We start from the raw sequence: 72089 nt of genomic DNA, 5'->3' as shown, positions 1-72089 counted from the left end.
TTAACGCTGTCAATTTTAACTTGAAGTCCTTTTTAAACCCCAGGGACCAATGTTTCATATGGACAAAACTTAAAAGGACGAAAAACCATGCTTTTAAATTTCAGGTACAAAAATCAACATGAAAGTAAACTATAAAGAGTAATAATGATATTAATCCAAAATGAGATCATAAAAGAGCAATGAGATTTAAAACACTGACAAGACATACTATGGGGAGTTGTGTTAATTCTCCATTAACTAAGTTGGCCAAAAGTAAGGGTGACCATTGAGCCACCAATGATCTATTAACCTTATAATGAAAAAATATATATAAGTTCACTTTTATTTTAGTTTTGGTTCGTCAAGTTTCAAACCACAGGTTTTGATTCCTTAAATTTCTTTTCGTCTAAAAGATTTATCCCTGTAATTTAGTAAAAACCTTGACCATTTTGACTTGAGAGACTAAAATCTATAATTTAAAATTTGAAAAACTAAAACCAAAATAATGATAAACTTGAGGGACAAAAAAATTATATTAACCCTACTATTAAAATTAATGGTTTTTGCCATGTCAAAATTTTATTTTTTTTTAAAAGATGGAGTTATTATTATGTGATGGAGAAATTTTTATATTTTTTTACTATATACCACGTCATTTAAAAAGTAATAATTGCAGTTTAACATGTAATTTTAAATATAACTTTTAAAATACTTAAATACTTTTAAAATATATAAAATTTATTTGATCATGTTTCTTTAAATGAAAAATTATAAATTACTTAAAATTTCATGTAAATGTCAAGTGTTATTTTTTAAATAACATGATATATAATAAAAAAATATATAAAAATTTGGTATGGCAAAAACTATTAACAAGCTCTAATTTTCTCATATTTAAAATAAAATAAAATATGCTCATGCAAAATGGTTAAAGTATAACTTTGTTTTTTAAATGGGAAAATGACATTAGGGTCTCATGGAATATAAAATACTGCAAAAAAGTCCCAGAAAATCTAGTAATAAATCTGAAGTCCCAAAAGGACCTAAATGCAATTTAATGAAAGGCTGAAAAGTCATCTCTGTCCTTGTAAGAAGTACCCAAAGCTACTGGAAATTTGCTTTGTTTCAACCTGAAAATTGACACCTTGTTTGCAGAAGGTAAGAGGAAAAAATACCCAAACTTCATCACGTTTCTTCCTTACTCTCATCTGAAGATTTTACCCACTCCACTAACATCAACCATTGGCAAAAACTGGTTGTGTTTTTTTGTTCAATGAGTGTTGGTCATCTAAGTTGGGATTTTATTATAAGTAGGTAGCGTGATGATGGGTGCTCTATTTTTGGATTTATTGTGGGTGCGTTGAGGATGATCTTGCTCTGTTTCTGCATGATTCAACAAGAATTGATGAAAAAGATGAAGTTTGATATAGGTAGAAATCCTTACTGTGAAATAGGAGAATACGTTGTCAATATGAGCCACGATAATTGTCAATATAACTCTTTGACTTGTCAATGATCACTGTGTTGTGCAGGTGTATATTAATTGTTTTTGTCATGTGTTTGACACAATGATGATGAGCTTCTATGCCCTTAACTCATTGGCAGAGGTTACAAAAGGAGGAAGAAAAGACAATGAAGAAGGGTAAGCAGTCACATGAGGCAAAAGAAGAACATGGGCAAAAAGAAAGGCCTTTTTGAACCTAAACAAATGATGACAAAAGAATTTTTTTGTAGATAGAAGTGATGACATGAATTTTTTTTGTAAATGTCATGATATACACAAATAATTCATTTGATACTGGATACATGCAATTTCATGTTTTATTTTCAATGAGTTGTGAAACTGGTGTAATTACATTTATATGAAGTTATGAATGAAAGCTGGTTATATATTACATTCTGATGCATAATCAGTTGTCATTATCTGCACCTTTCATTGTTAATACATCTTTCATCACTTGTTACTCGTTTAATACATCTTTCATCACTTGTTACTCGTTACACTATTAGTTGTCAATTTATGTGCTGATATAAGTTTAAAAAAAATGTGATTTTAAGTTACATAAAGCTAAATAACGTCATATAATATCACAAATTCTCTTAAACCAATATATTTTTGTTATAATGTGATATAAAATCGTTATTAAAAACTAATTATCACTGATAAAAATTATAAAATCACATGTCACTAATGACACATTTACCTGTTAATGGTTTTAGTAGGACTTGTCAATTATTGCACTATCACTTATCAATTTATCTACTGATATAAGTTTAAAAAATGTGAGTTCAAGTTACATATCTAGACTAATATGTGAGTTTTTTTTTATTAGCTTAAGTACTTTGTTTACTGTGATTTACAATAAAAACCACCTGATCCTTACATATTGTCTTTGTTTTAAAGTGATTATTATGGTGTTTATATCTTGTTGTGGTCATATTGTTTATTTTTTTAAAAATAAAAACTAGACCAATTTTCAAAATCACATATATTAGCAGGAAAATTGCCAAGTTATGGTATTGTTATGAACAAGTCACAATACAGAAATTAACAATTGACACAAGAAACATTGATTCAAATTTGCAATTAAATAAGCTGTTTAAAAACTTAAGTAGATTCATATGAACAAATAAATTGACAAGTCACAATTATATTATTGGTGAGTCACTATGTCACCATTAACAAGTGAAGGTGCCATTAATGACAAGAGATTTCATAATTTTTATTAGTAATAATTAACTTTTAATAACGATTCTATATCACATTATAACAAAAATGTATTAGTTTAGAAGAGTTTGTGATATTATATGATGTTGTTTAGCATTATGTAACTCAAAATCACTTTTTTTTTTTTAACTTGTATCAGCACATAAATTGACAACCGATGGTGCAACGAGTGACAAGTGATGAAATATGTATTGACAATGAAAGATGCAGATAATGACAACTAATTATGCATCAGAATGTAATATAAAACCAGCTTTCATTCACAACTTCATGTAAATGTAATTACACCAGTTTCACAAACTCATTGAAAATAAAACATAAAATTGCATATATCCAGTATCAAATGAGCTATTTGTGTATATCATAATATTTACAAAAAAAATTCATGTCATCACTTCTATCTACAAAAAAATTCTTTTGCCATCATTTGTTTAGGTTCAAAGAGGCTTTTCCTTTTGCCCATATTCTTTTTTTTACCTCATGTGACTACTCACCCTTGCCAATGAGTTAAGAGCATAGAAACTTCTCGTGATTGTATTAAAAACGTGACAAAACCAATTAATATACACATGCACGACACAGTGATCATTGACAAGTCAAGGAGTTATATTGACAACTGTCGTGGCCTATATTGATAATGTATTCTCCTATTTTGCAATAAAGGTTTCTACCAACACTAAACTTCATTTTTTTCATCAATTCCTATTAAATCATGCCGAAATAAAACGACATCATCCTCAATCCACCCATAATACACCCAAAAATAAAGCATCCATCATTATCCCACCCACCCACCGATAATAAACTCTAACTTAGATGACCAACACTCATCAAATAAAAAACACAACCAGTTTTTGCCAATGGTTAATGTTAGTAGAGTGGGCAAGATTTTCAAATGAGAGCAAGGAAGAAACATGATGAAGTTGGGTATTTTTCCTCTTGCCTTCTGCAAACAGGGTGTCGATTTTCAGGTTGAAACAGAGCAAATTTCCAGCAACTTTGGATGATTCTTACAAGGGCAGAGATGTCTTTTCAGCCTTTTATTAAATTGCACTCAAGTCCCTTTAGGACTTCATATTTATTACTAGATTTTTTGGAACCTTTTTATAGTATTTTACTCCTCTGGTCCTATTTATAAGGCACTTACAGCATGTTTCACACGGACCAAGAAAAATCTTAAATTTCATTAACTCTCATTTAAAATTGAATGACTTTCTAACTTTATCCCTATTTAATATGCATTATATCTCATAACCAAAGTCACACAATAATAAATGATGGTAAAATTGTACATCCATACAAAAAAATTTCTCTCAATACCCTATAAATAGGACTAAAAAATACCTTCTCTCTCTGTGCTATAAATAGGATTAAGGAGTATGTTCTATGGGATACCAGTGTCAGTTTGCCTTTTTAAATTTGTGTGATAATCAAATTTAAAAAAGATAAAGTCACGAATGGCATGGTGGTAATTCGATATAACACAACCCTGAAGGACCTTGCTCGTCCTCGCTGGGCTCTAGTCTCCGCCGTTCTTCTTCCGTAAAGTCACCGTCGGACCTCCACGTTCCCCTGCGTCCACCGTCCCCCTCTGTGTGTACTCTTCTTTCAAATATACTGCGTCACAACACCGCTGCCGCCACACACTGTCTTCTCTCGTGTCTCGCATCGCGGCGTCGACCTTCATGCACCCAGCTTCAACTTTGCTGGCTTAAAATTTTTTCTGATATAATTGTTTATAGGGTTAACTGAAATGGAGCAGAGGCTGGCTAATGCTTTGCATTTGACAGTAAATGAAAAGAAATTCATTGAAACAGCTTTGCTTTCGGAGCTTCGAGTCGATGGTCGCCGTCCATTCGACTACCGTAAGCTCACTGTAAAGTTTGGAAGGCAATTAAATTTCTTGACTCTTGCACACTTTACTCTGTTTAAGGCTGGCCTTATTTTTCCGTTGTTTCATGCTTCTGAATGTTTTTGTGGGTTTTGCAGAGAGGATGGGTCGTCTGAGGTGCAACTAGGGCAGACCCATGTGATGGCTTATGTAACAGCTCAGCTAGTTCAGCCTTACAGAGACAGGTCTAATGAAGGCTCACTTTCAATCTACACGGGGTTCTCTCCCATGGCTGATCCTTCATAAGAGCCTGGTCGTCCTGGAGAATTTGCTGTTGAGTTAGGGCGAATTATAGACCGTGGTTTAAGGTGATTTTTGTTAACTTAGTTTTTTCAGCCTTCTGATTAAAAAAAAAAAAAGGGATTCCTGATTATTCAGGCTTAATCGAACCCTACGTATGGATTATTTTAATTTCATGTATCCTGCTATTCTCCACGAGAATTCGGATTTATGGTTGTTTAATATATATATATATATATATATATATATATAGAGTGTAATCTCATTTAGAAATTGTATAAGGAGGAATTGATTAGGTTCATATGCTAGTCTTGTAAAGGAATAAGATGTTTCGTTCTATTTTTTCTGATGTGAAAGGTTTTGTGGAAAGGTAAACTCATCTTCTGTTTAAAGTACAGATCATTGTCTGTTCTTAATGTTTACCCAAATTTACCTGAATGTTCAAAGTGAATCTGCAGGGAAAGCAGAGCTGTAGACACTGAATCACTGTGTGTTCTTTCCGGAAAGCTGGTGTGGGCCGTTCGAATTGATATCCATATATTGGACAATGGAGGGTGAGCTGTAGTTTAATTTTCTCTGTGTATTGTCCGCTTTGCTTCTCCTCTGTTTTTTTCCTTTACATTTTGGTAGTTTAACTAAATCAGCTTAAATGAGTTTATTTCCAGCTGTTTGGAGATCCTGATGCTAAATGTGTACAATTCTTTTTGTTGGGAATAGAAACCTTGTTGATGCTGCCAACATTGCTGCTTTGGCTGCTCTCTTGACATTTCGGAGGCCTGAATGCACGTTAGGAGAGAATGATCAGGATGTTGTTGTGCATCCACCTGAGGTTAACTTTAGTTTAAGAATAAACATTTACTACTTGGAAAATTTCACAACTTTCCTCTTTTTGTTATTTGATGTGAAATTATGCTAAAAAAATCCCAACTCGTGAGGAAGTTTGCCATGGAACTGCAATATGATCTTGCAGCAATCCATGACTTCAATATTGTTTAGTTATGTTCCATTGTTATTTATACAAGTAAGCTGGGAACTCATTTGATTTTGCGTTTTGAAGTATATTTTGTTTTCAATCTTGACAATGTCTTTTTGGCTATTCTTTCTTACATAATCCTGGTTCACAGTAGAAACAAAAAGCTTAATGATCTAGGACTAGTGGCATACATAATGGAAATGAGGGAGAAATCAGGCGAAGAGAAGATATAGAAGAAAGGAGGAGAACTAGTAAAACTCTAGTAATGATATATACTTATACCTAGCTAGTAAGCACCTTATGTAAAGTCCAAACTCCGGAGGATAAATTTTGAAAATGTAAAATAGTACAAAAATTTTGACGAAATATTCCAATCCTTTATGTCCACTTGAAATTAAAAACTCCTAGAAAATTAATAAAATAAAACTATTTAGTTTTAATCCTACTTCATTATTAATCAAAATATCATGATCTTATTTAAATAACGTATCTTCTATGCTTATCTGCAATTCGTAAATTGCCAACTGTAATATCCTAAATTTTATTTTAGGATTAAAAAAAAAAAGTTAAAAAAAAATAATAATATTTTATTAATATAATAAAATAATAATATTTTAATATAAAAAAAAAACAAGAAAGGGGTAATCTTTCCACCGAATTCAGTGGAAAGATTGAATATTGACTTAGGAAGAAGGACTTTTGGGAGGGGGAATAAATGAAGCATGAAGAAAATAAGGGAAAGGTAGTTGAAAAATAGAAAAATAAAAGGAGGAGTTGGATGCAGAAGATGAGAACACAAGAGAGAAAGAGGGAAAGCGAGAAAGAGTGTGGGAAAGAGAGAGACGAGCATATCAACGGTCCTTGTGAAGGAGAAGGCAACCTTTGGAGATAACTTAGGTATATAAAATTATTTCTTTTCATCAAGCTTTCTTCATAAATATTTTCTATATATTTTAAGCTTTTTAATGACAGTATTATTATAGTAATTAGAGAAAATTTTGAGACTTATATATGGTATAAGTTTTGAGTTTTGATGAGTGTTAACCATAATATTGTAGCTTTATTATAGTATATCATTTCTATCGGTTTAGATTTATCCATTTGTCGGTTTTTAATATTTAAATTAATTTATTTAGTTGAAAAATCTGTTATTTATGAGATATATCATATTTGTACCGATTAAAATTATGTTAAATAATTTATTTGAGTTGTTTGACGTATTATTAAGATTTTCATCGGTTTAATTTTTATTTATTGGATGACTGGAGGTTTTAAAATAATTATTTTAGCTAAAAGAGTTTATTATTTGTGAAGAAAAAGACATATAGTAGTTACACTATTAGAATTTTGAATAGATTATTTATTTATAAATATTTGAGTTACTATTGAATCTTTGATGGTTTTATTTTGAGGTTTAAACTTTAAATAGATTTTTTTTAGAATTTAAAATAATTTCATATTTAAGAATTTTGGAGAATTCTTTTTATTAGAGTAAATAATCCAGAGGATGGAAATGAATATTTTAGCTTGTTAGAAAAATTTATAAGTTAGCTCTGAAATATTTAATTTTGGGTTATGAGAGTTGTGGGAATTTAGAATAAAAATTATTAAAGTAGAACTTTAACTATATATATAAGCTTCATTAATTAGCTTATATTAATATGTGATTATATTAATTTGTTGTTATATTAATGGTGTAGATTAATTATTGGATTGTTGGTTTGAGCACGGGGTTGACTTTATAGTAATTCTTTTTATAGCCTTGGTGAAAGGTAACTACTTTCCGCTTGTTATGTATGCTTGGATGATGTTTGTGAGTGATTTCGAATTATATGAGATTCTTGAAATGCCATTTGATTATGATTTGAGCAGTGAAAGGCATTATTATTGAAATTGCCTTGAGATACCTTATGTTATTGAAAAATAGTTATGAAATTATGAATTTATAAATTTGTCATGTGGAATAAGAATTTATTGAGAAATGGTTTTTAGGGTTGATGTTGGTTATTGAAATTTTGAAATCTCGATTTTGGTAAATGTGAAAGTTATTATGTTATTGGTAAATGATTATTTTATAAATCTCATGAGTATAAATACGAGAGGGGATGGTGAACGTTGATTGGTGGGAGACATTATAGGGAGGATAAGGGGGTGAATTTTGTACATAATATAGAGGTAATAAGGTGGGAGGACGCCAGATGTACACTGGTTGATCCTTTGGCCCTTCATGTGTTGTAGGGCGTATGACACCCTGCTAGTGGACTAGAGGGGGAACCCATGGTCCGATCTTGTGCTCTGTGGATTTTGGCCTGTTCACATCACTTGATCGGTGAGCTTATTATGTTGAACTACCAGTCACATGGGACAGTACTAGCCCATGGGTTCAGTCAGAGGAAATAAGGTGCGAGGAAATAAGGTGGAATTGAGAGTGAGATATTGTATTTTGATATGTGTGTGTGTGTGTGTGTATAACCATGTGACAATTGTGAATGTATGATTTTAGTAACTATTCCACTTGACACCTCTCAAACACTTACTTGTATGCCTAATGAGTAGGATTGTTGGTTACTGAGGCTTTTGTCTCACCCCGTGGTTTAACATTTTCAGATAATAGCTCTAGGGCTGGTCCGTCAGGAAAGGCAGCGAAAGCTTAGCTATCGCGTTTATCTTGTATAGCCTCCTTTTTGTCATGTGATGAGTATTGTATACTGCCACATATAACTCTTTTTGCATACTCTGATTTATTTGAGACTTATAGTCTTAGTTACTTTTGTTGTTGAGTTGCTTGGGTCTGTAAGTTGTGAACCTATAATGACTTTTGAAAGTAGTTGATTACTGTTGGTTTAGACAAATTTTATTCAGAAAATATCATGTTATGGGCTTAGAGATGAATTGTGACGTGCTGGACTTTGCAAAGCTCAAGGCCCAATTATTGTGAAATATTATTAATTACGGTTTTCATACAATTTGTTTAGTAAAAAACTTATAATCATGATAGACATTTTGAATAATTAGTTCAAGTCTTTTCTATCATAATTAACATTTTTGGTGAATCAAATTTCTTTTTATAATTATGGTAGCCTTTTCAAATATTATACTAAGATTCTTTTCTACCATGGTTAGTGTTATTAAATATTTGGAGTTTAAAAAGGTTAGTAACAGGTTGGAAATAACTAATGTTACACCAACCATTAATATCATAATTTTTTTAATATATTTTTATTCTCCAATACTTAATGGAGTTGGATTCCAGTAAATTATCGTCTGTTTGCTTAAGAAGGCCAATGTTTCATGACTAATTACCAGTTATATCTATTTTTATGATCATTTTCCTGTATTAACGGGCATTAATTGACAGGTTCGAGAGCCACTTCCTTCGATTGTACATCATCTTCTCATTGCTGTGACTTTTGGATTTTTCAGTAATGAGAGTATTGTGGTATAATATATATTTTTTTTTTCCAGTTATGAATGCATCTCTCGAGGCTAATTTAATATGCAATATCTATCTAATTTCGAATGATGCTTTCTAGGTGATGGACCCAACCCACCATGAAGAGGCAGTGATGACTGGGCGAATGACAGCTACACCAAATGCTAATGGTGATGTTTGTGCTGTTCAAAAGGCTGGAGGGGAAGGAGTCTTTCAGCGGGTGATCATGCATTGCTTGCAACTTGCTCATGTGAAAGCTGGTGATATTACGACCAAGATAAAAAATGCTGTAACGTTTCCATGTATTGTGCATGAGTTTTTTGGACTTGATTTGGTATTGAAGTCATGACCATTGTTTTGTGAAATGCCAAACCTCAATAGGGTCAAAGGTATATGAAAGTCTCATGAAATTTTAGCAATTTTAATCCAACATACATGTTCTTCAATACAGCTCATGATGTTGAGGTTTATTAGCTTATTTGGAATAATAAATTTTATGTTTTGGAATGTTCATGCTAAATTTTGCAGGATTGATTGTTGGATACTGGGTAGTGTTAGGTAAAATTACTTTTGAAGTGTCTAACTATAAGAAAAGGAATAAAAGATTTTGCTATTTGTTTGAGTACATATTGCTAAAATTAATGTGCAGATTCATATTATCTTAAAAAAAAAAAAAAAGTGCAGATTGAGTTCTGCATGAACATTGACTTACTTTTGCCAATGAACTCTCTCCACTAACGTCCTATATGCCGAGTCTTCATACCTAATGAAAATGCTTCCTAAGCAGCGCTTTTATTGTTATTGTCATATGACTCTTTAGTGTAGATTTCCACTTATTCCTTTTTCTTATGAATGAAACTGGTGTAGGTTGAATCATACAGCACAGAAAGGACCCTTCGGAAGATTAAGCGTCACTCTACTGAGGCCGTAAATGTAAGTGGCTCTTCTGTTAAACTAGAGGAAAAACAAAGGCAGTCGGATGGTCAGAAGGATGGTGGTTGTTTAGACCAATCAATGCCAAAGGATGAGGGCAGTTTCATGGAATGTGATGCCACATCATCAAAAGTACAAAGTAGCATCAGGGATAAAGGCTCGCAAAATTTCATTGGGGGTCCCTCAAGGTGGTATGATATCATCCTCTTGAAAAACTAATGGATTCCATTCAAATGCTGTCCATTTTAATGCTAAACTTGTCCTTTCATACGTGTAGAGAGAAATTAGCAAAAAAAATTTAGGTGTTCAATACTTCTAAAAGTTTTTCCGGCCAAAGAAAAGAAAGTTATAAAAGTGTAAGAAGAAAAACATTTTATAACATCGTCTTCAGAAATATCATATCCTATTTATACCAAAAAGTATGATTGTAATAGTGAAAAAAAACAAAGTAGTGGAACAGTTTCGTGGAGGTAACTATAATATATACTTAGAAGCCTCTGCATCACGATACTTGGAGGTCATGTCATCCTGAGTTGTGTCTATATCAAGAACAGTTATGTTTGATTTAATAAAAATTGTTCTTTGTATAACAAAATTTCCTTCTTTGTCCAGGGATCCATACTCTGAGGGAGTCAATTTTGATGATCTTAGAGCTTCTCTGGCATCATGTGGTAATAATTTTTTTTTTCTCTATACTTGTAACCTAAGATTGTACTTCACCTATTCTGTCAACCATTGTGATTTTAGCCGTGATATACCTTCTAATTGGCTCTTTAAAGGTATACTGCTCCGCTGGCACTTGCTTGCACTTGGGGTTGTTCGACTGCAAGTGTAGAAAGCAACAATGAATGGTCATTATTTTTAAGAAAATTTATTTGATTGAGTGCTACATATTTATGTTTCATAAAATATTATTACTTGATCTTCTAATTATTGGGTGACATTGTCTGTTTAGTGGGGGGGGGGGGGAAGGAGAGAAAATGGTCTGTTTAGCCTTTTTGGCGTTCGTAGTGTCTTTCCTCAAGAATGGGCTATGAAGGAATGCTCTGTGGTAAACATCTAGGGGTCAAATCTGATTCATTTAACCCAAAAATAAAAAAAAAGTCATGATACTCATTGAGGCCCTAATCTTGGCTATGCACAAGTGCTGATTAGGGGCTCAATGAGTATCCCAAAAGTTCATCTTTTTGTTTTCTCATTTCTCAAGGTCATCCCCTTTTAGTTGACACTGAAGTGCTTCTTGCTTTGTGCTCAAAAATAGAAGGGTCATTTTGGTGGAATTAGTAACTAGGCATCTCAAAACATTTCTTTTTCCATAGGAACATCTAGTTCTTGAGCAATCAATTTTAGATTTCGCTTAGTTAATGCATTGCCTGGTGCCTTATATGTATTTTAGATAATTGACAATGCATGTTAAAATCTTTGGTTGAAATGGGAGCACGAGGCATGGTTTTCTTTGGCTCTGCGTGATATGTTAACGTTTACCTTGAGCAATTATTTCTTATGATTTTTCTCCTTATTAGGACAAATTTTGCAGAACATTTTTCAAAATAAAACATAAAACGTGTGGTGTATTTTCTATCTCGGCATCCATTTTATCAACAAAATTCTGTTTATGGATCTGTTCAGACATCACAAGACTCAAGGAGAGATATTTATTTTGGCTGGAAGTGATTTGATGACTAGAAGCCAGCGAACGTTTGCCAGATTTTGGGCCGTTCCTTAAAGCTAACTAGTTCCCTATTACTGGGTGGATCAAATGTTGCTCCATCGTCTTTGGTGGCTGTAAGGATTCTTCCCAGTTTCATGTTAATCAGTTTACATATTTGGCATTTTATTTTGACTTAGGTACACAGATTGGTTGTGTTTCTACCCCACTAAGTTGCAACAATGTGCTTTTTTGATGCTAGAGTGAAAAAAAGGAAAGAAATTTCTTTTGTTTATTGGTGTTAAATGAAGAAAAAATTGTGTTAAATATGTTATTTTGAAGCCGATGCTGCCGTATCTTTGCTGTTTTATTTCCTTGGAATGACTCACAAAAGATGAACTGCTTATGAAGTAAAGATTATGATCTGTAAAATGCTTAAGTAAAACTTCACAGGAACTCTTCCGTGCTTTTAATCACTAAGCACTTCTGAGATCAATAATCACATTCCTTGACGGTAAAATGTAGGGTTGGTAATGTGCTCCTGAAAGGTCACATAATTGCGTGAGGCATTCTTGGCTGTTGGGAGAAAGTGAGGTTATATACTACCTCCGGTCCTTAATATAAGACCCCGTTTGACTTTTTGTTTGGTCCTAATTATAAGACCCCAATCCATTTTGTCTTTCATATTTATGTATTTTTTTCCAAGATAGTCCTTCTAATAATGATAATTCTAACCAATACACTTAATTAGCAAGGATATTTTAGGAATGACAATACTTATTTATTACAAATAACTAACTTAACTTACTTCCTTAATCTCCTCAAATAAGTCAACTGGGTCTTATAATTAGGACCGGAGGTAGTAATATATATATATGTATATTTATATGAAAAATATATTTAAATTTACGTGTATTTTATTCGGTGTGCGTTGTAAAGTTTGAATTTAGTCTTTTATTGTTCTGTGTTTTTTGCCTGGGCCATTCTCCTACCAGTAAACATAAGATTTTTGGAGCATCTCAGACTGAGTGAAGGAAGACGTTATGCCTTCTTTTCGGCCGTTTTTAATAATGCTCCCAATCCAGTTGGCTAAAGAATAAAAAAGTCCTTTTTTAGGCTTGATATTGATTTTGTTCTATTTTTTTTAATCCCCCACTAGCCCTGGCTGGAAGAGGTTGATCGATTTGGACAAGAGTACTTGATTTGCTTTGTTCCTTTATGGTGTTACCATAGCCTTTCATTAAATAAATAAAGCAGGCTTGCAATCCTGTTCACCGGAGGTTTTGTTTTTATCTTTTCCCAAGCTTTTACGTTGTTCACCTGCCTTGGCACTGTTGCGCTTGATGATTCAAGCTAGTAAAAAAAAAAAAAACAAAATGGATGATTCAAAGATGAGCTTTGATCTTAGGGCTTTGGTAATCTTAACAAAAAAAAAAAAAGGGAGGAAAAGTGTTGCTGATTTCTTGTGGAAAAATAGGAAAGCAAAGTGCAAAAGACAATCATAGCGCGCCCAAAGCAACAAAATTGACTTGTTTTTGGCTAATTTTCCATGCGGTTGACGACTAAAAAGAAGATACTACTAGTATTAGTTTGTGTGTGTGTGTGTGGGGCTTAGGTTTATTGGTAGGGAGAATAGATTTGAGATAAAATTGATTTATTTTAATTATGATTTAATAGTTAATTGTGAGAAGCTCCTTTCAGATAGTTCAAGATCAAATAGGTTTTAGCTTAGACATAGATTTTAGCATGAAAAAGATTATTCGGATCATTTTTAACAAAACTAAGGTTTTATTATATATAATTATATATTTAATTCAAATCCAGATAAAGAAGGATGGTTGTGTAAGGCCTTTAACCTTTATGAAATTTTTATGAATATGGATCAACAAAGTTATATACAAAGAACAAAAAACCGGACTGGGTACTGAACCAGTCTGAATACTGGTTCAAAGGTTAGTGAGTTAGATTGGGGTTAAATTGCAGTAAGAATGGTAGTAATTAAAATAATATAATGTAGTTAACATAGGTAAAAATATTCATATTTTAATTATAAAAAATAATATTTAAATTTTGAATGGGTAGTCATGTTATTAAATAATTTATATATATATATGAATTTTTCTCCCATGACCGAATAAAAATCCTTTTTTTTTGTTTTTATTTTTCTTACCCTTTTTTCTTTGTTCCTCTTTCTTCTCTTGCCCATATGACAGAACTAAAAGCTTTTCTTCGTAGTACACAAAGCATATTTTTCTTTTCTCTTTTTTCCTTGGACAATGAACAAGCAGAGGCAGTAACAAACTTATCTCCTTGAAGGCTTGAACATGCATCACTCTCTTCGTTTTCCATCAAATCGGTTTTTGCGTTCCTCACTTCTCATTCATTCATCCTTCTCTATCTGTTATCTTTCTCCTTCTCTTCCAATCCTCTGTGAGAAAAACAAGCTTAATGCTTCAAAGTGGCATACAACAGACTTCCAAACTAGGTTTTGTCTTCCTCTCTACGATCTCCTCTACTTCTACCATTACAGTGTTCATGGTCTTCGGCCTGTTAGTCATCCATCACTTAAGAACAAGAAGGAAGTAAAAATAAACAACTGGGCAACCCACTAAAACCAGTGGTTTGGATGGTTTTTACCAATTTATTTTGATACGTCCCGGCTTATTTTGGTTTGATTGGAAGCTGGTTTTTAAGCTAACCCAAATCGGACCATTAACCGGGTTACTGGGATCCAGTTTTTTTCCCTTGGTTATATATTGGTACATACACACATATTATGTGCAGAATTCATTATCTTTTGTTTTATTGGCCAAGCAAAATCTATGTACATCTCAAAACAAGAAATTACAAATTGCTAGAATTTCAAGGCCCGATTACCCCTAAAAACCATTCAAGATTAGCTTCACCTGAAATATTATCCAAACCTCATTTGACTCATTAGGTGGAGATATGCAACCAAAAAGTGTTTGAACATATGTATTCTCACAAGCAAGAAATGACTTAATTGTCTAACATGAAAGAGGAATTTTTTTTGGTTAAAATAAAAATAAAAATGGCATTTGATTTCTACCTAAAACCCAAATTCTGGCTTCTACACTGCATTCACAATTTACATGGCTATTACATATCTTAATTTGCTACCATGTTGTGGCCCTTACTGAATATAAAATTTTATCGACGGTTTATCCATCTTGTTTTAAACACTTGGATAAATATCATTTATCTATCCCGTATATATTTCACCCCAAAAATATTCTGAGACTTCATCAAACTTAGTAATACAAGACTTTTTTTTTTTTTGCACGCTTATATGTCAAGATTCCAATAATCCCCCACATTTTTTATGTGCTATTTTAGGGAGCTTTAATCAATGCAGCTTCAAACTAAAATTGGACTGACAAATTAACTAAGCCAAGCAACGATTTCTATCAACTAATAATTTGCCAACTAAGGAGACAAGTTCATATTGTTTTCTTGGATAGACAATCTATGAATGGACAACTCTTGAAATGATTGTGGTCACTACCCTTACTTGTTAATTAATTAGGAACAACATTTTCTCATTAGGGATGAAGGAATTCAATTCATCAATCAAACTAACATTATGATAAGACCCCTAGTACATTCAAGTTGACTTGTTCTAGGCAGAAGAAGCAGGGCAAAGAAGATTAAGGGTTAATATGTTGCAATGGTTGCTAGTTTATTGCTGTTTCATTTGTTTTATTTTATAATCCCTATTTTTCCGATTAGTTGCGTCAGTTAAGCTGAGGAATAAGTGGGATACCCGCTACAACCTAGGGATAGTTTTAATTTATTCATTTGAATTTCATTGATTTTCTGTTGAACTGCTTTGCATGTACTTCTCTCTTATAAAATCTATAAATAGGCACCTCGCCTCAGTAATAAAGCATCAAATATTTTCAAAGAGTATTATCTTGTGTGTAGATTCTCCTTGGTCTATTTCTAAGAGTTGACGAGATCCTTACCTTACTTATTAATAGAAGAAATTATCCTTCTTGTTCTTATTTTCATTTGTTCATTCTTTAGCTAATTCGATCTCTACCAATTTAGCATTAAAGCCAGGTTGAAAGTAGATCATCACGCAACCCTCCTCAACTTGAGAATCCATTTGCCGAGGAAAATGATATGTTGAACACCATAGTTGATCGACTCTAAACTCTGGAAGTTCTAGCAGACAAAGTGGCAAGTCTGGAAGCTGTGACTGAGCGAAATAGAAGAAAGGGGTTACACTGTTCGCATTGGGAGGCAAAGAGTGAGGATGACCCAGAATCCTCTTTCCGGCATCGCATGCCCTACACCAAACTAGAATTCCCAAAATTCAGTGGTGGAGATCCTAGAGGGTGGATTTTGAAATTGAAGAAATATTTCAGATATTATGAGACTTCTGAGAAGATGAAGGTAGATTTGGCCTCTATGTACCTTGAAGGGGACACACTCGACCTTGTCTCATGGATTAATAGCCAATGGATGGTAGTATATTAGGAACAAGGTACTGAAAACTGGACCGGTAATTGAACCGGTCACAGCAATGGATCAAGGGTCAGTGAGTCAGACCGGAATCAAACTGGGGGTTAAACCAGTGAGAAATAAAAAAAATAAAAAATAATTTAAATGTTCACTAAGAACTAGATATCAATTTAATATCTTGAATTACTAGTAAAATAATTACATCCTTACAATTTCTTATAATATCATACTGCTAAAATCACTAAATATTCATCCCAACAAAATATCAAAATGGATATATGATAATAAAATATTTCTCCCTATAATTACTCAATCACTAAGTCCTAATTATCAATAGCTTTTTAAAAAAATCATCAAAATATTTTTTTTAAAAAAAGGGGGGACTAGGTTGATCCACCAAACCGGGAAGGTCACCTTGGTTCAAGCCGGGTCACACCGGGTCACACAGTAACTCGGTTCACAGCTTAACTGGACTGGTTTCTTGGCTGGTTTATCGATTTCCGGTCTGAACCAGCCAGTTCAGTCTGATTTTTAATACAATGATTAGGAATGTGAGAATACATAAGCCGCGTACAATGTATAAGGCCATAAGCCTTGAACTAGAATATGAGGAAAAACTCAAGTGTTGTTGGGCCTAAAACCACTGCTTCTTCGGCCCAAAATCAAGCTTAACCTAATGCCTCTTTAGCAGGATTCACACGTGATGCAAGTGCCAAAGCGATAGCATCGACTCGCAGACCGCCCCTACGTGCGACGTCGACCCCATGGCCTCTCGACTGGTAGTTAAAACTTAAAAACACTGAGCGAAGGAGAAGAGGTTGTGCCAAAGATAAGGGGTTGTGCTTCCGTTATGGAGAATTTTTCTGACCTCGGCACCGCTGTAGCTCAAGCTTCTCATTAATGGAAATTACTGAAGAAGGAGAAGAGATTCTTCCTCCCCTAGACGAAGAGGCCGAAACAGAGATAGGTGAGAACAATGCTGAAATCTCCTTTAATGCAATCTTAGGGAAGTCGTCAGCTTCCGCTATGAAGTCAAAGGGGAAGATTCAGATCGACAAGTTCTCATCTTAGTGGATAGTGGGTCAACCCCCAACTTTGTATCAGAAACTTTGATCGTGGAGGTTAAATTACCTGTGCACCAAGTTTTGGCTTTTAGGGTTTAGATAGGCAACGAAAGTACGGTGAGATGTAATCGCATGTGCCCTAACATTGAGGTACTAGTTTCTGACTTGGTTATTCAGCAAGACTTCTTCCCATTCTCTCTGAGTAGCATTGATCTCGTGTTAGGAATTAAATGGTTTGCATCTCTAAATACTATCCAAGCAAATTGGAATGAAATGTTTATGATTTTCTGTGTAAGTGGAAGAAAGTATAAGCTGCAAAGGGTGAATTCCCAACCAAAAGTTTTCAAAGCTTATTGTTGACACATGAACAGGTAGACACTAGCACATTAAATGTCGATCCTGTGAGCCGTGACTTTGCTGCGATTTTTGCAGAACCATCCACATTGCTGCTTGCATGAGGTCATTACCATTCAATCCCTCTAAAAGTAGGTGCAACTCTGCCAAACTTGAGGCCCTATCGCTATTCTCATTAGGAAAAAAAATGAAATTAAAGCACAAGTATCTGATCTATTAAAGCGAGGATTTATTAGACCCAGTTCTAGTCCCTTTGCAAGTCCCATTCTGTTGGTGAGCAAGAAAGATGGATCATGGTGCCTCTGCATCGACTATCACCGTATATACCAAATAAAAATACCAGATAAGTACAATGTTCCCAATATTAATGAGTTACTAGATGAGCTTCATGGAGCTGCATGTTTTTCAAAAATTGATTTACGCTCTGGTTATCATCAAATACTGGTGCTGCTGTCCGACATTCATAAGAATGCCTTTAGAACTCATTCAGGGCACTATGAATTTGTGGTTATGCCATTCGGACTTATCAATGCTCCTGCAATCTTTCAGTCAATTATGAATGATTTGTTTAGACCATATTTGAGAAAAATATGTGTTAGTCTTTTTTGATGATATTTTGGTTTATAGCCTAACAGCTCACCAACATTTGGAGCACCTTCAAAATGTCTTTCAAATTTTGTAGAAACATTCTTTTTATGCCAATGCAAAGAAATGTTCCTTGGGGCAAACCAAAATTGACTACTTGGGCCATATCATTACTAAAAGCGAAGCAGAAGTGGTGCCAAAAAAAAATTGCAGCAGTTGTAATTGGCCCGTACCTATAAATGTTAAGGAACTAAGGGGATTTCTGGGACTCATAGGTTACTACAGATGCTTCGTGAAAAATTATGGGGTGCTTGCACTTCCTTTGACTGAGTTGACTAAGAAAAATGCTTTCCAATGGTCAGAATGTGCCCAAGAAGCTTTTGAGACATCAAAGATGCATTAATAACTACACCAGCTTTAAGGCTGCCTAATTTCCAGCTGCCCTTTATTGTAGAGTGTGACGCATAAATGGAAGGGATATGAGCAGTCCTAATGCAAGATGGGCATCCTATCGCTTATTTCAGCAAGGGCTTCTCTTTGTCTAGCAGATTCGAATCAGCTTATGATCGAGAATTATTGGCATTAGTCCTTGCTCTTCAAAATGGTGACACTACTTCGTAGGCCATCATTTCACTATTCAAACATATCATTGCAGCTTGAAGCATTTATTAGATCAGAGGATTGTGACTAACTCCCAGCAATGACTCGTCATCAAATTGCTTCCATTCGACTTCATCTTATACAAATTAGGAAAGAACAATTCAACAGCTAATTCACTATCACGCCACCCTCAAACTGTTTTTTGCCAACTAATGGTTCCTATGGTAGATGATATTGCCCGACCGCCATGCGTATTACAAGAAGATCCAAAAACTTAGGCAATTATTATCAAATTACAGCAGAATCTAGATCCTAAGTTAGATTATAGCATTATGAACGGCCGTTTATATTACAAGTCAAAACTGGTCATACCCAAACAAGTTGAACTCTGGAATAAGCTAATGGAAGAAGCATGAGGCACGCCTATAGGGGGCCATGGTAGCTACTTGAAAACATCGAAAAGGTTAGGAGCACATCTGTTCTGGCAGGGAATGAAACACAATGTTAAGCATTATAACCAAAGATATATGGTTTGCCAACAAAACAAGTACCAAAACTCAGCTCTTGCAGGGCTTCTCCAACCTCTTCCTATTCTGGAGCAAATTTGGGAGGATACATCTCTTGATTTCATCACTAGACTTCCAAAATCTAGGGGTTGTGACATGATATTAGTCGTGGTTGTCAGGTTGAGCAAATATGCTCACTTCATGGCTATGTCTCTTCCTTATACTGCCAAGTCCATGACTCAATTGTTCTGCAAAGACATAGTCCTCCTTCACAGTATGCCTCGCTTTATAGTTTTTGATTGAGATTCTGTTTTCTTAAGTAGCTTCTGAAGAGAATTATTCCACTTAAGTCAAATTTGCCTGAATATGAGCACAGCACATCATTCTCAGTTAGATGGTCAAAGTGATGTTGTTAACCGCTATCTAGCAACTTATTTGCGTTGCTTTGCACAGTAACAACTCAAAAGGTGGAATAAATACTTGTGCTAGGCTGAATACTCGTTGAACACCAGTTATCATGTAGCAACTAAAAACACCCCATTCAAACTGGTGTATGGAATGGATCCACCTCATCTTATTCCTTATGTAAAAGGAGAGACGGTAGCTGCAGAATTAGAAGAGCAACTGGAATTAAGGGATGACATGTTCAAAGTTCTGCATGACAATTTACTAAAAGCGAAGAACCAAATGAAAGTTCAAGCTGATCGCCACTTACACGACGTTTAGTTTACCCCTAGTGATGCCGTATGGTTAAGGTTACAATGGCCAAAGTTCCTTCAACGCCCTAGTGATGTGGTATGACATCACATTGGGCCTATAGCTTATGATCTGGAAGTCCCTTCAACGGCTGAAGTTCACCCTATATTCCATGTATCCCTTCTAAGACCAGCTGTTGTGTGTCAAGACCGACACTTGCGCCTTACTCCGGCTCCTTTACCTTTATCTTTCGAAATAGAGTTGATATTGGCTCCATTAAAGGTGATGAAACACTGCTGGTTAACAAACAACAAACCAGAATTGCTGATTCAATGGGCTGAATGATCAATAGAAGATGCCACCTGGGAAGACTATGATTTATTGGCAACACAATTCCCCAATTTCTGACTTGAGGACAAGTCGTCTTTTCAGGCGGGGAGTAATGATAAGACCCCTGGTACATTCAAGTTGACTTATTCTAGGCGAAAGAAGCGGGGCAAAGAAGATTAAGGGCTAATCTATTGCAATGGTTGCTATTTTATTGCTGTTTCATTTGTTTTATTTTATTATCCCTATTTTTCCTATTAGCTGTGTTAGTTAAGCTAAGGAATAAGTGGTATACCCACTACAACCTAGGGATAGTTTAATTTATTCATTTGAATTTCATTGATTTTCTATTGAACTATTTTGCATGTATTTCTCTCTGTAAAAGCTATAAATAGGCACCTCGCCTAAGTAGTAAAGCATTGAATATTTTCATAGCGTATTATCTTGTGTGGAGATTTTGCTTGGTCTATTTCTAAGTGTTGGTAAGATCCTTACCTTACTTATTAATAGAAGAAATTATCCTTCCCGTTCTTATTTTCATTTGTTCATTCTTTAGCTAATTCAGTCTTTACCTTACTCCATCAACCTGATTAAGCAACTAAATCAAATGAATAAGGATTACCTAATTTGTGGTTTGTGTCCATTGTGGCAATTTTTTTAACTCGAGCTACAACTAAACAGCCACTGTCTACTTGTTTAATCATCTAAAAATGATATTGATGGCCTTTTCATCAAGATACTATAAACAGTAGAAAAGCATACTAAAATGCTATATAGTATTTATCAAAATGTTGCATTTAAAATTGTTCACAGCCTAAATAGGTTTAAATTTTTACAAAATTTATTCACCCTAAGAGTGAGTTACACTCTTGTCAACTATATCAGATGTGAAATTTATCTTTCTTCAATCAAAAGCAACATTGCTTGACTCTGAAATGATTTTGATCTTGTTAGATTCTCACAGCAAATGATACCAGAACCTTGAAAATCATTTGATGTTTTTCGTTTGCCATGGTATCATTTAATGTGAGAATATGACAAGATTAAAGGTGTGTTTGCTTAGCAGTGATAGAAGTAGCTTTTATTTCATTTGATTTTTGCAAAACGTAAGTTAGAGTAAAAGTCAGTTAATATAATATAATTTATGTTTAGATTGACTTTTATAAATAAAAAATCCATTTGACAAGTTAAAACTTGTTTGGATAAACAATGAAAAAGCATGTTTAGATGTAAAATAACTAAAAAGAACATGAGTTTTAGTTTAAATATATAATGCATAAAATTTGATACATTTAAAAAATATTAAAATTAAAATATACAAATAAAGAGTTAATGTATTATAAAAAGAATTATAAATACTAAAAAACAGTTAATTAGATATATTTAATTTAATTTTTACATATAGCTATTGAATATTATTTTAATTTTTTTTTTCAGATTTTTAATGCCCAATTCAAAATTAGTAAGATATATCAATTGGGTTCGTAGTATACTCTCATGATTAAATTTTATCAATTAAATATTAAGTTGTTGGGTTTTCCTAGTGATTTTATCTAGCTTTTCTTTCAAAAGTTGGTTTCCTAAAAAGTCCACCCAAACAGTTCACAAATTCCAAATAAGTTAACCTTCGTTCCACAAATTCTTAGGCATGTTTAGACCTTTAAACAAAGATCCAAACAGGTGCTAAAATTGTTTGAGATGTGAACAATTTTGCCTTTAATTTAAGAAAAGTAAATGTCACATTTGATGTAGTTGGCAAGAGTGTAACTTGTTTGGACTATTTTTAAATATAGCATTTTATTAAAAATCTTTTACATTGTGGGGTTTTAGTGTTTTATTTTTACTATTTATAGTATCTTAGTTGGAAAAAAAAAGGCCATAATGACAATTGAACAAACACCTTGCAGTCAATTACATTACAGTCCACAAGTGATCGAGAGTGAAATGCAAATTCAGCATAAATTCCAGCAATATATATATTTATATATCACAATTAATCAAGTCTACAACATTTGTAAACTCGAATGTACTTATCAAGGTCCGGGAAAAAAAAACTCGAATGTACTTACTAACACAACTCCCTATAAATCACAATTACATTACAAAATTCTAATCAGAAATCTCATAATCACAATATAAAAAGAGGAGAACGAGTAGAATCGCCCACTCCTCCATGAAGCTCAATGCTCGATCTCGCCACATCATCCCAAGAGCTGAAGAAATTTAATGGACTCCATAGCACCCTCGAACACCTCCTCCATGAAGGACCAAAGGAAAGGGTGAAATGAGAACATCCACGTGACAGCTCCAGAGGAGATGGAAATTGAGATACGATGGACGAATGGACGAGAGGAGGTAAAGGATCGGATTAGAATTGAGACTGGATGGAGGAATTGGTAAAGATGATGATCAACACGAGAGTGAGAGAGGTGAAGAAGATGACGTTGAGGCGTGCGTATGAATCTGATTAGGGAGTTTCAGCGATAGTCACAATGTTAATGCAAGTGTTTGGGACTGGCATAAGCAATTTTAAGGTGGGAATTAAAATAGGTGCTGCATGGAATGCAATGCAAATATAAAATTTTCACTACAAATCACAGGATCTGACACAGTTAGCACTTAACTAGATTTCTTAAGCATCTGGTTAATGGTTTGATTCTTGGCGGTCTGTATGGAGAGGACAGCTCAACCAAAAAAAAAAAAACAACAAATTCTAGCTACAAAAAATATGCCTCCTCTCAAATTCCAACTTTGTCCATTTTCTTTAATTCCTTGACCAATTGAGAAGTGTTGTGCCACATGACCTACAACAACAACTAAAATAAGTAGGATCGTATGTTCAAAAATAAGAAATATTTAGGAGTAAGAAATATTAATAAAAATACAGCAATTTAGCCACTAAAACTCCCTAAATTTACACTCAAATCTACATGTTAAGTGTTAACACTTGTTATAAACCTATTAAAGCCCACAAAAGCATAAGATTAACTCTTGAAAGGCTTTACCAGTGTCTACATCAATATTTTACGAATTAATCTTATATTAAATGATAATTTTGCCTACAAATCGTTTTGCTAGCTTTTCCCGGTCATTTAGTGTTGTTATTTCACTAGCTTTTCTTTGTATCCCATCCCATGGATGGCCTCTTACAATAATTGTTGATTTCTTTATAGCATTGGAATTCTTCCATCTTTACGAGTTCATAGCCATTCCTCTCCTTCATAAGCAAACTCCCATGTGTATCAACCATGAATAACCATGAATAATTGTTGATTTCACTAGCATTGGATTTTTTGGGGGGAAGGGAGGGGAAAGGCGTGCTTAGTTAGAAGGAGAGGAGATGCAAGGAAAAATTGTCTTTTTTCTCCTCCTCCTCTCCCCCTACAAAATTAGGATTTTTGGAGGAGAAAAAAATAATTTGAGATGTCCTGACTAAAATACCCATATTATTTTTCTAATATTATTACAATTATATCCATTTACAACTTTAGCCGCTTCTTTGTCCTTGCCCTTGTCTTGCCCCTGCTCTACTTGATCACCCTTCTTCCTCCATCATTGTTGTTGGCATGGGTGTTTAAGATGTCCCGTCCTAGAATTGTTCATATTGGAATGGGACTCAAGATGAGGGTGACTCATCCCAGTCCCATCCTAGTATATCATACGTATGCCAAGGGAATGACCATTTATAGTAGAAAGTGCAAACCAAACGGCCAAAAAAATCTGGATTACATGGAATGAGCTTCCCATGAATTGAACCAAACGAGCCAATTACCCACATTTTCACTTGGATGAATTTAACGTTTTCTGAAGATGACCGTATTATAGGCCGAAGGACACACCAAATGCAAGAACAGTATCACATTTGAAATCTTCATTAGTTTGGTGAGGGCAAGCAAACACAATTTCAACTGTCCATAACTGAATCACAGGTTGCCAAAAGAATAAATAAATACACAGACAAAACAAGTACTTCATGCAGCACCGAACCAAAATTTCATAATATAGCATAGTATAAGATCAGATGTTCATTCCAAAACTAAATAAACCCTAGTGTCTCTTTCTATCCCAGGTGAACAGGATGATTGAATTTTGGCAGTTTATTAAAAGAAGCAAGATGTTCCATACAAGATTCATGGTACATGAACAGAAGCTCCAAGCCTCCAAGTATTCAACGCTTGACCCATTGGAAACTTTTTCTTGCTTTGGCCTTTCCGGGCTTTTTCCTTTCTACCACACGAGGATCCCGAGTCAAGAAACCAGCTGCTAAAAAATAAACATTAGTACATCATCATCGGGGCAAAGTAGAGTTAGGATTGATTCATGGAGAAAAATACAATACCGAATCTCAGTTAATTGTATTGAGAAAGGGGGGAACAAACTAAGAACTCCTGAAGTCCATGTTCTCTTCCAAATCCCCTCAAAAAATTATAGAGAGAAAGACTACCTTTTAAGTAAATAGCTAATGAAATGTACTACATTTGATTTCAACAATAATATCCATCCTGAATATAGATCTAATGAACATAAAGAAGTTCGTTTAAAATTTAAAAATACAAAAAATAAATGATACTAAATAAAGTTTTGAGAAACACATTTTCAATGCTTTTAGTAAGATAATTAATAATTGTATTGAAAGTATTTTGGTAATCGATTTAATTGTTGGTCTATTCATTGGTTTTGAGTGAGAGCTCATAATAGAAGGGAGAATTAATTTTTTTATATATAATACTGGCAATGGTAAAGTAATTTAACCATCTCTAAGAGGAAGCGAGAGAAATATATCCTTTATCTTTTGCACAAGACGTGTTGACTCAAACATAGTATGATAAAGCAACTGATAGAAGGCTTAGTTATTATACCACTTCTAAGTGCGGGACGCAAGTCTGGTTCCCAGCTTTGCAAAGCCCTACTGATCCCCAACCGTATTGCTCCAACTTGACCTGTTATCACAACACATTTTTTACGTACAAACGAAAAGGATATAAACTACCAGATGATTAAATGCTTTGAAAACCCAATAGACATTCCAACTCCTGTTAGAATACGTCCATCCTCTAGTTTGTTATTGCTACTTTCAAGCATTTTATCTTAATGTCAAATTTAAAATTTCAGGCAGGTAGCTTGGTAAAGGACCAAAGTAGATTAAAGATGACAATATATCATGATCGATGCTCGTCAGATTTTTACAGTGGTGAGAATATAGCATGCACAATTTCAAGGTATGATCATAGAAGATTGTGTGAAGGCCAATGTCAGCACGTCTGAAAAAGTGTGCGCTAGCTTGTGCTATTGAAGAGACAAGGTGTTTTTTTTCTTTTTTTCCTTTCCAACTCGCACCCAATACCCAGGGCTCCTCTTCAATTGGAGGATTTATCAGGGCCCAAAATAACACTGATTAAATTGGGTAGGACCTTTTCGAGTGGCAAGCGCTACAACCAAATATTTAACATGGCAGTATTCCCAGGCTCAAGCTTGAAACCTTCAGTTAAGCTAGTTCAACCCTCTTGCCAGTTGCAGCAAGTGCTCGGTCACCTTTTTTTTTTAATACATAATGTCTCCTCCAAAAGACCAAAACTTCCAAACAGTTGGTTCCATAAATAAATAGCTGCAGGACATTGTTATAAAAGATGAGCAGCTATTTTAGCACTACCTAGAATGAGATGCGATATAACTATCAGGTCAAAGGGCTTTTATGGACCTATGAGCACACAACACCATTCGTATTAATCTTAGTATTAATGTCTAAACTAACCGTTGCTAACTTAGAAAAGGTAGTGATTTGTTATCAAGAAACAATAGAAAAGTCTGTTAATCATCTTCGTTTGAAGAATCATTTGTAATTTTTCAAAACCTCAAAAATGTAGTTATAATTCAATCAGAAGAAATATAGAGAACCAACAGGAAGAATGACATATGCATCAGGAACCTTTCATTTTTAATTACTCGGAATCTTCCAATAATAGAAAAAAGTCCCTCAGGTCAAAAAAAAGAAAAAAGAAAAAAGTCCATTGTTGATAAATCCTACCCCTTACCACTAAATGAGTTAGAAAATTTCAACCATTTAAATAAACAGAGACAGGAACAATGGATACTTCTGCCTCAATCCCATCTGTCAATAGAACAAGTTTGTAAATATCAAGCACCAAGCAGATATGCCTAAAAAAAAAAAAAAAAAATCTATGTTACCCAAAAAAAAAAAAAAAAAAAAGAAATAAAATCTCATACAGCTCACTCATGATTTTTTACAGTTATGATAGAACTCCAAGCAATCCCTCTACATCTGACTTAAGAATGCTAACAATTCTGGAAAACATCAACAGTGAGACTGTTATGTAATTATAATTATAAATAGGGAAATATTTAAAGATGATATAAATACGAAAAATAGGATTTAAATGATATTAGTAGGACTTAGATAGGATCTAATTATATTAGTAGGATTTGGATAGATTAGGATATTTAGATAATATTTAGATAATATTTGGATTTATATCTATTAGCGCTTTTGATTATAAATAAGTACTCAGTATCCTTTGTAACCCAGTTTTGGAATGTGATTAGAATTATTCAGTTTCTCTTGGTCTTCTTCTCTTCTGTAATTCTCCTCTGATTCTCTTACTCTTTTCCCTTCTCTTTTCTCTTTCTCTCTCCTATTCCTTTACCTTCCATAACAGTCTCTTTCTCTCTCCTTTACCTTCCAAACAGTTGGAACCCTCTTCAGTCTCAAATTTAGCAGAAAATAAAATGTGGCTTAGGCAACGTGGTAGTGTGAAGGAGTTCAATGACTTCTTTGATGGAGTCATGAGCAAAATGAAACTGCCAGAAAGGTATCATGTTATGATATATATGGCTGGCCTTAAGCAAGAATTAGCAGATATCATGAAGCCCTTTAGGCCTATTAGTTTAGATGACGCTAAGACTTTTGCCCATACTCAAGAAATCCTCTTATCTTGGAAGAACAAGTGCCAATCATCTCATAAAGAAAAAAAAAGGTTTCACTAATCAAGAAGGAGGCTTGGAAGTTCAAGAAGCAAATATCTCATATGAAAAAGAGTCCATCGAACTACAAGAGTCATTAGGATTCAACGAACAACCAACGACCATTGCCCAAGAAGTGTCTGTTGAAGTGCAAGAACCCTTGGAGCTTAATGATAACATCAAGAAAGATCTTTCGTATGAGTATGGAAGTGAAGAAGATTCTGATGATCAAACAGAAGACTTGGCAGTTCAAAATATGATAAAAACACTATCCATACTGATGACGGATTTGATGACCTTAATGAAGGAAAAGTCAAAGACACAACTCTCACCAAGATTGGGTTTTGCGTTTATGGGCCTTTTCTTTCATGAAATGAGTCACAACTTCTTGTTACCATTGATCAGTTTTAATTGGGTTTCTCTTCACATTTCTCCTATAAGATTCTTGGTTCAAATTTGGTTCAAAGGCAAATTAATCAAGATGCTCTTTAGTGTTGGTCTGGGACGAGTTTTTGTGTACTTGACCCTTGAGGGCAAGGGTCTTTTGGGGAAGGGGTTATTGTTATGTAATTATAATTATAAATAGGGAAATATTTAAAGATGATATAAATAGGATAAATAGGATTTAAATGATATTAGTAGGACTTAGATAGGATTTAATTATATTAGTAGGATTTGGATAGATTAGGATATTCAGATAATATTAGGATATATATTTGGATTTATATCTATTAGCGCTTTTGATTATAAATAAGTACTCAGTATCCTTTGTAACTCAATATTGGAATGTGATTAGAAATTATTCAGTTTCTCTTGGTCTTCTTCTCCTCTCTAATTCTCCTCTGATTCTCTTACTCTTTTCCCTTCTCTTTTCTCTTTCTCTCTCCTATTCCTTTACTTTCCATAACAGAAACCATAAAAGCCCACAGCATCTCTTCATCCACCCAGCCAATAACTTTCCCTATTTCTTCCTCCTCAATAGATTTCTCCAACTAAGCTGCCTTGAGGAATCAGGCCCCAATCCAAGGCTCAAATGAAATGTTTGCTAGAGGAGTCCCTTTATACACACCAGCTAAAGAAAAATGATTTTCAGCAATTACTTGGACATTCATAATATGAACCCTATTCTCAGACTGCAATTTCTTAGCAAAATTTCCAACTACCTGCGACCACTATGTAAAATAATTTAGACTTCTCATTCACGTCTTTAGCCCACTTAATTGTTGATTTCTCACTCCAAATTATCTCTTTTCTAAAGTCTCCACCTGATTGATGCTCAAGCATACTTTCCCTCTTCCACAGAGATCACTATCTCAACCTCAAACTTATCCGGGAATCAGATATAGATAAATAATTATCTCACAACAGATCCAAATTTCCAGAAAACTCAGTATTAACACCTTAAGCAAGTCTTGATAAATATTCAGCATCATCACAAGCTTTAAAATTCCTGATCTAGCCATATATTCACAAAAATAATACATCCTCACCTCACATATTCAAAAAGTGACTTGAAAATAAAAATCTACAGCAAGCCAAACAAATGCCTTTCTTCAAGCCTAAACAATTTATTCTATTCTAGAAAACGTGATTTTAATAAAATAAATCTGAATAATAATAGTTTAGTTACTAAAAATATGAATCATATTAGTTTTACGTCCATGCCACAAGGCTAATTAAGCACATCATGTCACAGAGTTCTCATCTCCTTTCAAGATTTGAACTTTGCAAGAACCTTGTCAACCAATATAAGTACGTATTTGTGTGACCAAGTTTGTGTCATTAAAACACAGAAGCTTACCATTATACTTAAATAAGATATATGCCATAGTTTACAAAGAAAACCAGATATTCTATTAACACTATTGACAGGATCGTAGAATGGCAGTTAAGAATTGTTAACTATTTGCAAAGACTCTTTGGGGGAGAAAATGTTCTGCTTTTGTCAAACTTTCCAAATTTGTCCCATCATACCTTTTTGCACGGCTCTCCAATTTGGTGTTTTCAGTCTTCTCCCGGGAAATTTCCTTTGAAAAATTCACTTTGCCAGAATTCGTTCTAATAGAGAAATTCATGAACTAGTGGTTATTTTTTAGATTAAGTACTTTAGAACCATATTTTAGAGCCCATATGCCTTTGTTCATACTTACAGCAGAGTTTAAAAAGTTTAACTACAGGTTCATCAAATGTTCTCTTTTCTAAATCCTCTTTAACTACTTCTCCCAATAGGCCATCAATTTATTCTTGAGACTTTTAGTTGGAAACCAGAAACTCTCCTCAAAGTGAAATCTTTTGTTTGGACAGTGGTACTCAAAAGAATGCAGATTCAAAAACAATACAGGGCACCTTCTCCTAACATTTGATTTCTGTGTAGGGACAACTCAGTAATGAGGAACAATTAGACACTTCTTACAGTGTAGTACGCCTACTTCTCTTTGGAATAAGTTATTTGATATTGTTGCCAGATCTGCGTTAGTCCAGAAAATCTGGATAAACTTCTCATTGATATAATTTGGGGGTAGAAATAAGATTACAAAGTTTTGTGGCACTATGTATTTTTTGCTTTTGTGGCACTAAGTATTTTTTGCTGTGATTCAGTGTGTTTAGTTTGAAAGAAATGCTAGAATTCTTAAAGTGTTTCCACTACACTCAATGACTAATGGAGAAAAGATCTTATCTCTTGCTTTCTTTTAGTGTTCTTTTTGGCGGGATTTGTGCTCAACTGTTATTTACTTAAGTTCATTATTTCTTTCCTAATTTTTCTTCTTTTTCCTTTTCAGTACGTTATCTCTCATAGGAGGTTGTCTTGCCCAGCAGTTTTCTAATAATTCATTTTCTTTTCCAAAAATGAATTATGAATGAATGAACAGAACATGGCACTATCATAACAGAATCATTGAGAATTAAATGCAAAGACAGAAGATGTAATTATAAGTCATTAACCTTACCTGAAACACCACCTCCTTTCACAGTACAATTGACATCCCAAAGCCCCAATGTCTTCGTCTCAGAGAAAGGTCGTAATAGGGTAGCCCGATGTTCAAGCATAGGAAAGCAGACATCAAATTCTTTATCATTAACTTTAAATTTACCATCACCAGGCTGAACCCAAACACGAGCTACACTGCACTTCCTTCTTCCTGTTCCATAGGCACGTCCTTTCTCATCTACTTTTCTCACTCTTGCTTTTGCAGCTTCCTCCTGTTTCTGTCGCTCAATTTCAGCTCTAGTAGATTTTTTAGTACTCTTTTCATAGCGCATGTCTTCTATTTCTCTAAGGGGTGGCAAGCCATCAACCTCTTCAAAGTCCTTCAATGCCATCAAACTGTCAATCATTTCATCCGTAATTCCAGAAGCAGCAATAAGATCACCAAAAGCACGGTTGGGTCCTGTAATTGAAAATAATAATATGAAAACTTCAGATTTCCTCTCAACATTAGGAAAGTGGCATTGCATTCCACGATCCATGAGTAAATAAACATCTTTGTATCACATAAATAACCCCAAAAAAAAAAAATGTAACTTCAGCAAGCAAATTGTATTAAAAGAGAAAAGAAAAAGGCAACAAGAAGAATAAACAGAAAATGAGTTGATACAACTGATACCAGTTATGATACATAAAATATAAGACAATGGACAAAAATCTAGAGCTTTTGATTTTCTTCTTCCTCAGTTGTGATATTATCAACAAAAAGATGAGATGGAGAATTTTCAGATTGTTCAGCAAATGAATATAAAGGGTGGGTTTTCCCCAGGTACAGCCCCTTTCAAAAATGCATCCAATATGTGAGTGAGCCATATCCACGTCATATCTAAAGTTAGATCATTTTCACCGATGCAAATATGCAGTGCTCAGTTCTAACAAACATCCCCACTCAAATCGCACTGCATATATGTTTTATTCTCAATGAAGGTCCACCTCTTCTATATTCCTTAAACTAATCTCAATTTACACGTTGTCTACTGCAACATCCTCATCTCAATTTAATTTGATGGTTGTCCAGTACTTGATCCGAAGTGCAAATGAAGAAGTATAATGGCTAATGGGGGCAAAAAACATGAAAGGCCGCCTGTCAACCAAATTTTAAACTCAATTGCTCAAGATGAATTCCCTAAATTATTCTCGCTTCAAAATCATCATCACTTCATAGAATATGATGACGCACTGCAAGTGATTTTTCCCATATATTGCTCCCTTAATTAAGCATTATTAAACTATCACTTCCACATTCTTACTACAGGTGCCTAATTGTTATGTTTCGACTCGTTAACCACTAGAATATCCTATAACAACAGACAAAAAGTAATTATGATCCAGAGTTGGATGATTTCGAAGTAGGAGATTTTTCTTTGCAGGCACTAAATACACTATGTTTAGCGCATTTATCACTGTATTTCCTCCTATTTTGTGCTATATTTTCCTTTTATAGGAATCAATAGGGCTGGTTTGATCAGTACCCTTCCTCTCCAAGCAACAAAAAGAGAATAAATACGGCCCTGAAGATAGCAGTTACACCATATGGAAAGCCTTTTCTTTTTCTGACTGTGAAGCTTCCATACATGAAAAGTCCTCCTAGTAGCAAGACTACTTATGTTTCACAAATATAGCATAAGCAATTTTGTGCAGCATCATTTTACTACTGAACTTATTCTTCATTCCACTCATCATTAACAGATTTCCATCTAATTATTAACCATAAAGATGCCAGCTTTCTGTTCAACCACTAACTATCAGCAAACCTATGTTAAGCAATGGGACTTGAAAAGACATACTCAGTCCTTAACATTTTGATATTGTCATTTTATCATCTTTACAGCTTTCATTAGACTCTTCTATACTAACACAGCTAGAAGCGTGGAAGCCCAAAACAAAAAGAAACACGATAGAAACAGATGAATAAAACAAAGCAGAATCTTCCCAAAATAGGACTTGTTCAAACCGCGCAAGGGGAAACGCTAAGGGTTGTCTAAACAATATTCTACTTCAATTCTCTAAAAAATCCAGAAGGATTGGTTCAAGACTTATTTGTAATATGAAAACTCATCAGTGAAACCGTGCTCACACCTAAAATTACAAAATAAGGTTTCATAAGAAAATGCAACAATATTAGAATTCACCAAATGAGGATTGATTATGCAAAATAATTATACTTATCGTCTCATTGCTTAGCAATGTTTTGCTTTAAGAATGATACATTGACATTTGAAAACGAAATATATACTTGTGATCACCAAAACACAAATCATCACCCACTAAAATAGCTGATAAAAAATGACAAACTGCATTTCGGGTTGACCATTACTGTCAATATGAATCTTGTTATTATGCGCAGAAAAGACTTATAATTTACCTTTGAGAACCGCAGTCAACTGTTTCTCTTCCTTCTCAAGTTTTTCAGGATCCTCAATTTTCTGACTATCAGTTGTCTCACTCTCCACAATACTACTATCAGGCCTGAAATCACTCGCATTGTTTACAATATCTTGAAAATTAAACACATCTTTCTCTTCCTCCCGTAAGGTCCAAGGTTTCGAGGCCCCAGCCAACAAGGACCAATGGTGGTTAGAAAATTGATCCCTACCATTGTTGTTATTGTTCCCATCGGTGGAGAAGTACTTAGGGAAAATAAAAAAATTCGAGGTGGTGGCAGAGGTGGTGGCAGAATAGATGAAATATGGTTGGGGATGTGAGATAGACTTTGAAGTAATCAATACAAAGCGTCGGAAATGGGGGGATTTGGGTATTAGGCGAGAAAACATGGTTAAAAACCGGGCAAAAAATCAAACTTTACCAGCAACACAGAACGGTCTCCGAAATTTGAATGACTGGAGGTATCATAACATTGATTCCGTGAGAGCTGAAACAGCCATCAAACCGCTAGATAATTGCTGCCAACGACGACGACCGGAGAAGGGAAGAGTCTGAAGACGGCGGCGAGGGAGCGACGACGAGCACGGTGAGTGAGGATGCAAAGGTGGGTACAACGGGAAAGGGGTATCGCTGCTCTGTGCGCTCTCCCAAGGTGTATTTTTACGACAAGTTCGACTAAAATTTCCAGTTCTCTAGTTTATAGATTAATGGAGAAATTTAGAGACAAAATTTTGCATGTTTGTGTACGGGTGGTTTAAATTGAATTATACTGGCTCTTATTTTTAATATAAAATCTCGTTTGATTTTTATTTTGATCTTAAATATAAAACCCCAATCTATTTTATCTCTTATATTTATATATTTTTTCTCAAGTAGTCCTTCTTATAATAATAGTTGTAACCAATACACTTGATTAGCAAGGATATTTTAGGAAAGACAACTCCTCTTTATTATAAAAAACTAACTTAATTTATTTCCTTAATCTCCTCAAATTAGTCAATTAACTCTTATTTTTAGGACAAGAGATAGTATAAAACTACTTTAATTTTAAAAAAGGATTTTTCTTGTTGTCGAGAAAATCCTAATTAAAACCAATTAAAATACTTAGATTCAAATTGAGGCCAACATTGTTAATCAGGACATGAAGTCTAATTAAAAATTGCTTAATATTATTAAATGATTAGAATATTATCAAAATATAAATAACTTTTTTAGTGTTTGAAATTTTATATATATATAAGTAAAACCTTCAAAGTATTTTAACAAAACATTTGTAAATTATAATATAAGTAGTCTTTTTTCTTTTTAGGGTGTACATATTTATTTTGAGATCTTGAAATATTTTAATTGCAAGAAATATTTGATAGCTAGTTGTTATAATTTACATTTTGTGTTGGATCCAACATTACTCAAATAAATAAAACTAATCCAAATTATGAGAACTGAAATTAAAAAAATTATTTAAAGGTTACTAATATTTGTAATTTAAATATTTTATTAAAATATTTTTAATGGTTTTATTTTTTAAAATTAAAGCAGGCATTCTGATTATTTAATAATATTTACAAATTCCTAATCAGGTATCATGACCTAATTAGAAATTTTCTAAGAATTTAGGCCTAAACTTAAATTTAAGTATTTCAATTTGTTTTAATTTGAATTCTACCTTTTTTCTAGTTTCTAATCTTAGCACCATTAATTTTTAAACACTGGTCTTATAATTTGGAAAAATACCCAAAAATACCTTTAAAATTTTAAAATACCAAATCAAGAATGATTACAAAAATGTTTTGTTATTTACTTTTTAAATGTTACCAATTATTATTAAAGTATAGTAAACAAAATTGATTTAGAATTTTGAAATTCAAATATATTTTTTAGAATTCTCCCTATAATTTTACATATTAACAAAATATTTTCAAATAATGTATTAGTAAAAATTATAAATAAGTACCCTCAAAATATGAAAATCCAAATAATTGATTTCAGTTGGCATAATCCCAAATCATTCCACAAGTATTGAAATGTAATTTTGAAAATTTCATGTTTTGATTATGATACTCCTCACTTAAAAGGAAAAAAGCCACCTCAATATCCTCGTTAGCTGCAATATTGACAATCAGGTAGCGGCAATTAGGATTTTTTTTATTATAAAATTAGCTAATAAAATGCAGTAAATCACTAATGAAATGCAGTAAATAGCGAAAATAGTGTTGGAAATATTCAAAATGTGTATAATAAATAGTTAGTGAAATATAGTAGATATTTCATTTGCATTTCATTAGCTATATACTACATCTCAATATTTCATAAGTTATTTACTACAATAATTATTTAAAGTTGGTAGGGTCCAACCCGTCAACCCAACAAAAATGGCAGGTTAAGATTGCCTAAAAGCCAACTTGCTAGCAATTGAAACTTTTTAACTCGCACCTCCAAACTCACAACCTGTCGCGAGTTAGTTTGCCAACCTGTGAGCTAACTTGCATTTTTTTTTTATATTTTTCAATTTTATTAATTATTATAATTATATTATCATATTTTATATCCTATATAAAAATAAAAAAAATATCTATGTCATCTCTTTGTTTTTGAATCAAGTATTTGAAGGAAAGATAAAAATTTTATTAAGAGTCCTTACTTTGAGTTAATGTCTTTGTTAGGGTAAAATTGTCATAATTGGTTATTAATTGTATTCAATTGATTTCTAGGACAATTGATGCTTCAAATTGTTGGCTTTTATTATAGGACACTTGAGAATTAAAGCCAAGATTGAAGACCAAAGCATTACACAACATGAGAGTTTCCAAGAAAATGCTGTGATATGGCAAAAAGTCTAAAAATGTTGCATCAGTGACTACTCTGGAATAGTTCGCCGGGGTAAACTTTTGAGTTCGCCGTGGCAAACTCTCAACATTTCACTAAAATTCTTCTCTAGAATAGTTCGCCGCAGCCAACTTTTGAGTTCGTCGTGGCAATCTCTCTCGTATCAGTGACATCATATTCGGATCCAGAATGCAAAAATGGACCCTTTACTTATATGATTTGACCCAGATGGACCCCTAAAACCATTAGAAACCCTATTTTTGACCAATCACTCCATTCTATTATCAAGAACACCTCTATTCTCTCATCCTCTTGCCTCTCCAACTCCATCTTCTTCTCCATCCATTTCCTTCACCTTTTCTTCATTCCATCTCATTTCCTTCCACTCTCAGCTACCATGGCTGACGAATTCACTTCAGTTGGAGCTTTTCTTGAAGCTATGGAGGGCTAGGGTTTATCAACTCTTGAAGAATGGTGGTGTGGCATGAGTTTCCAAACTTCAAAGGGGAGTTTAGTTTCAGTTTTCAATTTTTAGCTATAATTTATGGCTTTCTAGGTCTAGGAGTGGTAAATTGTTAGTTAAGAACTTGGGATTGTTACTGTAATCATTGGTTAATGATTTACATTTGTATTTTGGATTGGTTAATGTTGAATTCTGTGCTTCAATATATGTAGTTACATATATGTTTCCTTGTAACTCTCTTGATTCTCTCTTATCTTACATGGTCATGTTTTGATATTGAGTTGATTTTGGGTTGAAACGAACCAATTGCATGATCATTCTCAAATTACACATTAGGGGAGCTTAATAATGTTTTCATTAATAAAGTCCATTTAATCAAAATTAAGCATAATTATCATTAAAAAGAGCCAAAATCTATGATAAATACCCTTAAAATGATATGAAATAACATAGAACAATAGGGTTCAATCAGATAATCTTGGTAAAGTATTGTTTACAAGTTCGTGAATAGTTAGATCAGGTTGAAATTTGGCAAGCCAGTCCAGGACATCCAACTCATTGGTTTCAACAATTAGATCAATCTATGAGGCGCGATTTATTAGATACGCTTTGAAATCGTTTTTCTAGATTGCATAGATAGAACCCTTAGTAACTAATTATTATTTTTTAATTCATTCACTGTTGGATTAAGCTAAAAATTTGAGGGTAGACTTTAAACATATAAGTCACTAATTTTAATGGTTAGATCAATAATTAGACATTGTAGTGAGAATAATGTCACTCATATTAAAGATGTTTTTCTAAGATCTTCGAAGATAGAACCTAGGTTTTAAATTAGGGGTCTTCTATCTAGGTTATGAATTGATGATTCTAATGATTTAATCTAATAACTCAAAGATAATCTAAGTTAAGGGATCCTAGGAATTGAATCTACATTATCATATATATGTTCTTACTCCGACCTTTAGAAAAAGCCTTTCAAAATAGAATTCTAAGTAATAGTTGAGGTCTTAGAGGAGGAGTTAGGGGTTAAAACTTGATGAGTATCTTACCTTAATACTACAAAGATAAATTTTTAATTTTGTTAGTAGTTATAAATCATACTTTGGTGTTTTTGATTTTTGGCCTTACTTGTGTTTGACTGTTAGTTAGGAGACTATGTAACTAAAATTTTATCTTTTGCATGCTCTAGTATGTGCTATTGAGTGATTTTTATAAATGAATTCTTTTATATAAAGTTTTGATTTGCATAAATTGTCTAGTGGGATATTGTTTGAAAGAAGCTAAATAACATGATCAATTTTAGAAACAATTGACTCTTTGGGATATGGTGCATGAGTTAGAGTTTTAATGAGCTATGATTTAAACATTGGACTCAATGAGTTATTGAGGTTGTTATTAAGAAAACCTAATGGATTTGTGAAACTCCCAATATCTTGAGTGGACTACGATTGCCATCAAAACCATTCTCAGGAGATTTCCTATCATTCATTTCCATTCCATTATCATTATCCAAAAATACAAAAAAATATAGTAGCTTAGGTTTGTTTTCATTGCATTTAGTTTAGTCACCATTCATTTAAATCTTAAATTACATTGCATGGCATTTAGTCTAGCTTAGGTAATTAATAAAGGCTTCCAAAAGTGAAACGACCCGAGTTTGCAGTATACAACATCTTAGATATTAAACACATCTTTTCGTTCCTCCCGTAAGGTATATGGTTTCAGGAGCTCTTCTCCATGCCATAGCTGGTTGCTAAAATCACCACCCTTCTCATCAGTTTTCTTGTGAAGCCCTTTAAATATAGCATCCTCGTCTTCATTATCAAGACCTTTCTCTTCTAATCACCATTGGTCCTTGTTGGCTGGGGCCTTGGCGCCATCATCTCCCTCATTAAATCCATCAAATCCTCCAGCAAACATAGTGTCAAACTTATCTTCACTCTCCTGGAAATCATTGCAAACACCGGTAGAAGGTTGATCCCTGCCATTGTTGTTATTACTCCCATTGGTGGAGAAGTATTGGGAGAAAATAAGAAAATTCAGCATGGTGGCAGAATAGGTGAAATATGATTCGGGTGGCGGCAGAATAGATTATTTCTATCGGTTTAGTGTTATTTACTGGGTTGGCTAATATTTTTAAATTAATTATTTTAGTTAAACAGATTTGTTTGGTGAAAAATTTGATATTTTCATTATCGAACTTTTGATTAAATTATTTAGTTACGTGTATTTGATGTATATTGGATCTCTAATGGTTTATTTTAGATATTTAAACTTGAGATTGGATTTGTAAATTTTAAATATGATAATTTTATATTTTAAAATTTTCAGAAATTTTTATTAAAGTAAATATTTTGGAAGATTTAAATAAAAAAGTGGATTGTTAATATATTATAATTTTGTGCTAAAAGATTTAAGTAAGGGTTGTCACCAAAACAAAAAAAAAATTTAAGTAAGGGATATGAGAGCTATGAGATTTTAGCATAGAATTAGAAACTTTAACTTATATACTTGCTCAAGTAATTAATTAAATAGCTTGTGTATTGATATGCAAATATAATGATTGTGTAGATTAAATTATTGAATTGTTGATTTGAATACAGGATTAACCTTGTAGTAATCATTTTCCTAGTAGGCAAGACGTAACTTCTTTTCACTTATTATACATGCTTATATGTTGTTTATGATTGATTTTAAATTATATGGGATTTATGAAGTAACTAAATTATGACATTAGCTATGAAACTATGTTGTTATTGAAATTGTCTTGTGGGACTTTTTTTATTAAAAACAATTATATATATGACTGTGATGATCTCATGTGTTTATGGGTTGTTGGGAATTGGAAATTCAAACTGATTTTAGCATGTTGATGATTTATTATGAATATAATCTTTTGAGTATCGATATGAGAGGGGTGGCAGATGTTAATAATGGGAATTATACCACAGAGGATATAAGGGGGTGCATCATGTACACTAGATGATATAAGTTGGTAGGGCTATCAGCTATACATGGGTTGGTCCTTTAGCCCAATTACTCAATAGAGGGCATTGACACATCGTTAGTGAACTAGAGGGGGAACCCATAGTTTTGTATTCTGCTCTGTGGATTTTGGCCGCTCCATATCTCTTGATATGTGAGCTTATTTGATTACCAGTCACATGGATAAAAATTTAACCAATGGGTTTAGTTAGATAATATAAGGTTGGTCGATATAAGGGAGGTGAGAAGATTATCTATTACACTTTGTTAAATGTTTCGACAATATGAAATCTGCTTGAATACTATGAATTTGTGATTATCTCACTTGACACCTTATGAGCACTTATTTGTATACTTAATAAGTAGGATTGTTGGTTATTGAGGCTTTTGTCTCATCCTGTTGATTTAACACTTTTCCAAGTGATAATTACCTTTCAAGTCTCTCAGGGAAGGCTCCAGAAGTTTGAGCTACTGCTGTAAAATTGTAGTGTTTTCACTCTTTTAATTGTCTTGGATAGATGTATATTGCCATACTAGGGCACATTCCACATACTCTGATTTGTTATGAGACTGATTGTATTGACTTTGTAGTTTTGATTAACTATTACTAAATTGCATGTTAGTAGAAGACCGGAGGCTTCAAGGTGTTTACATGTGGTTTTTGTTGTGAATGGTGGACCCACAATGATTTTTAATACTAGATGACTTTTAGTTTTAGAAAGTTATGAAAGGCATTATTCAGTGATGTTATGTTATGGGCTTATGATTCAATATGACATTTTGGGTTTCATAAAGCCCTATTTATTATGGATTTTTGGTGTACATGCAATTAATTTAGAAAAGACCTTTTAACCATAATAGACATATTTATTGATCGGTTTAACTCCTTTTTCTTATCATGGTTAACTTCTCTTGTGATTTAAGTTGCTTATATAACCATGGTTGCATTTCTAAATGTTTTACAGAGTTCCTATTCTGCCATGGTTGACTTTTCAATATTGATAAATTCAAATAATTAGAAGTTTTGTTGTTACATATTTGGCATTAGAGCGAGGTTTCAATGTTAGGACTTGTGGTTACGGACCCACCATGCTTCCATTGTGCAACTCTGATGCATATAATGGCAATATACAATATTCACACATATCCTTTCTTATCTTGTCTTGTTTGTTGTGTTTTAATACTCACTTTCTATGTCGGGTTACATCCCTGGGTAGGGAGGAGATGGTATGCACGCAACCATGACAAATTGGCCCTGGAGGTAACTAACCTTCAAATCCACCTAACTAACCTCAACAAAACAATGAAGCTTTCTTACAATGGATGATTGATCTAGTGATTGTTAGTCACAGCTTCACCTAAGAGGGGGTGAATTGGATGATATATAAAAAATTGATGTTAGAAACAATCTCACCCAAGAGGGGGGTGAATTGGGTGAGTTATAAAAATTTTCAATCAAATGCGTGACAGTATTGAATAAAAACAGAGAGTCAGAGTAAGGAGAAATTTAACCGCAGAGAGGAGACACAAGATTTATACTGGTTCGGTCTACACCACGTGACCTACTTCCAGTCCCCAGAACACCTCTGAGTATTTCACTATCTTCCAAGATCGACAGGGCTCTTGGTGCCTCGGTACAGTAATTGAATCGCTCAATCACTCCCCCTTACTCCCGTAAGGATACAAGCCCTCTCAAGAGTCCACACTCTTGAGTATCACTCAAGTTTTTAATAAGAGTAGTAATTGGCTCTCTTACAGAGTGAATTTAATGATAAACACTGATGCTCGGTAGTAACGTGAAAAACAGAGTATTGAATGCTAGACTAAATAATCGCAGGTGGTAGTTTCGGTATTCAATCTCCTCATTAATGCTTCTTCGCGCCTTTTATAGTTGATATCGTTAAGTAGCCGTTAGACGGAAGAGCTTCTAGCCGTTGTGACTCCGTTTGCGTGTTTCGCTGGTTTCAACGGCTCCGCCATTAATGCGTCTGAGCTTCTGACACTGTAGGTCGCAGTCTACGTAATCCCGTTGAAGAGCCGTTGCACTCGTTTTCATTAATCTGCATATTTTAAGCTTTAAGCAAATGAGAGTCTTGCGGTGAATACTTTAATCATGAATGAAGAAGAGAAAACAAATTTATCATTCAAAGATTTGTGACGAAATCATTTATCTGTAAGAAGAGCAGAAAGTCATTCTGGTTTAGTTTGATCGAAGAGATGATCAATTACTTGATGATAGATCAGGTTATCGATAAACAGAATGAAGACTTTTCGAATTAATTCACCAATATTATCGATCAAGTGTTGGATCATTGACTTTAAGAATTATCATAGTAAAAGGAAATCAATCCATGATCGAACAAGTGATCGAACACTTGTTTGATCGAACAGATTATCGATAATTCAAATGTTATTGAAATGAAACTTAGTCATTGATGATCGAACAACTTATCGATAAATGTATGATGGATAATGTTATCGATAACCCATGGGTATGAATATATTCAATGAAAGACACAGACTATCTGAAGTGATCGAACAGTTGATCGATCAATGAATATTCGAACAAATGATCGAATAAAGTGAGAAGAGAAATTTAATCCTGTAAGACAAAGAAACTGATTATCGATCACGTTTTGTGAAAACATGAGTTTCAAGGAATTGAATGATCGATCATATTATCAAAAAACCAGTGATCGATTAGGTGATCGAATAATAGTTCAACATAAGTTAATGTGAATATAGCAATCCTTAGACTCTTTATCGATCATGTTATGTGAAAAAGTTATTTATGCAAACAAGTTAAATTATCGATAATGTTATCGATAATTTGGTTGTAGGAAAACTAAATAAGAGTAGATAAAGATATTGATTATCGATCATGTGATCGATAATTTTATGATCAGTAAGGTTATCGATCCATCAGTGAAGTTGATTACCTGCATTCAGAGAGTTAGAGCATAATGTTCGAACACGTGATCGATAAACAAATGATCGAGAATATGATCGATAAATTGGTAACAGAATTAATGTGCAGAACAAGTAGATTGTGTTACCTTTTATCGAAGTCGTTATTGATAACTGATTTATCGATCACGTGATCGATAAATACACTTCAGATTTGGTTCTCTTATCAGTAACTCGATTGTTTATCTGATATTATCGATCAGTTGATCGATAATTAACTATACTCTTGTGTGATTTCCACGTTAGCGATAATCGATCACTTTATCGAATAATTACTTATCGAATAGTTCTTCGATCCAAATACCTACTATAAACCTGATTTACACTTGAACAATTATCTGAAACCTTAGCGATAAACGATTGATCGATCAGTTGATCGATCAAAATACTTAACCCAAATTATCTGACTTTGTTATCATCAAAACTATAATCCTAACAATTGACTCAATAAAATAAATAACCAATTAAAGCAATGGAGACGGGTTTAGAAAGATTTCACTAAGGATGAACAAATGAGCAATGACACAGGAGATTATACTGGTTTAGTCTCAACCACTTGACCTACATCCAGTCCTCAGAGTGCCTCGAGTTTTCCACTATACCCCAAGATTTAATAGGCTCTTGGGACCTTAGTATAGCAATTGAGTCACTCTCAATTACTCCCCCTTACTACTAGTAAGGTTACAATCTCCTCAAGAGTCCAGACTTTTAAGCCACTCTGTGCTCATGCCTAAAATTACAAAATAAGGTTCCAGAAGAAAACACAACAATATTAGAATTCACCAAATGAGGATTGATTATGCAAACTAATTATACTTATCGTCTCATTGCTTAGTCATATTTTGCTTCAAGAACGATATATTGACATTTGAAAACGAAATGTATGCATGCGATCACCAACACACGAATCATCACCTACTAAAATAGCTGATAAAAAAATAACAAACCGCATTTTGGGTTGAGCATTACTGCCAATACGAATCTTACTATTATGCATAGAAAAGGCTTTTAATTTACCTTTGAGAACGACAGTCAACTGTTTCTCTTCCTTCTCAAGTTTCTTAGGATCCTCAATTCTCTGACTATCAGTTGTCTCACTCTCCACAATACTACTCTCAGGCCTGAAGTCACTCGGATTGCTTACAACATCATGGAAATTAAACACATCTTCCCCTTCCTCTCGTAGGGTCCATGGTTTCAGGAGCTCTTCTCCATGCCATACCTGGTTGCCAAAATCACCACCCTTCTCATCAGTTTTCTTGTGAAGCCCTTTATATATAGCATCCTTGTCTTTATTATCAAGACCCTTCTCTTCTAACCACCATTGGTCCTTGTTGGCTGGGGCCTTGGCGTCGTCATCTCCCTCATTAAATTCATCAAATCTTCTGCTATCTTCGGTGAACATAACGTCAAACTTATCCTCATTCTTTCGGAAATCTTTGCTGACACCGGTAGAAGGTTGATCCATGCCATTGTTGTTATTGTTCCAATTGGTAGAGAAGCATTGGGGGAAAATAAGAAAAGTTGGAGTAGTAGTAGAATAGGTGAAATATGGTTCAGCATGTGAGATAGACTTTGAAGTAATCAACACAAAGCATCGAAAATAGGGGGTTTGGGTATTATGTGGGATAGCATGGTTAAAAACCAAGCATAAAATCGAACTTTTCCAAAAACACAGAACGATCTCCAGAAATTTGAATGATTGAAGGTGTCATAACTTTGATTACGTAAAAGCTGAAACAACCATTAAAACTGCTAGATAGTAGCTGCCGACGACAATGACCAGAGAAAGGAAGAGTCTGAAGACAACAACGAAGGAGCGAGGATGAATACAGTCAGTGAGGATACAAAGGGTGGGTACAGCGGGAAAGGAGTTTAACAAGCTACCCCTGCACCGCTACTCCGTCTGCTCATGCTAGGTTTATTTTTATTCCAAGTTTGACTAATTTCCAATTCTCTGGTTCATAGATTAATGGAGAAATTTAGGGACAAAATTTTGCTTGTTTGTGTATAGGTGCGTTTAAATTGAATTATACTAGCTCCTATCTTTAATATGAGATCTTGTTTAATTTTTATTTTGGTCCTAAATATAAGACCCCAATCCACTTTTTCTCTCATATTTGTACCTTTTTTCCTAAGTAGTCCTTATAATGGTAGTTGTAGCCAATACACTTGATTAGCAAGGACATTTTAAGAAAGACAACACATATTTATTACAAATAACTAACTTAACTTATTTCCTTAATCTCCTCAAATTAGTCAACTAGCTCTTATATTGGGGATCGAAGGTAGTATAAAACAAAATGTGCTACTTTAATTTTAATAAAGGATTTTTTTTTGGTTGAGAAAATCCTAATCAAAACCAATTGCAATACTTAGATGTTAAGAATGGGAACTATACCAGAGAGGATATAAGGGGGTGAATCATGTACACTAGATGATATAAGTTGGTAGGGCTATCAGCTATACATGGGTTGGTCCTTTAGCCCAATTACTCAATAGAGGGCATTGACACATCGTTAGTGAACTAGAGGGGGAACCCATAGTTCTGTATTCTGCTCTGTGGATTTTGGCTGCTCCATATCTCTTGATATGTGAGCTTATTTGATTACCAATCACATGGATAAAAATTTAACCAATGGGTTTAGTTAGATAATATAAGGTAGGTAGATATAAGGGAGATGAGAAGATTATCTATTATACTTTGTTAAATGTTTCGACAATATGAAATCTGTTTGAAAACTATGAATTTGTGATTGTCTCACTTGACACTTTATGAGTACTTATTTGTATACTTAATAAGTAGGATTGTTGGTTATTGAGTCTTTTGTCTCACCCTGTTGATTTAACACTTTTTCAGGTAATAATTACCGTTTGGGTGTGTCAGGGAAGGCTCTGGAAGTTTAAGCTACTACTGTAAGATTGTAGTGGTTTTACTATTTTAATTATCTTGGATAGATGTATATTGCCATACTAAGGCATATTGCACATACTCTGATTTGTTATGAGACTGATTGTATTGACTTTGTAGTTTTGATTAACTGTTACTAAGTTGCATGTTGGTAGAAGAGCGGAGGCTTCAAGGTGTTTACATGTGGTTTTTGTTGTGAATCGTGGAACCACACTGATCATTAATAATAGATGACTTTTAGCTTTAGAAAGTTATGAAAGGCATTATTCAGTAATATTGTGTTATAGGCTTATGATTGAATATGACATTCTGGGTTTCATAAAGCCTTATTTATTATGAATCTTGGTGTACATGCAGTTAATTTAAAAAAGATCTTTTAACTATAATAGACATATTTATTGATCGGTTTAACTCCTTTTTTGTATCAAGGTTAACTTTTTTTGTGATTTAGGTTGCTTATATAACCATGGTAGCATTTCAAAATGTTTTGTCACAGTTCCTATTCTACCATGGTTGACTTTTCAATATTGATAAATTCAAATAATTAGAAGTTTTGTTGTTACATATTTGGTATTAGAGCGAGGTTTCGATCTTGGGACTTGTCGTTATGGACCCACCATGCTTTCACCGTGCAACTTTGATGCATACAATGGCAATATACAATATTCACACATATCCTTTCTTATCTTATCTTGTTTGTTGTGTTTTAATACTCACTTCCTATGTCGGGTTACATCCCCGGGTGGGGAGGAGATGGTACGCACGCAACCACTACAAATTGACCCTGGAGGTAACTAACCTTCAAATCCAGCTAACTAACCTCAACAAAACAATGAAGCTTTCTTACAACGGATGACTGACCTAGTGATTCTTAGTTGCAGCTTCACCCAAGAGGGGTTGAATTGGATGATATATAAAAAATTGACTCAATAAAATAAATAACCAATTAAAGCAATGGAGACGGGTTTAGAAATATTTTGCCAAGGATGAACACATGAGCATTGACATAGGAGATTATACTGGTTTAGTCTCAACCACTTGACCTACATCCAGTCCTCAGAGTGCCTCTGAGTTTTCCACTATACCCCAAGATTTAATAGGCTCTTGGTACCTTAGTATAGCAATTGAGTCACTCTCAATCACTCCCCCTTACTACTAATAAGGTTACAATCTCGTCAAGAGTTCACACTCTTGAGCCACTCAGTGCTCACGCCTAAAATTACAAAATAAGGTTCCAGAAGAAAACACAACAATATTAGAATTCACCAAATGAGGATTGATTATGCAAAATAATTATACTTATCGTCTCATTGCTTAGTCATATTTTGCTTCAAGAATGATATATTGACATTTGAAAACGAAATGTATGCATGCGATCACCAACACACGAATCATCACCTACTAAAATAGCTAATAAAAAATAACAAACCGCATTCCTGGTTGAGCATTACTGCCAATACGAATCTTGTTATTATGGGCAGAAAAGGCTTCTAATTTACCTTTGAGAATGACAGTCAACTGTTTCTCTTCCTTCTCAAGTTCTCAGGATCCTCAATTCTCTGACTATCAGTTGTCTCACTCTCCACAATACTACTATCAGGCCTGAAGTCACTCGCATTGCTTACAACATCATGGAAATTAAATTGAATTGCTTTCAACATCAGGAGCGGGGATGAATACGGTCAGTGAGGATGCAAAGGGTGGGTACAAGGGGAAAGGAGTTTAACAAGCTACCCCTGCACCGCTACTCCGTCTGCTCATGCTAGGTTTATTTTTATTCCAAGTTTGACTAATTTCCAATTTTCTAATTCATAGATTAATGGGGAAATTTAGGGACAAAATTTTGCTTGTTTGTGTACAGGTGCATTTAAATTGAATTATACTAGCTTCTATCTTTAATATAAGATCTTGTTTAATTTTTATTTTGGTCCTAAATATAAGACCCCAATCCACTTTTTCCCTCATATTTGTACCTTTTTTCCCAATTAGTCCTTCTTATAATGGTAGTTATAGCCAATACACTTCATTAGCAAGGACACTTTAAGAAAGGCAACACCTATTTATTACAAATAACTAACTTAACTTATTTCCTTAATCTCTTTAAATTAGTCAACTAGCTTTTATATTTGGGGCCGGAGGTAGTATAAATCAAAGTGTGCTACTTTAATTTTAAAAAAGGATTTTTTTTGGGAAAATGACAAGAAAATGACTAATGAATTCTGAAATGACAAAATGGGCATGCAAATTACTGAAATGACAAAATGGATTATGAGAATAAAATTCAAGAGAGAATACAAGGAAAATGAAAAAGATGGGGTTTTGAACTATCATTCTTCCTATTTTAACATGGCTCTTAAAGTTCAATATACCCCTAAGTTTTTTTTTTATCATAACGGGAGAGAGAATTTTCAGAAAACTCAACATCTTCTTCCTTCCTTTCCTCGCACAGGATCACCATTCTTGAAGCTTGGAGTTTCTTTGCAGATCATTTAGATACTCCAAACCACTCCATTTAATTAAACCTTATCCATGAAAGTTATTCTACTCATTTAGATCTATCTAATAATAGTAATTTTTGCTGTTAGAGAAAATTTTTGGATTTAAGATTTAGAGCAAGTGTTGAGTTTTGAGAATAGATGGGCATGGTGTTGTAAAGCTATTTTAATAGATTATTTCTATCGGTTTAGGTTTATTTACTGGGTGCCTAATATTTTTAAATTAATTATTTTAGTTAAACAGTTTTTTTGGTGAAAAATATGATATTTTTACTATGGAACTTTTGATTAAAATATTTACTTAAGTGTATTTGATGTATATTGAATTTCTAATGGTTTATTTTAGATATTTAAACTTGAGATTCGATTTGTAAATTTTAAATATCATAATTTTATATTTTAAAATTTTGAGAAATTTTTATTAAAGTAAATATTTTGGAAGATTTAAATAAAAAAATGGATTGTTAGTATATTATAATTTTGTGCTAAAAGATTTAAGTAAGGGTTGTCACCCAAAAAAAGAAAGATTTAAGCAAGGGATATTAGAGCTATGAGATTTTAGCATAGAATTAGAAACTTCAACTTATCTACTTGCTCAAGTAATTAATTAAATAGCTTGTGTATTGATATGCAAATATAATGATTGTGTAGATTAAATTATTTGATTCCTGGTTTGAATACGGGGTTAAATTTGTGGTAATCCTTTTCCTAGTAGGCAAGACTTAACTTCTTTTCACTTATTATGCATGCTTATGTGTTGTTTATGATTGATTTTAAATTATATGGGATTTATGAAGTAACTAAATTATGATATTAGTTATGAAACTATGTTGTTGTTGAAAATCTCTTGTGAGACTCTTTTTATTAAAAATAATTATACATATGACTATGATGATCCCATGTGCTTATGGATTGTTGGGAATTGGAAATTCGAACTGATTTTGGCATGTTGATGATTTATTATGGGGTTAAGGTGCAATTTTAACAATAAAGTTTTCCCGAAAGAGCATTGGGCACTATAAAGTTTATTTGGGGGCAAAAATATACATGAAGTTGTCAAAAGGGAGCATCTGGCACCATGCCGTTAATGTCCGTCAGTTTGCTGTTAGAGGGGCCCACAAAGTCAGTTTTAAGGTGCATTTTTAACAACAAAGTTTGCATCAAGGGGCATTAAGCACCATGAAATTTATTTGGGTGTAAAAATATACATGAACTTTGTAAAAGGAAAAAAATAACAAAATTCTTCAACCTCCATAAATATCCATTAATTTTATTCTTTTTGGTCTCACCAAATGCTATATTTTCTCTCTGTAAATTTTTACTTCCAAGCCGATCCATCTTTCTCTCATCATAGTCAACACGCACACTCTCTCTGTCATGTTGTTTTCTGAGCCTCCAAGCCTTTTATATGTATTTAAGCAAAACACATCTTTCCCTTCTAGGATATGAGGTTCATTCCTTGCACCCGAGTACTACCTCCAGTCCTTAATATACGATCCAATGGACTAATTTGAGGAGATTAAAATAAATAAATAAATTACTTTAAAATATTATATTTATTGTTTTTTCTCCAAATTAATTTTTTTGGCTTGTAAACTAATATATAATTTAATGATGCATATAAATATTTTAGAGAGATCATGTACTATATGCTATTGCGTCAAATAAATAAATAATATAATATTTTAAAGTAATTTATTTATTTATTTTAATCTCCTCAAATTAGTCCATTGGATCGTATATTAAGGACTGGAGGTAGTACTCGGGTGCAAGGAATGAACCTCATATCCTAGAAGGGAAAGATGTGTTTTGCTTAAATACATATAAAAGGCTTGGAGGCTCATAAAACAACATGACAGAGAGAGTGTGCGTGTTGACTATGATGAGAGAAAGATGGATCGGCTTAGAAGTAAAAATTTACAGAGAGAAAATATAGCATTTGGTGAGACCAAAAAGAATAAAATTAATGGATGTTTATGGAGGTTGAAGAATTTTGTTATTTTTTTCCTTTTACAAAGTTCATGTATATTTTTACACCCAAATAAATTTCATGGTGCCTAATGCCCCTTGATGCAAACTTTGTTGTTAAAAATGCACCTTAAAACTGACTTTGTGGGCCCCTCTAACGGCAAACTGACGGACATTAATGGCATGGTGCCAGATGCTCCCTTTTGACAACTTCATGTATATTTTTGCACCCAAATAAACTTTATGGTGCCCAGTGCTCTTTCGAGAAAACTTTATTGTTAAAATTACACCTTAACCCTTTAATTAATAATAAATAAAACTAAGAATATGAACATCATGATCAGCAAAAACAGAGGCTTGATGTCTCTATTATATCAAAAAAATGGGATAAAGTATATATAGAAATGAGGCATTGTAACAATGCAAAGTTCATTTGATATATGATTTTCAATAGGATGGATCAATTGGAATTACAGTAAAGATCATGCTGACTTCATCATAATATTCAGTTCAATAACAAACATTGCGAGTAAACCAACCATTCCACTGGAGCCCCTTCATTATGCAGTAATCAACAATCCTGCATAAATGAACACTAGCCATAGCCTATGTAGCATTCTGTCTCAGATCAGGACTAGTCAGTTCATTAGTGATCTTTCTCTATCTTAAACCAAAACCTAAAATTGGTTTAAATGCATCAGTAGTAGCAATCAATGTAACCCAATCTACTCTCTAGTTATGAGTTGAAGAAGACAATATAATAATTGTGTAAGACCTGATAAAACATGAGGAACCTTGGTGAGTGCTAACCAAATGACATTATTTATTATATTTGTGGCCTTCATCTGTTACATTTTATCCAATAAACTCATAGGGGGCTCATCTAAATTCAATTTATATTCTGCCAACTGTGTTTGTGCCATTTGCTTTAGGATGAAATAATTTCGTGAATAATGCTGAAAAGCTTTTTTAGGTGTTATTTGGGACAATAAAGACTTGGCAAGTAAGTTTTAGTAATAGGCATATGAAAGCAGCACATCGTGATCATAATCATTTAACTGAGAAATTACAGTCAGAAGACTACAATTTTGGATCTCAATCATAACACCAACTTTGAAATTCATTAATGAAAAGTTAAAGGATAATTGTCAGATTACAACATCACATACCTTGAATCATTTGCAATGAACTGCATCCATGAATCATCTAATTTGACTTCATCTTCAGAGCATAAAGATGAGGTTTCACATTCTTTGACTGTAGTTTGGGAGGTTTCGCTCTGTAACAAACTGTTTTACCCGTGTTCTTCAGCTTCAGAGCTAATTGTGTTTTCCTTAAAAACATGAAGTTGATAAGAAGTATATCTTGCAAATTAATCAAATAACAATTATTCATTCTCAAAAGAGATTTAATCTTCTGGTTTATTATTAATTAATGTCTCTACTGTTAAAACTTGAAAAGTGATAACAATATCAATACAAAATGTCATGAAAGAGATTACCCAAAAGAAAACAAAAACTATCATGAAAGAGACTGTAGAGAAAATGCAACTTACTCCATCCGTGAGTAGTTCTAAATCCCTTTTGCAAATGAAACGCCATCCACACTTAACTAACTCTATATCAACCAATCTTGATAGGGGGCTGCTCCCAATCAGGACAAAATTTCAAACGAATATATCTATAATTCCTTGATAGTTCATCTCTGTTTTCCTCTTTAATTTTCCAAAACACGATCCAGAGATGGGGTGATTTTATTTCTTTCTCATGTTCTCGTGTCCTTGCTACGAGGGATATATACTTACCATCGCAAGCTTTAAAATCAAACCCCCAGTGAGGCAAACAAATATTATCATCAATTACTGTGCACAACCCAATTCCTAACCATTCATCTTGTAGAGATATTATAGGAGATATTATAAGATATGTAAATATCCTGTAATTAATATATAGGATACGATATGATATGATTTCATAGTAATGAGCCATTAATACCTAGGCTCCTCTATTGTATATAAATACCCAATTGAAGTATTAATAAAATACACAATTTTCATTTTCTAAATTACATGGCATCAGAGCCACTTTACTAGGGTTAAAAGAAACATTTTTTTCTGGCCTCCAGCGTCTGTTCACTGTTCACCAGCGTCCTTGTACTGTTCACACGGCTACCATAGAGGTCCGTTTTCCCGCCCTCTACAATGCACATGTGCCGATCAGAGGAGGTCGCAGGGTTCCAATCAGCCAACCACCGGAGTCTCGTCGTAGTCTGAGCAGCACGAGGCCTTCACACGCCGTCACCCTATGCCTGTACTGTTCACCCGTCGTCGTGTTTTGCAGCATTTTCCGGCGTCGCCTCTCAGTTTCCTGCATTGTCTCTTGGTTTCTGGCTCGTCTGTTGTTTTCTAACCCATCCTTGCTGCTTCTACTTCCTGGGTCCCATTGTTTGTTGTGATTCAGAGCACTTTTGGCTTCCTGAGAAAGCGTTGGCGCTCTGGTTAGTGGAATTCTTATCTACTTTTTATTCTGTGGTCCCTAGTGTGATCCATTTGGCTGATTAGTATTGGTGTGATAATTATTATCCTAATGGGTGATAACAAGTCTGTTGTTCCTGGGGTGGTTCCAGTAGTCACTAAGATTACTGAACACAAACTAACTTGGAAAAATTATCTGAATTGGAGTAAGACTATTCGTATTTATTTTCAGAGCATTGAGAAGGAAGATCACTTGACTGACAATCCTCCTGATGAAAAGGATGCCTCTCACAAGTCATGGTTAAGAGATGATGCATGGCTTCTGTTACAACTTCGTAACTCTATTAACAGTAAGATCATGCCTTCTATTACTCATTGTGAATTTGTTAAAGAGCTAATGGATTATTTGGCACTCTTATACTCAGAAAAGAAAAACATCTCTCGTATTTACGAGGTCTGTAGATCATTTTATCGGTTCGAGATGCCAGTTGACCATTCCCTCATAAACTTCTTTATGGATTTTAAAAGCACCTATGAAGAGCTCAATGTTCTTATGCCTATTTCTGATGATAGGAAAGTTAATGTGTCTCACCACGAGCAGATGGCCACCATGAGTTTTCTAACTACACTGCCATCTCAGTATGCGGCTGCTTGATCACAAATTTTGTCTGGAGCTGAAATCCCCTCTCTTGAAGAAGCTTTCTCTCGTGTATTAAGAACTGAACAAAACCCTTCCTCAGCTCTTATTACACCTACTAGCGCGTTACTCAGTCGAGGCCAGAATGACAATTGAGGGCTCCCTAGTCGTAGTGGTCTGAAACCAGCAGGTGGTAATCAGGAGCCCAAGGAAGTGATATGTTACTACTGCAAGGAACAGGGACATACTAAATGCACATGTTGTAAGCTACAAAACAAACAACAACGACAGAGCTCTGCCCATGTGGTCACAACAGCCAATGATATGGTTACTATCTCAGCTGCCGAGTATGCTCAATTGAAGTCTACAAATCCCCCTGTGAGTGTTGCTAGTGCAACAGGTAATGAGGCTACTACCCTTGTCTCTTCTTCCTCCAAATGGATCATAGACTCTGGTGCTACTGACCACATGACAGGTAACCGTCATCTCTTCTCTAGCTATAATTCTTATGCCAACCCTTCTGCTATCACCATTGCGGATGGTTCCCACTCTCGTGTCTTTGGATCTGGCACTATTAAACCTACTCCTTTATTCATTTAAAATCTGTACTCAATGTCCCGAATCTTGCTTTTAACCTTTTGTCTCCTAGCAAGCTTACTCGCAAATTAAATTGTTGGGTCTCACTTTTTCTTGACCATTACTTGATACAGGATCTTTTGACGAAGAAGATTATTGGTAGGGGCTACGAATCTGGCAAGCATTACTTCCTTGATGATCAGGGGTCTGGTGCGGTGGCTTGTACTGGTGGTGTCACTCCATTTGAAGCACATTGTCATTTGGGTCATTTATCTTTATCCTCTTTAAAAAAGGTTTATCCTCAGTTTCAACATTTGTCGTCTTTAGATTGTGAGTCGTGTCAGTTTGCTAAACATCATCGTCTACCGTTAGTGTCTAGAGTCAATAAACGGGCTTCGTCCCCTTTTGAGTTAGTGCACTCTGATATTTGGGGTCCGTGTCCAATTGAGTCCAAAGGTGGTTTTAAATATTTTGTCACATTTGTTGATGATTATTCCCGTACCACTTGGTTATATTTAATGAAAAATCGTTCTGAGCTTTTCTCTCACTTTTGTACTTTTGTTGCCGAAATTAAAACTCAATTAAATATGCTTGTCCACACCTTGTGCAGTGATAATGCTAAAGAATATTTTTTTGAATCCTTTCGCTCTTTTATGCTTCAACACGGCATTCTTCATCAATCTTCCTGTGTGGATACACCGGCTCAGAATGGTGTTGCCGAAAGAAAAAATCTTCACTTATTAGAAGTGGCCTGTGCACTTTTATTTCAAATGCAGGTTCCAAAACCATTTGGGCAGATGCGGTCTCCACAGCTTGCTTTCTTATTAATGCATGCCCTCCTCTGTCCTTGATGGTAACATTCCCTATACCACTCTCTTTCCTTCCAAAGCTTTGTTCCCTATTGATCCTAAGATCTTTGGCTGTGTTTGTTTTGTTCGGGATGTGCGTCCCACGGTCTCCAAATTGGACCCCAAGTCTCTTAAATGTGTCTTTCTTGGCTACTCTAAGTTCAAAAGGGTTATCGATGTTTTTCTCCTACCCTAATCGTTATCTGGTTTAGCCGATGTCACTTTTCAGGAATCTGTTGCCTACTTTGCATCTAATGCTTCCGCTTCACCTTCTCCACCGGTAGAGGAGGATACCTTTCTAGTATATTCTGTTAGTCTTAGTTTACCACCAGCACCAGCTCCCGTATTGGCAACTGGTCAACCACCTTTGTCTCGGGTCTACACCAGACGTTTGAAGGAAACTACTCCTACTGTTGCACCATATTCTGCTCCACCATTATCTGCTTCATCATTTGATCCTGTAGTAAGCATCATGCACCCTGAGCTTGACCCTGTTCCAGGTCTAGATGCCGATCCCTCAATTAACTCTGAGACACCTCTGTTCCAGATCCAGATCCCTCCCTTAATTTACCCATTGCCCTTCACAAAGGTAAACGTACTTATGCCCATTCTATTTCTTCCTTTGTTTCATATAACCACCTCCCCTCTCTTTCTTGTGCCTTTGTTGCCTCTTTAGATACTATTTTAGTACCTAAGTCCCTTATGAAGCCTTGTCCCACTCGGGTGGGGGTACTGCTATGGAAGAAAAGATGGCGGCCCTTCATTGTGCTGGCACATGGACCTTAGTCGATTTACCAGTAGGAAAGAAAGCTATTGGGTGTAAATGGGTGTTGACCCCTAAAGTTAAGGCGGATGGTACACTTGAACGCCTCAAGGTTTGCCTTGTCGCAAAAGGGTATGCTTAAAATTATGGTATTGACTACTCTGAGACTTTTTCCCCCGTGGCCAAGCTCTCTTCTGTTCATCTCCATGGCCACTACCTACAGTTGGGATCTCTGTCAATTAGATATCAAAAATGCATTCTTGAACGGTGATCTCCTTGAAGAAGTGTACATGAAGCAACCACCAGGCTTTGTTGCTCAAGGGGAGCATGGGAAGGTGTGTCGCCTTAAGAAATCACTCTATGGCTTAAAGCAAAGTCCTCGAGCATGGTTTGATAGATTTAGTATTGTTATGAAGAACTTTGGCATGCACCAGAGTAAGTGTGATCATTCTGTGTTCTATCAGCGAACAAGTACTAGCATGATCCTACTGGTTGTGTATGTCGATGACATTGTGATTACAAGAAACAATGCCTCGGGGATCTCATCTCTCAAGTCGTTCCTTAACTCACATTTCTAAACAAAGGATCTGGGTTCATTGAAGTATTTTCTGGGAATTGAAGTCATGAGGAGCAAGAAAGGATCTTATTGACTCAGAGAAAGTATGTTCTTGACCTGCTAAAAGAAACTGGGAAACTAGGGGCTGCCCCGACCAACTTCCCTATGGTCTATAATCCTCTGCTTGATGCTGATGGTAGCATACCATGTGAAAATCCTGATGAGGCTGCTAAGAGCAAGCCATTTAAAAATCCAGAGAGGTATAGGAGACTGATTGGGAAGTTGAATTACCTTACAGTGACCCATCCTGATATCACCTATCCAATAAGTGTCCTTAGCCAATTTATGGTTACGCCAACTGTCTGACAATAGGAAGCCTTAGAGCATGTGTTACACTACTTGAAGGGATCCCCAGGTCGTGGGATATTGTACAAGAATCATAGTCACACAGACATTGAGTGCTTTTGTGATGCTGATCATGGTGGGTCGAAAGCCACGAGACAATCTACTACAGGATACTATGTTTTTGTAAGAGGCAATTTGGTGTCCTGGAAAAGTAAGAAACAGAATGTGGTGTCACGATCGAGTGCAGAAGCGGAATACAGAGCCATGGCGCAATCTGTATGCGAGATAGTTTGGATATACCAGCTACTAAAAGAGGTTGGTTTTAAAACCTCGTTACCAGCAAAGCTGTGGTGTGATAATAAAGCAGCCCTACACATAGCTTTGAATTTGGTCTTTCATGAACGAACGAAACATATTGAGATTGACTGTCATTTCATCTAAGACAAGCTCAAGGAAAACTTCATCTCTACAGGACATGTCAGATCTAGCGACCAGTTGGGTGATCTTCTCACCAAAGCTCTCAATGGGGTTCAAGTTGAATATCTTTGTAACAAGTTGGGCATGATTGACATCTATGCTCTAACTTGAGGGGGAGTGTAGAGATATTATAAGATATGTAAATATCCTATAATTAGTATATAGGATACGATATGATATGATTTCATAGTAATGAGCCATTAATACCTAGGCTCCTCTATTGTATATAAATACCCAATTGAAGTATCAATAAAATACACAATTTTCATTCTCTAAATTACATCTCTCAAAAGGGTCTATGGTTAGAGAAGCTACATGTTTCTCATTCAGAGGAAGATGATTCTGATTCTCAAACCATGATGGCATTTCGCTCCCTGATATAGTCACTGAAAAGTTCTAATTCTCCTTAATCCTTTAACATGTTGGCCATCCTAAAACCAAGAAATTTATCATGCCAGAAATTGTATATAATTAACAACAAAAGATATGCATGGATTTGTGGATGGAAAATATAAAGACAAATATGCACATACCTGTTCAATTGAATCAAAGAGATGTAACAATTTTTCATCTGACAAAGTTCTCAATGAACCACATTCTCCTGCATCCATTAGACTTAAACATGGCGAAGGCTGCAGCAAAAATTGAAGCTTTGGGCATGAATTCAGATAAAGAGACTGAAGATTCAAAAGATTAGAAATGCAACCGCCAGGTAGATTCACAAAGTCGTGTCCACTCAAATCTAATATTTGCAATGATGACAAGCCACTGAGGTCATTAGGAATGATCCCATCAACAATATTGCAGTAGCTCAAATCTAATTCTGTCAGTGATTCAACATTGAAGATTGAAGCAGGCAATGCTAAGCCCCTAGGAAATGAATGCCTTTGAAACATTTGGTGTTGGAAAGAGGAAAGAGGCACTGAAATGCAACACTTTATTGATGAATATGGAAGCCTATATATAGGCCTGCAATGACTTAGAGTCCACTACACCAAAAAACTGAATATAATAATTAAAACAATGAAAGTGGGAAAGTGGGGGATATAGAATCGGATTACATGCAGGAATATGGGAAACTAACTTGACTTATTCAACTGATAAAATAATAATAAAATAAATCAGCTAGATGCACGTGAAGCATCATTTAACACTCCCCCCTGCTTCAAAGCAGCAGACACCCATTTGTATTCTAAAATCTTCAACTTTTCCAATCAAAAGTGACTTAGTCATTATATCTGCAACTTGCTCTTTTGTTCCACAATACTTCAATGCAATAACACCATCTGCTATAAGATCACGAATGAAGTGGTACCGGATATCAATGTGCTTTATTCTGCCATGAAAAGCTGCATTCTTTGTCATCACAATGGCTGATTTGTTGTCACAATAAATCTCTGTTGCATCTTGTTATGGTTAAAGAAAATTTGCCAATAATCTTCTAAGCCACATAGCTTGACAAGTTGCTGAAGTTATGGCTGCATACTCAGCCTCAGATGAGGATAAAGCCACAGTGTCTTGCTTCTTCGAGCTCCATGAAATAGCACTTGAACCAAGGGAAAAAACATATCCCGAAGTGCTTCTTCTATCATTAATACAACCTGTCAATCACTATCAGAAAAACCAAATAATTTGATATTTGATATTTTTGAGTACCAAATTCCAAAATCAATAGTGCTTGCAACATAACGAATGATTCTCTTGACAGTACCAAAATGACGTTTTGTGGGATTATGCATGAATCTGGAAACTACACTCACATAATGTGCAATATCAGGCCTTGTATTAGATAAGTAGTTCAAACCACCTACCATGCTTCTATACCACCTTGCATTAGCAGGTTTAGTACCATCTTCAGCTCTCAATTTTTCATTCACATTCATAGGAGAACGTGTTGTATTACATCCCAACATACGAAACCTTTTGAGCAGATCCATAGCATACTTTCTTTGAGAAATAAAAATACCATTAGAGCTTTGCTTCACTTCTATCCCAAGAAAATAATGCAATAATCCTAGATCAGACATTTCAAACTTCTGCATCATACTTGACTTAAAATCATTAATTACCTTTTCAAAAGATCCCATATAAATCATATCATCAACATAGAGGCAAACCACTAAAAAAATCAGAATCACCATGCTATTTCAGATAAAGAGTGGGCTCATAATCACTCCTTTTAAATCCATTTTCATGAAAATAGGAGTCAATTTTATGATACCACGCAGCGGGGCTTGCTTAAGCCCATACAAGGCCTTTTTCAGCTTATAAACTTTACTTTCATGGCCAGTAATAACAAAACCTTCAGGTTGAGAAACATATACTTCCTCTTTCAACTCACTATTTAGAAAAGATGATTTAACATCAAATTGAAATACATGCCATTTAAGTTGAGCAGTAAAAGCTAGGAAAGTTCTCACTGAAACATCCCATCTTTAACCCCCTCAGAGTACGCATTCATAAGCGTTATGGTTCAAGAAGGTCAAAATACAAGCCCGTGGATTAAAAATTTTCAACATAACTACTCGAATTACTTTTCACTGTTTAAACTTAGATTTCAGGTCCAATTTTGAAAAATCATAACTAATTCTGTAAAAATCATATCTCCTTGTGTACACATCTGATTGAGGTGATCTACCTCTCATTTTAAAGCTTGGGGTTTGTACTATGAATCTGTCAAATTTTGTGGCTTAACTCATTCATTTGATAGGTCAAACTAGAGCTATAAACTCATTGTTCAATGACTTACGTTTTATCCCTTAACCTCTTTTTACTTTAATTCTTTCTATTTCTTTGGCATACATAAATTGGGTTTACGCTTTCCCCATCATTCTCATAATTTCTATTCACCCCATAAATATTGTAATTAAATACATGACATCATTGCCATCCATAGCATAAATTACATAATAGGAGAATTACACATTGAATAATAACATCATTCATTAACGTCAATAATTCTTCACTTTATTCTGCTTGCCTCTCATGCCATTGTTGCCCACCATTGATTGACCTAAATAGTTGGTTAGGGAGGGGTGAGATTCGGGAGAATCTCAGTAGCAAACACTACCCATAAGCATGCAAGACACAATACACATGCATGACATGTTATAATATTACCATGAATGCCAAGGAAAGTAAGTTAAAGCATTTCATACTTTCATAACATATTACCAAGGCAAAGCATAACATAAACTTGCAAATATAACTTTGCAAATGTTTCATCATAGCTCAGTCACATCATGGCAACACAACCACATCATGCAAGCATACATATCAAGCACACAATATAGGTAAGTTCACTATCTTGTAACATAGCTTTCCTCTTGTTTTTCCTTTGATTCCCTTGTCTTTCCAACCCTATGGATTTTTGGTCAACACCATTAAACATCCTCTTGGATGTTCCAAGGTCCTAAACACATCAATATATGATGCAAAACAATTATTAGAATCAAGTCATCAACTTATCTCTACATAATTCTTTCTCGAACATACTTGAACTTTAACTTTTGAGTTTCAATTCCAACCTTCATAAAATTATCTCCACATACTATCCCCACATAATTTTATATAGAGAATCCATTTCCAAGCTCAAAACAATCAAAATCCAATCCTAACCATTCAGAACAGTTAAGGCTTAAAAGAATCACAAACTAAGGGAAAGTTGGATTTCTGGTAAAATCAACACCGAACCACTTGATTCTTGTTATTTCCAAGCCTTTAAACATGCTTTTAACACCCATATCATCTTCTCCTTTTCCAATAAATTTCGTGCAGCACCTCCCTATAGGATTTCAATCATCAAAAATCCAATCAAACCAACCACCAGCTCACAAATAACAAGGGAGGTAGAAACTACATAAAAAACGGCACTCGCACCTTGTTTTAGAGCTTGATCTGGCTTGGGATCACTTGGCCTTTCTTTCTCCCTCTTCTTTCTCTCTCTAGACACCATTTTACAAGAGCTTCCCCATAGCTTCAAGGTGCTTGGACGAAATGGAAGGGTGGGGAGGGGTATTTATAGAAAGCTAGAACAAATCCTGGCTGTTGGTTCCGATTTAATCCTAGCCATTGATCTTTATTTCTTCTCCAAGAAATTTGCCACATGTGCTGCCTTCCCTCTCTCCTATTAATCAGCCTTTTCCTGCCCAAAACATCTTCAAAATTTTGGACCAAGTGGAAGGGAAACAATCAGCCACATATGCAAGCTTATTTCACAAGCTTACTTGAGATATTTTGCAAAGTCATGGTTAAACCTTATCTAAACCAACTTGACCATGTGCATGGGCTTAGGGAGTACGAAATCCTCTGATTCTTTGGGCTAACTAAATGCCCCAAATCTGGTTAGGAAGCAATGGGATTAGTCTAGTTCAATCCCAACCGTAATCCTTTACCCGATTTGCTCCTTTTAGGCCTTTATTAGGAAAAATAGGTCGGGGCCTCCAAAAATTCATTTCTTTCCATGAAAAATCCAAATTTAATATAAAAGTATAATCTAGAAAGTTTGTGGATTTTTCATAACCTCTAACTATTTATTTCACATTTTTCTCTGAAATCAGGCTTTTACCGATAGAATTTCAGAAGTAAATTCCCCATAAATTATTTCCTTTATTTACAATGCTTGGAAAAAATTTTATAAATTCATATATATTCTTAAGGAACTTACCCATCTTTTTCCTTGAATTATTGAGACCCTTATATAATTAAAATAATTATATTTCCTCAATTTTTACTATTTTCTTCAAAAATTACTATTTTTGAGAAATGTCGCAATAATTTATTTTGGGTTATCTTCACTCCCAAAATATCATATATAACTCAAAAACCCCTAATTTATCCTTTTTCCATTTTTTAGGGAATTTTTGAGAATTTTTCATAAATTTCCCATTTTGACCCTTGAGGGACCTGACATTATCGGTCCAGCTCCCTTCTGGGTTTCTGAGCATTGTCAATGTACCTTTCATTGACTCTTAATCTTCTCATGGTATACTTATTGAGAAAGGAATATCCTATCCTTCTCTCCCTAGTGACTTAATTAATTGAATAATATTTAATTAGAGTCGATTTTGTCGAATTCTTTTCTACTAGCTCATAACTCCGTCGATCTGTCTCTAGGTTTCATTCTTTCCCTTCCATCATGGGGATTTCCTCTAATTTTTCTTAAGCCAAAAGTCAAACCTTAGACGGTGATTTTGAATTTCTCCGGATAGTGTATAAATAGGTTTTAAATTTAATTAAAGCTAACCTCATTAGTTTCTGGGGACAGAATTAATTTTATAATCTGTGTAAATTCCTCAACTACTGTTCCATAATTTTTCCTGATTATTTGAGGCCGTCTCATAACCTAAATAATTCAATTTAAGTTACTATCTCAAATTGCTCAAAACCCTGGAATGACTTCAGGGCATTTTTGTCATTTCTAGCCTTATATCAGCTCTGGGATCCTATTCCCATTTTTCTAAAATTTTTCTAAGTCATTTAGGCCCTTTTTGCTAACTCTAAGCATTGGCCGATCAGAACTTTTATTATTTACAATTAGGTCCCTACTTGGCCTAGGAAGTTTTTTTTGCAATTTGGTCTCTCCTTAGGCCTAACCTTCAGAACCATTTCTTACAAGTTTCTGGCATAATCTTTGGCCCTTAGTTTTTTTCAGTTCATCATTCTTTAGTCCCTGAATACTATTGTTTTACACATGTGCCCTTAGAAAATCTCTTTTTCCTTCTGAGGGATCTCCGGGACTTTTGTTGCATTGGACTTAGTAATCATCCTTTCCTTGTGCTATTACTTGTATCTATGAGCCAAAATTTGGGATGTTACACTCGCTGTTTCAAAACGAGCTACGAGAGAAGAGGTTTCATCAAAATCAATACCTTTTTGTTAAGCATAGCTTTTAGCTACTAAGTGTGCTTTGTGCTTTTGCACACTATTATCAGCATTATACTTGGTTTGAAACACCCACTTGAGCCCAATTGCTCTCTTGCCTTTTGAAAGATCAACTAACTCCCACGTATCATTCTTCTTGATACAATTCATCTCTTCAATCATTGCTTTTTTCCAAACTTGCTCGTTTTCAACATCCCATAAGACTCAGGATATGAAACAAAAAGAGCATAATTACAAGATTCATAAATCTCTAGTAAAGATCGAACCTTTCTAGGAGGAGTTTCACTTGAGGAGCTGGTGAATGAACTTGCTGGTGAAGATGTAATTCTAACTACACTGGAAGGTGATGACTGTGGTGTTTGTGAGCTACTACCACTTGATGTAGATAACTCCAAACCTGTTTGATGTGGTTCAGAGTTTCCTGCTTCAAAACTTATTGGAACAGAAACAGATTTTTCATCTACCTTGCTACTCCAATTCCAACTAACTTCTTCATTAAAAACAACATCCCTACTAATAATTATCTCGCCACTAACTGGATTATAAGCCTATAAGCTTTGGATTGCAGGCTATAACCAACAAAAATGCATTTTTCAGATTTTTCATCAAGTTTTTGACGAGATGATTTTACCAAAGCATAGGCTATACAACTGAAAACTTTTAAGTGGCATACCTGGGGCTTTACACCTCTCCATGCTTCATAAGGTGTCATGTTAGGGACTGCTTTTGTGGGAGAAAGATTAAGCAGATATATTACTATAGCTACTGCTTCTGCCCAAAACTGATTTGGAAGGCCTTTGGCTTTCATCATGCTTCTAGCCATTTCAACCACAGTTTGATTCTTTCGTTTAGAAATGCCATTTTGTTCTAGCGTATGTGGTGAAGTGAGTTCCCTGTGAATACCATTTTCCTCATAAAAGCTAGCAAATTCATTAGAACAAAATTCTCCTCCTCTATGTGTACGTAAAACCTTTACGCAACAATCACTTTGCTTCTCTACAAGAACTTTAAATTTCTTGAAATTTTCAAACACTTTAGATTTTAATTTCAAGAAATAAACCGAGCTCATTCTGCTATAATCATCAGTAAACAACAAAAAATACCGACTGCCATTCAAAGATTCAGTATTCATTGGCCCACACAAATCTGCATGTATCAATTCAAGACATTGAGAAGCCCTCCAAGACTTCCCTATAGGAAAAGATTTTTTACTCTGTTTTCCCAAAACACAGCCTTCACAAAAATCAATAGCATCAATATTTGGCAGCCTAAAACCATATCCTTTTTACTCAATAATTGCAACCCATTAAGATGCAAATGACCATATCATAAATGCCACAAATCAGAACTACTAAATTCTTTAACAGCCAAAGCTCTTTTTTCAACAGAAGAAATGTCAAGAGGAAACATTCTATTTTTAGTCATGGAAACTTTTGCAACTATTTGACCAGACTTCTTATCAAAAACATCATAACAGAAATCATCAAACGTGACTTTAAAGCCATTTTACATCATTTGTCCCACACTCAATAAATTATTAGCCAAATTAGGCACAAGCAAAACATAATTCAATAACTTCTTTTTACCATGGTCATTATGAACAGCAATCATACCTTTACCTCTGACTTGAACTTGCTTATCATCACCAAGTCGAACATCAAATTTGTGTGATTCATCTAGCTCTTCAAACAGTGAACGTGAGCTAGTCATATGATTGGAGCAACCACTATCAGTAAACCATATATCTTTCAGAGATTGAGTGTCTGGGAAATGTGCCATAAACAAGATCTCACCTTCTGTCTTTGCAAAGTCAGCATGCTTTTTTCACCTCTCTACTTTGCCCAACAGTCTGCCTCCTTATGCCTAAGTTTCTTGCACCAATGACATTGAATAGAGCCTTTTTGAAAAGCTCCAGATTGCTGTTGCTCATTCGATTGATTGCGGCCTTTGCCATTACCACGGCCTCTGCCTTTGCCTCTACCTCTTCCACGAAAACTACCTCTACCATTGCCTCTGCCTGCAGACTCCCCCTTCACCTGAAAAGCCTGCTCTTCACTTTTCTCTTGAAATTGATTCATCCTGTCCTGATGAGCTTACAGGGAACTCATTAATTCATCAAAAGAATACTTTGACATATCATGTGCCTCCTCAATTGTAGCAGCAACAAAATTAAAACAAGGAGTAAGAGTTCGCAGAATTTTTGCAACAATTATTTCATTAGCAATTTTGTCACTATAAGACCTCATTTTATTAACCACAGAACTAGCTCTAGACAAGTAATCTTGTACAGACTCAGCCTTCTGCATTATGAGATTCTCAAATTCACGACGGAGGGATTGGAGTTTTACAGAGATTACCTTGTCAGAGCCTTGAAACTTAGTCTTCAAAATCTGCCATGCCTCTTTAGAAGTCACTGCGGAAGCGATTCTAGAAAAGAGATTGTCGTGCACGGCTTGCTGGAGGAAAAATAAAGCTTTTGCATCACGCTTTCTGTTGTCCTTCAAACGTTGCTGGTCTGTGTCTGAGTCTGCAAAACCGTCCTCAACTAGATCCCATAAGTCTTGAGATCAAAAGAGGGTCTTCATATGGATAGACCAAAACTCATATTTATCACCATTGAATACAGGAATCAATGGTTGGGAGGTTGTAGAAACGCCGTTGGTTGCTGAAGAAGGACCATTAGTTGCCATATAGCCGTAGCGGAAGACGCCCAGTACAATGAGAGAAGATAACTTTAGTGCTGTTGGTTGGTGAAGAGAATAAAGGACGCTGTAGTGCGATTTTTGGTTCAGTTTGCTCAAGGTATCTCTCACTCACGGGAACAACTGGATTGCACTTTCACACAAGTCGCTCGCTCACGAGAAGGCTATTTCACTCTTACACTCTGAATATATCGCACTAGCTCAGATACCACGATTATTGGAAAGAGGAAAGAGGCACTGAAATGCAACACTTTATTGATGAATATGGAAGCCTATATATAGGCCTGCAATGACTTGGAGTCCACTACACTAAAAAACTGAATATAATAATTAAAACAATGAAAGTGGGAAAGTGGGGGATATGGAATCGGATTACATGCAGGAATATGGGAAACTAACTTGACTTATTCAACTGATAAAATAATAATAAAATAAATCAGCTAGATGCACGTGAAGCATCATTTAACATTTGGTTCCATGGAAAAGATCACAAACTTGAGTTGGAAGTTGGCTTTTTGCATCCACCAAATGCCAGTGTCTTTAATTTTTTTAAATAACAAATAGAAGGTACTTCTACGATAGCTGTTCCACTAGCATCAATTTTTTCCAAGGCTTTATTTTTATCAAGGTTTGTTAGCAGTTTGGAAAAAGTCGAGCAGCCGGAGACATCAAGAACTTTCAAGCACTTCAATTTGTGAATGCTATGGGGAAGGCCAACAAGATTTTGGCAACCCATTAAATCCAAAGTCTCGATCCTAGTTAAAAATCCAAGTGACTCAGGAAGTTTGGTTATACTTATCTTTTTTACATCAAGTATTCTGAGCTTTTCCATATTTTCTCTAAATTCCAGAAGATTTCTTATTTGAATGCATCCACAGGGAACTAATTTTTCCAGAGAATCCATTTCCAATTTTTTAGGAAGAACCTTAAAATTCAAGCAACCTTTCAAATTTACTTCAACAAGACAGTGAAGCTGCTCGAGTGAAGAATGAACTTCAACAAGTGATGTGCAGCCTTTAAGAACTAGTCTTTTTAAATTTTGAAATCTGACAAAATTTGGAGTTTGAAGGAGGTTTTTGGAATGGCTCAAGTCCAAAATCTTCAGATTCTTCATAGGCTGGGCAAATGAAAGATAGGATAAGTCAGTCATAAAAAACTTTACCTTGATCATTGAATTATGTGAGAATGCTTATAAAGTATCTAACTTGTTTGCCATTAGAAAGGTGTTTTATTTTGCTATTGTGCATTTTGAGATATACAAGCTGATCCATGTTCGCATTAGAAGGAAGAGATTCAACAGGATATCCATACCAATGAAAAACTTTCAATGTCCGAGGAAGGCCTTTGAGGCGAAGGGGAAGATCAAAATTACTTAATATAATGAGCATTTGAAGCCAACTCATTTGGGAAAAGGCTTTAGGATTCCAATATACTACCTCTTTGTCAAAGGCAGGTGGCAAAACGACACCTTCACTCGCTTCAGTTCCCTAATTATAAACATCATATTATAGTCACCGAGATCTCATGAGAAAAGGTGTGCAAATAAGGAATATAAACATGCAGCATTCATCAAAAAATAAGAATATTAGTATCCGTAGAAAATTAATTGCTTACCATATCTCTTTCTAGTAGTTGGTCAATGTCAACAGGAAGCCACAATCTATTGCGCCTTCCAACATTAATAGGAGATTCGTCAGTAATAATAAGTCTACCCATCTCTTGAACCAAATCATGCATCTCTATAGATGTAGTATTGCCAGTCTCTATTTCCGGAAGCAAAGATTTTTCTCAAAGGGTACGCAAACCAGATGTTACAGGAAGTTCGCAACTTTCCAATATCTGAACTATTTCATCTTTGCCCCACTTGTTAAAGAAACACGCAACATCCAAAAATATCATCTTTTGTGCATAACTTAGTTGATTGTAGCTTATTCTAAGTGTCTTGAAAATATCATTATCTGAATTTTCTCTCAACAATTTCAAAGCATCTTCCCATTCTGTTAAACCATCTCTGCCACAAAAGAATGAGCCTAAAACACAGAGAGCCAAAGGAAGGCCTTTTGCATAATTACTTGCAGATAGAGCCAACTGATGAAATTGTTCTTCATCAGGGATACCTCTTCCTCTAAATGCATTTTGACAAAAGAGTTGAAGAGATTGATCACGGTTCATGGGTTTCACCTTGTATGTTTCATCCACTACATGAGATTTCAGTAAGCAGCATCTCGCATTGTTATGATTATTCTACTGCCATCACCAAACCATTCCCGGCATCCAGCTAAATTCTGTAATTGGTTTATATCACTTGCATCATCAAGGTCAAGCAAAAACTTTTTCTTGCGGAGAAGGTGTTGTAATGTGTTCTGTCCTTGATGCGTGTCTTCAATTTGTGAGTTTTTTCCGTTAAGATGTGAAAGCAGTTGGTTTTGTGAGTAAAGTAAACCATTCTTTCAGAAGCCTCCCTAACATTGGCAAGAAAGCAATGCGAGTCAAATTTGCGTCTGTACTTCTCATAAATAGCTCTGGCAATAGTGGCCTTGTCTATACTGCCCATTCCCGATATTCCAGTAAACCTAACTTTATCCTTCCCCATCCTTAAGAGAGACTCAATTTCGTCTATTCTCCTGTTAGTTCCAATCGGTGCATCACTTTCGCTGACACGTGGTAATATAGAACGAAGTTGGGGCCATAAATTTTTAACCATGTCCTCAATAAGTGTTGCTTCATGCCTACAGACATATACAGCTAGATGATCATATTATACATATTTAATTTGGATTAATTTTCTAATCACAACATATTACTTCACTTTTTGCTATACAACATGTCATGCTAATTACTACTCCTTCGGTCCTAAATATAAGACTCTTTTTATAATACTAGCTCCGATCTTTAATATAAGACCCTATTTGACTTTTATTTTGGTTCTAAATATAAAATCCTAATCCACTTTGTCTCTCATATTTATATTTTTTTTCTCCAAAGTAGCCATTCTAACAATGATAGTTCTAGTCAATACACTTGATTAGCAGGGATATTTTAGAAAAGACAACACCTATTTAGGACAAATAACTAACTCAACTTACTTTCTTAATCTCCTCAAATTAGTCAACTAGGTCTTATAATTAGGATCGGAGGTAATATAATTTGCACTACAAAAAAGGTTTTATATTTAGAACCGGATGAGTATTTATTTCCTTTTGGGTTGTTAGGACCCCAAAGCCGAAGTAAATACGAAAGACATGCATGAAATGTGACAGAATATTAAATATGGTAAATATATAATAACCAACCTATATCCGCATGAATAAGGGAGTCAAAGCAATTTTTGTATAATCATATGCATCATTTTTTATCTCGTTAAATCTTTCCATTGTACTACCTCCGTTTCTTAATACTACTTCCTGTTCTTAATATAAGACCTCGTTTGACTTTTATTTTGGTCCTAAATATAAGATTCTAATCAACTTTGTCTCTAATATTTATACATTTTTTTCCAAGGTAATCGTTCTAATAATAGTGGTTCTAGCCAACACACTTGATTAGTAAAGATATTTTAAAAAAGATAACATCTATTTATTACAAATAAATAAACTTATTTTCTTAATCTCCTCAAATTAGTCAACTAGCTCTTATAATTAGGACCGAAGGTAGTATAAGACTTCATTTGATTTTTATTTGATCTTAAATATAAGACTTTAATTTATTTTTATATTTAGAACTGGAGGTAGTATAAATTTTAACTTTGAACACCCCAAGTTTTAGATGCAAAGACAACTTTCAACATGAGACACAGTATAAAAATAACTACAGTAAATGTTAAAGCCTGCGCAGTTTGCATAGAGTTTGAAAAACCATAGATTTTTTTTATCGGGAAAAAAACCATAGATCGTACATTATATTATTAAATTTAATAAGAAAATATTGAAGCGGAAACTAACAGAAGAAAATAAAAAAGAAAAAACATTAATATACAGAATCATTGCTTGAAAAACTAGATATATAATAAAAAGATTTTTGAATTTGATAGTAGGAGTAATTATTAAATTTTTTTACTCTCAGCTAAATTTTTACCTCTCTGAAAAGAATATAATGATGACACATGAAAGTATGTTAGACACACATAAAAATATGTTAGATGCACCTATAGATGCAGTGTTCAGTGAATCGATACAAATAATTTATACGAGTAATTAAATTTTAATATTAAAAAACTTACCGGTATTGACGGGAATCAAAACCAGCTAAATTAGCCACTTTTGTGTGAGAGATTTCCTCCATTCTTGGACCTTTGATTGGTCTTGTTGGAAGTTGTGTTCAAGTTTGGCGAAGTCTTCACCAAAGCTTCTTCTTTGGTTTCTTACATCAGATGGATCTACATCATAAAAGATAGAGAAAACTGTTTGACCTAGTTTATTGCTGGAGGCAAGAATATGTTGGAGCTTATCTAAACACCAAGAAGAGGAGGCATAATTTTCAGACAAGACAACAATTGCAAAACGAGACTCTTCAATTGCTTGCAACAATTCTTGTGAGATAACTCCTCCTCTTCTAAGTTCTCCATCATCTATAAAAACTCGGAATCCACCCCTAACTAACACATGATGCAAGTGGCTTGTGAATCTTCTTCGCCTCTAAAACTCAAGAAAATGTCATAGTTCCAGGTCCTTGGTGTTAGATTGGAGCTAGAAGAGTTTGAGGAAGATGCTTCTTGGTGATTTGACATAAACATTTGAGCCAACTTATCAAGTATAACTTGATCAACCACTCATATTACAGCCTACAAGAACTGGAGGAAATATCTTGGATGATCAGAATATATGAGAACAGAGAAAAAAGGTGCAGAGGTGTAACATATACTGACATATGCTTGCAGCTATAAGTGAAGTGTGTGTAGTAAACTGTAAAATGCTTAATATATATCAGCTTCATCAAGAGTCAAGATTCAAGATTTACTTGCGATACGCGGCATTTGATCTTTCCCGGCTATTTCTTGCTGTACGTAGGCCTTTATTTTATTGGCTCAACTAATGAATACATTTAATTTCTGGTTCAGGAATCTTTTCCCCACACAATATAATAGACGGGAGCCAACTTTCGGTGAGTTTAACAAAATAGAGAATAGCGTAACTGTGGAAGACTCCTCTTTTCTGTGACGTTTGTCTTCTTTTTCTTGTTTTTCTTACCTGCCCATCATTTTTCTCGTTTGATACTTCGCTTGAAGAGTAGAAAACTGTGTAGAAAAGTGTATAAGAGAAACTGTTTTTTTTTTCCCCATAATTTGGTTAGTGATTATAAATTGCTGTGCATCAAAAACCCCATTTTGAACGTATCAAAAAAAAAAAAAAGGAACCCCCCCTTTTTGAAATGGATAAACGAAGTTAATTAATGCATAGAGGACAATTGTGGAATTCTAATAGATATATTAGGTCAAAAGATAACGGCTAAATGCTAATTAATTAAACATGAAACAATTATAATTACTGTTTAAAATATTATTATTATTATTATTCCTTAAAATATTGGATACCTTTGGGTGAATAAAACAATTCCTTTACGAAAGAAAAGAACAATACGATTTTCACAAGTAGTTGTTTAGCAAATTTTTAAGTTGTTGTGGCGCCTTTATCACCAAGATAATAAACTGACTAACACAACACGACATTATCTTACTTATAAATTAATATTTTCCGCAATATACATATCTTGGTCTGACGTGGACTAAAAAAGTATTTGGGTTACTGAAAAAATGTTTCGTAAATTGAAATAAATTCCTTAACATACTTACTTTGTATTTAAAATCATATTTTTATTTTCACCCAAACACTCTCTAAACTCCAAGTGAGAGAAGGAATACACCTGTTTCTATAGAAAGGCAAGAGTTTTTTTTTTTTTGGGACTGAAAAAAAGCAAGAGTTTGAATCTTATTTATTGAAAAAGACTTTAACGGATCCTCTATTGGCTTGTAACCAATTTGTGTGTCAATCAATGTGTTGATCATCCTAAACTTATCAAATCTGGATGATCCAAATCTGCGCTACATGATCCAAATTTAAATAATTAATTATTTTTAAATAAAAAAATTGTTCTTTGAAAAAATTATAGTTAAGAGATTTTTTTATTTTAGTTCTATAACTATTAAAATAATTATTTTGAAGAAATAAAAATAATGAAGAAAGCAAATCTGGACTATCCAAATTAGATATGAACAGCTCATATTATTAAACTTTATGCTTATTTTTTTTAATGCTTTCGGGAAAATAATTAAAGAAGAAAAGCATGATCATACACACATAAAATTGTACGTGGCATGAAGTTCGACGTAACTTACCTTTATTTGGCTGTTATTGGAGTACGATGACATTAACTTTTTCCTTTTAACATTACGGGGAAAAAAAAACTTTTTACTATTCATAACTCTTCCGTGAAAAATTTTAGAGAAAAAATAATTCATAATCCCTTGCGCGAAACCACAATGAAAATGGAATATCGTTTATCACTTTTTGACCGTAGAAAAGAAGCCAATCCCTATTCTTCTCCAGCGGCGTTTGCGCACCGCGAAACAAGGAGCATTGCATTATTGGACCCACAATTAACAAAGTGCTCATCAGCAACTTCTCTTTTTCTGAGGCTCCTTTTAAGCGTAAAAACCCGGATTTATAATCTTCCCTGAATATAATATGCTTTGATTTTTTACGTTTGTTCTTATGCTGTGATTTTTATTTTCGGAAAAAATAACTGATACTTCTCTAACTTACAAATATATGTCTATTAAACATCCATCCATAACAATTAACTTTTGAATTGTAGAAAGTTACCTGAATTAATTAATTTAATGAATGATGAGTGGAGCCTGATACCCAGCTTTGCCTAACAATTTGTCCAGCCCGAACATGTCCAATAGTTCTTTCAGCTCATTTTTTTTAGGACAGGCTGGGCATTTTTTGTGGGTTTGGGTGGGTATAGCGGGTAACCGTGCTTCATGAACACCCATAAGTAGAGGGACAAGAAATTGCCAAGCAATCAGAATTTAACTGTGTTCAATGAGTAATGAATATTATAACAATTATGAATATACTTGATCTTTAATATATGAGATAATTAGGAGTTAATGTTCATCCTATATATAAGATCTATTTCACATTTTTATTAATTTTTTTAAAATTAGTCATATTGATATTTTCTTAACAATAATCAAGTAGGAGAGACATAGAGGAAATTAATTAGGAAGATGCTTATTAGGGTGTTTTAGAAAAAATAAATCATATTAACTGATTTAACTAACATCCTTAATCTACTCAAATTAGTTAATCAGGTTTTGTATTAAAGATCAGATGAGTATATTTTAGCTTATTCCCCTTTGTCTTCATCTAGATTATACATAACTCTGCATTTATCTAAACACAAAATAAAGTAC

The 72089-nt window shown here is 34.4% G+C and overlaps 2 protein-coding genes, 1 long non-coding RNA gene and 1 pseudogene across 4 annotated transcripts; 2 read left to right on the top strand and 2 right to left on the bottom strand.

Moving 5' to 3' along the window:
• The first annotated feature begins 4435 nt into the window (after positions 1–4435).
• Positions 4436–11025, top strand: LOC114713410 (exosome complex component RRP45A-like; annotated as a pseudogene).
• Positions 11026–24351: 13326 nt separating this feature from the next.
• Positions 24352–33425, bottom strand: LOC114713351 (30S ribosomal protein S9, mitochondrial-like). Of its 2 annotated transcripts, none has more exons than XM_028897985.1 (4): positions 32775–33425; positions 30372–30812; positions 25305–25385; positions 24352–24708 (listed from the first exon to the last, which is right to left on the bottom strand). In XM_028897985.1, the coding sequence occupies exons 1-4, from the start codon at positions 33181–33183 to the stop codon at positions 24614–24616; spliced, it is 1026 nt and encodes a 341-aa protein (XP_028753818.1). In that variant the 5' UTR covers positions 33184–33425; the 3' UTR covers positions 24352–24613. The 2 variants fall into 2 exon arrangements, with proteins under 2 accessions (XP_028753818.1, XP_028753825.1); XM_028897992.1 differs by having other exon boundaries at positions 24352–24705.
• Positions 30685–43158, top strand: LOC114713373 (uncharacterized). The gene is made up of 3 exons (XR_003737335.1): positions 30685–30814; positions 36136–36140; positions 43063–43158. It is a non-coding gene; the product is annotated as an uncharacterized LOC114713373 (long non-coding RNA).
• A 14072-nt stretch (positions 43159–57230) lies between these two features.
• LOC114713402 (uncharacterized) lies at positions 57231–57970 on the bottom strand. The gene is made up of 3 exons (XM_028898041.1): positions 57848–57970; positions 57574–57688; positions 57231–57484 (listed from the first exon to the last, which is right to left on the bottom strand). The coding sequence occupies exons 1-3, from the start codon at positions 57968–57970 to the stop codon at positions 57231–57233; spliced, it is 492 nt and encodes a 163-aa protein (XP_028753874.1).
• Between the last annotated feature and the right edge of the window lie 14119 nt (positions 57971–72089).

This window comes from Neltuma alba, unplaced genomic scaffold, assembly GCF_004799145.2.
Source record: "Neltuma alba isolate B1F8T4 unplaced genomic scaffold, ASM479914v2 tig00001887_pilon, whole genome shotgun sequence".
In the NCBI taxonomy this organism is placed as follows: Eukaryota; Viridiplantae; Streptophyta; class Magnoliopsida; order Fabales; family Fabaceae; genus Neltuma; species Neltuma alba.
This window is presented reverse-complemented; position numbering and strand designations above follow the sequence as displayed.

What these genes read in the sequence shown, in the direction of transcription:
- LOC114713351 (XM_028897985.1), bottom strand. Translation starts at nt 33,183, where the DNA reads ATGTTTTCTCGCCTAATACCCAAATCCCCCCATTTCCGACGCTTTGTA. An exon ending in GAAAGGAGGTGGTGTTTCAG is followed by an intron (nt 25,386 to 30,371) that starts GTAAGGTTAATG and finishes TTGTGATAACAG; the next exon opens with GTCAAGTTGGAGCAATACGG. An exon ending in GCGTCCCGCACTTAGAAGTG is followed by an intron (nt 24,709 to 25,304) that starts GTATAATAACTA and finishes TTTATTTTTTAG; the next exon opens with CAGCTGGTTTCTTGACTCGG.
- LOC114713402 (XM_028898041.1), bottom strand. Translation starts at nt 57,970, where the DNA reads ATGAATGTGAATGAAAAATTGAGAGCTGAAGATGGTACTAAACCTGCT. An exon ending in GGCCTGATATTGCACATTAT is followed by an intron (nt 57,689 to 57,847) that starts GTGAGTGTAGTT and finishes AGTGATTGACAG; the next exon opens with GTTGTATTAATGATAGAAGA. An exon ending in TTATCCTCATCTGAGGCTGA is followed by an intron (nt 57,485 to 57,573) that starts GTATGCAGCCAT and finishes AAGATGCAACAG; the next exon opens with AGATTTATTGTGACAACAAA.